General features: G+C 46.9%; 2 protein-coding genes across 2 annotated transcripts; one reads left to right on the forward strand and one right to left on the reverse strand.

The window, feature by feature from the left end:
- Positions 1–24,641: 24,641 nt before the first annotated feature.
- On the reverse strand, positions 24,642–26,217 carry LOC125538457 (uncharacterized). Its single transcript, XM_048701736.2, has one exon. The coding sequence runs from the start codon at positions 26,001–26,003 to the stop codon at positions 24,798–24,800; it is 1,206 nt and encodes a 401-aa protein (XP_048557693.1). The 5' UTR covers positions 26,004–26,217; the 3' UTR covers positions 24,642–24,797.
- Positions 26,218–38,313: 12,096 nt separating this feature from the next.
- On the forward strand, positions 38,314–41,143 carry LOC147985742 (uncharacterized). Its single transcript, XM_087541721.1, has 6 exons — positions 38,314–38,478; positions 38,559–38,705; positions 38,765–39,159; positions 39,228–39,741; positions 40,131–40,407; positions 40,488–41,143. Exons 1-6 carry the CDS (start codon positions 38,314–38,316, stop codon positions 41,141–41,143), a joined length of 2,154 nt encoding a protein of 717 aa, XP_087397847.1.
- Positions 41,144–72,089: the final 30,946 nt, after the last annotated feature.

Consider the following 72,089-nt stretch of genomic DNA (forward strand, 5'->3'; position numbering starts at 1 on the left):
CTTCATATAGCAGAAGATGGACATCGGAGACCCACCAGGGGGCCCACAAGGTAGGGGGCGCGCCCTAGGGGGGGCGCCCCCACCCTCGTGAGCAGGGTGTGGGCCCCCTGGCCTTCATCTTTGGTGAGGATTTTTCTATATTTATTTTAAGATGTTCCGTGGAGTTTCAGGTCTTTTGGAGTTGCGCAGAATAGGTCTCTAATATTTGCTCCTTTTCCAGTCCAGAATTCCAGCTGCCGGCATTCTCCCTCCTTATGTAAACCTTGTAAAATAAGAGAGAATAGCCATAAGTATTGTGACATAAAGTGAAATAACAGCCCATAATGCAATAAATATCGATATAAAAGCATGATGCAAAATGGATGTATCAACTCCCCCAAGCTTAGACCTCGCTTGTCCTCAAGCGAAAAGCCGATAACAATAAATATGTCCTCATGTTTAGAGGTAGAGGCGTCGATAAAAATAAAATACGGACATGAAGGCATCATGATTATTCTCATAACAACAACATATATAAATTTTGTCATATGATTACTTATGTTCAAGTGATGATCTATTCACAATGCAAAAGTATAAATCATAAACCTTATTGGGCTCCGACAAACTATAATCTCAGTCATTGAAGCAATTGCAATTTATCATAACATCGGAAAGAGTCTATGTCAGAGCTAAAAAGCAAGTCCACATATCAACTATCATTTAGTCCTTCATAATTGCTAACACTCACGCAATGCTTGTGGTTATGAAGTTTTAATCAGACACAGAGAAAGATAGGGGCTTATAGTTTTGCCCCACAACCTTTTACCTCAAGGGTAATGTCAACAATAATAATTCATGCTCCCCTACATCCAATTAGATATATATATATATATAACATGTTCTTTCCAACATGCTGAGCTTGCCAAAGGATAAAATGAAAAAGAAAAGGTGAAGATCACCATGACTCTTGCATAAGGTAGAAGATAATAATAAAGGATAGGCCCTTCGCAGAGGGAAGCAGAGGTTGCCATGCGCTTTTATGGTTGGATGCACAAAATCTCAATGTGAAAGAACGTCACTTTATATTGCCCCTTGTGATATGAACCTTTATTATGCAGTATGTCGCTTTTATTACTTCCACATCACAAGATCGTATAAAGCTTATTTCTCCCACACCAATCAATCATACATATTTAGAGCAATTTTTATTGCTTTGCACCGATGACAACTTACTTGAAGGATCTTACTCAATCCATAGGTATATATGGTGGACTCTCATGGCAAAACTGGTTTAAGGGTATTTGGAAGCACAAGTAGTATTTCTACTTGGTGCTAAGAATTTGGCTAGCATGAGGGGGAAAGGCAAGCTCAACAAGTTAGAGGATCCATGACAACATACTTTATCTCAGATATAAGAAAGACATAACTCATTATGTTGTCTTCGTTGTCCAACATCAACACTTTAGCATGTCATATTTTAATGAGTGCTCCCAATCATAAAAGATGTTAATGATAATATATCTATATGTGAAACCTCTCTTTCATTATTACTTCCTATTAATTGCAACGATGACCAAGGCTATGTCTGCCAACTCCCAACAACTTTTAATCATCATACTCTTTCTATGTGAAGTCATTACTCTCAATAAGATCAATATGAACTTTTTGTTTCTTTTTATTCTTTTTCTCTTTTCTTTTATTCACCCAAGATCATGGCAAAATAATCAAGCCCTTGACTCAACACTAATCTTTATTATATATAACTCACGGACTCGATTACATAGAGAGATCAAAAAGCAAAACTCAAAACTAGATCATGCCATAAACTTTATTCTACTAGATCAAGATACTACTAATAGGATCAAACTAGGAAAAAATGGTAAAGATAGGAGTTGTGATTGTGATACGATACAGGGGCACCTCCCCCAAGCTTGGCAGTTGCCAAGGGGAGTGCCATACCCATGTGATTATATCTCCTTCTTTATCGTCGGTGCAATATTCTTGGCGATGATTCCCCTCAGGATGCGGTTCTCCTCCTCGAGCTTATTGACTTGCTGTTTGAGGTCCATTATTTCCTTACGAAGATTTCCTGTGACAGCTAAAGCTTCTTGCACCCAAGGGTGTTGCATAGCTGCGGGAGAACAAGTGACACTCCTCTTCATATTTTCATAAGAAAGAAATCTAACATTAGAAGGGATAACCGAGTTTGGAATAGCTGAGCTTTGTAGTTCCCCCATCGTGAACCTAGCTCGGAGGCGAGAGGTGACTTCTTGATCCTCTATGGCATCTACTCTCATCAAGTGAGCCTCCATCTCTTCCTCCGTTGCTGGCCCAAAGTGGTCAGCGACGCTGTTTGCCCTTGGTTCCGGTGCCGGATTAGATACCCGGCTCTCCCCGATTGACTCTTGAGAAGACATCTTGCTCTAATCTGTAGCAGCAACAGCTCGAAACGAAAACAGAGGATATTTGCATGATACGGGAGTCAAAACCTTCGGGAGAATATATAATGAATTTTTACCGACCAAAATACGTATCATGCAAGAAAATGGAGTCCGGAAGGCACACGAGGTGCTCACGAGGTAGGGGGGAGTGCCTAGAGGGTAGGGCGCGCCCACCACCCTCGTGGGGCCCTCGTGTCCTTCCCGGACTGCTACTTATTTTTATATTTTTCCAAATATTCCAAAACAAAGAAATATTGCCTTAAAAATTGTTTTGGAGTCGGTTTACTTACCGTACCACATACCTATTCCTTTTCGGAGTCTGAAACGGTCTGGAAGGTGTCCCTTATGTATTCCTCCGGGGTTACGGTTTCAATAATATTGGTTTCAACATTTATGGGATTACCTGAGATATAATGTTTAATTCTTTGACCGTTTACCACCTTCGGATTTGTGCCTTCAAAGTTGTTGATTTTTATGGCACCAGAACGATAGACCTCTTCGATAACATAGGGGCCTTCCCATTTAGAGAGAAGTTTTCCTGCAAAAAATCTTAAACGAGAGTTGTATAGCAATATATAATCACCTACATTAAACTCACGCTTTTGTATCCTTTTGTCATGCCATCTTTTAACTTTTTCTTTAAACAACTTGGCATTTTCATAAGCTTGGGTTCTCCATTCATCAAGTGAGCTAATATCCAATAACCTCTTCTCACCGGCAAGTTTAAAATCATAGTTGAGCTCTTTAATAGCCCAATATGCCTTATGTTCCAGTTCGAGAGGTAAGTGGCATGATTTTCCATAAACCATTTTATACAGAGACATACCCATAGGATTTTTGTATGCAGTTCTATAAGCCCATAATGCATCATCAAGTTTCTTGGACCAATTCTTTCTAGACCTATTAACAGTCTTTTGCAAAATTAATTTGAGCTCTCTATTGCTCAACTCTACTTGACCACTAGACTGAGGGTGATAAGGAGATGCAATTCTATGATTAACATCATATTTAGCAAGCATTTTACGGAAAGCACCATGAATAAAGTGTGAACCACCATCAATCATTAAATATCTAGGGACTCCAAACCTCAGAAAAATAACTTCTTTAAGCATTTTAATAGAAGTGTTATGATCAGCACTACTAGTTGGAATAGCTTCTACCCACTTAGTAACATAATCAGCAGCAACTAAAATATGTGTATATCTATTAGAGGCAGGAAAAGGTCCCATATAATCAAAGCCCCAAACATCAAACGGTTCAATAACAAGAGAATAATTCATAGGCATTTCTTGACGTCTACTAATATTACCAATTCTTTGACATTCATCACAAGATAAGACAAACTTACGGGCATCCTTGAAGAGAGTAGGTGAGGGAGTCCTGGATTAGGGGGTGTCCGGATAGCCGGACTATACCTTTGGTCGGACTCCTGGACTATGAAGATACAAGATTGAAGACTTTGTCCCGTGTCCGAAAGGGACTTTCCTTGGTGTGGAAGGCAAGCTTGGCGATACAGATATGTAGATCTCCTACCATTGTAACCGACTCTGTGTAACCCTAGCCCTCTCCGGTGTCTATATAAACCGGAGGGTTTTAGTCCGTAGGACGAACAACAATCATACCATAGGCTAGCTTCTAGGGTTTAGCCTCCTTGATCTCGTGGTAGATCTACTCTTGTACTACCCATATCATCAATATTAATCAAGCAGGACGTAGGGTTTTACCTCCATCGAGAGGGCCCGAACCTGGGTAAAAACATCGTGTCCCCGGTCTCCTGTTACCATCCGCCTAGACACACAGTTCGGGACCCCCTACCCGAGATCCGCCGGTTTTGACACCGACATTGGTGCTTTCATTGAAAGTTCCTCTGTGTCGTCACTTTTAGGCCCGATGGCTCCTCCGATCATCAACAGCGATGCGATCCAGGGTGAGACCTTTCTCCCTGGACAGATCTTCGTATTCGGCGGCTTTGCACTGCGGGCCAATTCGCTTGGTCATCTAGAGCAGATCGAAAGCTACGCCCCTGGCCATCAAGTCAGATTTGGAAGTTTGAGCTACACGGCCGACCTCTACGGAGACTTGATCTTCGACGGATTCGAGCCGCAGCCGAGCACGCCGCACTGTCACGATGGGCATGATCTAGCTCTGCCGCCAAACAGTGCCCTGGAGGCCGCACCCGCATCAGCTCCGACCCTTAATTCGGAGCCAACTGCGCCAATCGAGGATGGGTGGTTGGACACTGCCTCGGGGGCTACAATCTCTCGGTGATCAAGCCGAACACCGGCCCTATTCTCTGCGAAGCTCGTGACTCCAAGGAGCCGGACTCCTCTCCAGACTCCGAGCCCTCCGCGCCCCTACCGATCGAAGCCGATTGGGCGCCGATCATGGAGTTCATCGCCGCGGACATCTTTCAGCACTCGCCCTTCGGCGATATTCTGAATTCACTAAAGTCTCTCTCTTTATCAGGAGAGCCCTGGCCGGACTATGGTCATCAAGGTTGGGATGCGGATGATGAATATATTCAAAGCCCACTCACCACCCACTTCGTAGCCACTGTCGATGATTTAACCGACATGCTCGACTTCGACTCCGAAGACATCGACGGTATGGACGCCGATGCAGGAGACGATCAAGAACCAGCGCCTATAGGGCACTAGAAAGCCACCTCGTCATATGATATATACATGGTGGACACCCCAAAAGAAGGAAATGGTGATGGAACAGCGGAGGATGACCCCTCCAAGAAGCAGCCTAAGCGCCGGCGTCAGCGGCGCCGCTCTAAATCCCGCCAAAGCAAAAACGGTGATTCCGGCACGGGAGATAATAACACCCCGGACAGTGCCGAAGATAACCACCTCCAGCAAGATTCATCACAGGAGGATGGAGAAGACAACCCTCATGAGAGAGCGGCAGACAGAGAGGTCGAGGACAATAATTATACGCCTCCCTCCGAAGATGAGGCAAGCCTCGACGACGACGAATTTGTCGTGCTGGAGGATCCCGTCGAACAAGAGCGTTTCAAACGCAGGCTTATGGCCACGGCGAGCAGCCTCAAGAAAAAACAGCAACAACTTAGAACTGATCAAGATTTGCTAGCCGACAGATGGACTGAAGTCCTTGCGGCCGAAGAGTATGAACTCGAACGCCCCTCCAAGAGCTACCCAAAGCGCAGGTTTCTACCCCGATTAGAGGAGGAAGCACCTAAACCTACATCACCAGCGCATGATGCGGCCGAATGGCCACCCCGTGGCCACGACAGAGAGGCCTCTCGGCCCTCCACTCAAGCCGCACCCCGACGCCACTCAAAAAATACCAAGGCATGGGAAAACGCGCCAGACCTATGAGATATATTGGAGGACAAGGCAAGGCAAACAAGATCGATCTACGGATCGCGTGGGCGCCCCACGGCACGAGACGGTAATCGTCACTCCGGATACAGTAAATCCGGCCGGGCCGAACACAGTAGACAAAGCTCGTTTGAGCTGCGTCGTGATATAGCCCAATACAGAGGCGCCGCACACCCACTATGATTCACAGATGAAGTAATGGATCATCAAATCCCCGAGGGTTTCAAACCTGTGAACATCGAATCATACGATGGCACAACAGATCCTGCGGTATGGATCGAGGACTATCTCCTTCATATCCACATGGCCCGCGGTGATGACCTACACGCCATCAAATACCTCCCACTCAAGCTTAAAGGACCAGCTCGGCATTGGCTTAAAAGCTTGCCAGTAGAATCAATTGGTTGTTGGGAGGACCTAGAAACCGCATTCCTCGACAATTTCCAGGGCACTTATGTGCGACCACCAGACGCCGATGACCTTAGCCACATAATTCAGCAGCCAGAGGAATCGGCCAGACAATTCTGGACACGGTTCCTAACCAAGAAAAATCAAATCGTCGACTGTCCGGACGCAGAGGACCTAGCAGCCTTCAAGCATAACATCCGCGACGAGTGGCTTGCACGACACCTAGGACAGGAAAAGCCGAAATCTATGGCAGCCCTCACGACACTTATGACCCGCTTTTGCGCGGGAGAAGACAGCTCGCTAGCTCGCAGCAATAACATGACCAAGAGCCCTGGTAATTCGGATACCAAGGACAGCAGTGGCAGGTCGCGTCGCAACAAGCAAAAGCGCCACATTAACGGCGACAATGCTGAGGATACGGCAGTTAATGCCGGATTCAGAGGCTCTAAACCCGGTCAGCGGAAAAAGCCATTCAAAAGAAATACTTCGGGCCCGTCCAGTTTGGACCGAATACTCGACCGCTCATGCCAGATACATGGCACCCCCGAAAAACCAGCCAATCACACCAACAGGGATTGTTGGGTGTTCAAGCAGGCAAGCAAGTTAAATGCCGAAAGCAGAGACAAGGGGCTGCATAGCGATGACGAGGAGGAGCCCCGGCCGCCGAACAACAGTGGACAGAAAGGTTTTCCCCCACAAGTGCGGACGGTGAACATGATATACGCAACCCACGTCCCCAAGAGGGAGCGGAAGCGTGCGCTAAGGGACATATACGCGATGGAGCCAGTCGCCCCAAAGTTTAACCCATGGTCTTCCTGCCCGATCACTTTTGATCGAAGGGACCACCCCACTAGCATCCGTCATGGCGGATTCACCGCATTGGTTCTAGACCCAATTATTGACGGATTTCACCTCACTAGAGTCCTTATGGACGGCGGCAACAGTCTGAACCTGCTTTACCAGGATACAGTGCGGAAAATGGGCATCGATCCCTCGAGGATTAAACCCACTAAAACGACCTTTAAAGGCGTCATACCAGGTGTAGAGGCCAACTGTACAGGCTCAGTTACACTTAAAGTGGTCTTGGATCTCCGGATAATTTCCGAAGCGAGGAGTTAATCTTCGACATAGTCCCGTTCCACAGTGGCTATCACGCACTGCTCGGGCGAACCGCATTTGCCAAGTTCAATGCGGTGCCGCACTACGCATACCTCAAGCTCAAGATGCTAGGCCCTCGAGGAGTCATCACGGTCAATGGAAACACCGAACGCTCTCTCCGAATGGAGGAGCATACGGCGGCTATCGCAGCGGAAGTACAAAGCAGCCTCTCAAGGAAATTCTCCAGTCCGGCCATTAAACGTCTGGACACCGTCAAGCGCGCCCGGAGTAACCTACAACAAGACCGCCTGGCACGTTCCGAGCAAGCGTAGCAATGTGGCCCCAACCCCAGCCCTCACGAACTTGCGAAACCAGTGTTGCGCGTACATAACTATACTCTGGAAATACCATCGGTACAGGGGGAGGGGCACCATCACGGCACGCCCGAAACGCGGCTTAAACCGCACTAGGGGCTGCTGATTTCTTAATTTTCTCTTATTTTCAGGACTCCATTCTTCGGAAGGCTTGTCCGGCAGTACAATTGCCGCACAAACGATACAACCAGGGAAGCAGAAAGCTACGCCGCACTATGGAACTCTAAGGTGGTCTCTATAACGAGCAGTATACCTGTTTCACATAACATTCCGCAGCTCGCCCCTGGAAAGGACATGTTAAATAGTCCCATCTTTTGCTTATTGCACTATTTGTATCATTCTGCTTTGATCGCATCTTTTTTAAATAAACAATGCATAGCTTCCGTCTATTATTGCATTACTCTTTTTTTACGAATATATGTTCATTAATGAGATGTTGCACCCGTGCACTTTGGTACGGCCAATAGGCCAGGGTCTTAAGTACCCCACAATACGGTGTGAGAAGTCCGAACACTTTCACAAGTGCGGCACCCCGAACTTATAGCATTATATGCATCGGCTCCGAATCATGTCTTGGGTCAATAGTTGGGTTTGCCCGGCTCCTATGTTTTGGTACCTTACGTTCCGTTATATCGGCTAAGGTAGCACTAGGAGAACTACTGCGATTGTGCCCCAGTTGAGCTGGGCTAAGCACCTCAGTAGAGAAATCTAAAATTGACCGTCATGATGAGGCGAGAGCTGGTCGCTGTACGAGAGGTTTTCGAGTCCCTAAAGACTTATGCCGCTTAGAGCGAGGAGTCGGCTTTGTCCGGCCTAGGCGTGGATAGCGCCCCGAACTCGGTCTTCCGAACACTAGAGGCTTTGCCGAAATTTAAAATTATAGAATTCTATGGCTAAGTGAGAGTGTTCAAGCATTATAGTTCGACTGCCTTGTTCGTTGTGTTGAGCGCCTCCCTCGAAGGACCCAAGAATGGGAAAAAGAGCGCTCATGTTTATCCCGAACACCCCAGCACTCGTGGCATGGGGGCAGAAGCCGACGACTCGCCATCTCTCAAATTTGATAAACGGCCGCACAAAAGGTAATATTTTAAATTCAAAAGTGTTGCTTAGCGCATATGAACAAGTTTTCAGCGTACAGGATCACAAATGCGAGTTTACTCAAAAATTACATCTTTGGAGCATTCATCCGCTATAAGGCGGGCACCCTTCAGGACGCCCTCATAACACACTTCCAGGACGCGATGCTCCTTGCCCGGCGGCGACCCGTCCTTCACCAGCTTCTCCGCATCCATCTTGCCCAGTGCACTTTAGCATGGGCAAGCGCCCTACGGGCACCTTCGATGCAGACGGAGCGCTTGATTACTTCAAGCCGTGGACAGGCATCCACCAGCCGCCTCACCAGCACGAAGTAGCTCCAAGGCAGAGCCTCTCCAGGCCAAAGCCGAACTATGAGGCCCTTTATGGCCTATTCGGCCACCTTGTGGAGCTCGACCATTTGCTTCAGCTGGTCACTCAAAGGCACCAGGTTTCCGGCCTCAGCATACTGAGACCAGAACACCTTATCCGTCGAGCTCCCCTCCTCGGCTGGGTAGTAGGCGGCGGCATCAGACGCACTGCGGGGCAAATCTGCGAATGCTCCTGGAGAGCTCCGGACTCGGGTAAGTAACAAGTAATTCACTTTCACGTGCTTGCTTTGCATAATGAATTCCTTACCCGCCGCTATCTTCTTCATCGCTTCAATTTCTTGGAGGGCTTTCTGGGCTTCGGCCTTGGCAGACTTCGCGCTTTCGAGGGCTGCCACAAGCTCGGACGCTTGCGTCTTTGAGTCAAGCTCCAAACTCTCGTGTTTTTTCACGAGAGCCTGGAGCTCTTTCTGCACCTCCTCCACCCGCGCCTCCTGCTTCCCTCTCTCTGTGCGCTCCGCAGCCGCTCTGTTTTCGGCCTCGGACAGTGCTTTCTTAAGGGTTGCCACCTCGGTCGTGGCCCCTATAATAGCACGTTGATCCTGTCATTTTTTGCAACCACATCTTCTCTATATACTTGCGCAAGGTATTACTTACCTTCCTTCTCCTCGAGTTGCCTCTTGGCATGGCCGAGCTCGTTCTCGGACCGCGCGAGGTTTTGCTTCAGCGTATCCACCTCCGCAGTCAGTACGGCGGAGGTCAGCAGCGAAGCCTGCATACGCATATTGACTTGATTATGTTAGACTCATGCGAATGTTATTAGATCCTCTATTCGGCTTTTCTTTCCGAACGCCGAATAGAGCATCAGGGGCTACTGTCTATTCGGTAATATTTTTACATATTCTTTACTTACCTCAAAGCCTGTTAGAAGGCTGGCACAGGCTTCAGTCAGTTCGCTCTTGGCGGACTGAACCTTCTGGATCACCGCACTCATAATAGTGCGGTGCTCCTCGTCGATGGAGGCGCCGTTAAGCACCTCCAGCAAATTGTCCGGTGCCTCCGGTTGGACGGAGGTCGCCGGCTCGGTAGGCTTGCTCCTCTTGGAAGGAGGCTGCCTACCGGAGTCCGGAACCGTTGAAGGTTCCGGCGCGGTGTCCGGCTCAAGGCCAGACTTGGAGCCCTTGGGGTTCTATCCCATTTACGCCTGGAGTCCGGGAGGTCGCCTTGCGGTGCCTCAGGACCACCTCCTCCTGGCTTGGAACCTGTTGGGACGCCACCTCGACGTCGTCCGTAGGGTGGGGGGAGGTAGCCGTCGGAAGCGAATTCACATTCGACGAATCCAGGGAACCGCTCGACGACGCGTCGAGCCGGTCTTTGGGTGGACTGCATAAACATGTTCGACGTAAGGAAAAGCTGTGCAATGGAGGAATACTATGAATCACTCTGGTATCCGGATACTTACGATTTCACCAGGGGCTTGGCCCTGAGCTGCCACTCCTCTTCGCCGTCGTCGGCGTTGGTTGAATTGTCTGGAGGAAGGGTTTTACCCTTCTTGGACCCTTCGGCCTCCCCAGTTGGGCCGGCCTTCCTTTTCTTCCCTCCCCCCGCTGGAGGGGGAGAGGTCTCTTCTTCCTCCTCCTCGTCTTCACGGGAGGAGTGCGTCTTGGAGTCGTCGGATGATGAATCCGACACCTCCAGGCGCCGTGCACTCTTTCGAGTCCCCGTGGCCTTCTTCTCCGGCACCACATAGGGTGCCGAAACCAGCAGCTTCGCCAGGCGAGCGTCCGCTGGGCCTTCGGGCAAAGGAGCCGGACAGTTGATCTGTCCGGACGTCTCCTACCAATCCTGTCAAAGGTAAGGGAGCTTAGATCCCACATGGAGTCAAACTATGAAAAACTAATACCCTCTAAAAGGTAAAAACAGCTTACCGCACTAGCGTGACGCTGCGTGCTAAATCCGCGATCCTCGGTAGCGGATGCGGGGGCCTCGGCACCCTTGAAAAGCACCTTCCAAGCATCTTCGTACATCGTGTCGAAGAGCCTGCTCAGAGTTCGGTGCTGCGCCGGGTCGAACTCCCACAGGTTGAAAGCCCGTCGTTGACACGGGAGGATCCGGCGGATGAGCATAACCTGGACTACGTTGACAAGTTTGAGCTTCTTGTCCACCAGGGTTTGGACGCATGTTTGGAGTCCGGTCAGCTCTCCTTTTTTACCCCACGACAGGCCCGTCTCTTTCCAGGAGGTGAGCCGCTTAGGGGGTCCGGATCAGAACTCGGGGGCTGCGACCCATTCAGGGTCACGCGGCTCGGTGATGTAAAACCACCCCGATTGCCACCCCTTTAGGGTCTCCATGAAGGAGCCCTCGAGCCATAGGACGTTGGGCATCTTGCCCACCATGGCGCCTCCGCACTCCGCCTGGGTGCCGCGCATCACCTTCGGCTTGACATTGAAAGTCTTGAGCCATAGGCCGAAATGGGGGCGGATGCAGAGGAAAGCCTCGCACACGATGATAAACGTCGAGATGTTGAGGACAAAGTTCGGGGCCAGATCGTGGAAATCCAGGCCATAGTAGAACATGAGCCCCCGGACAAATGGGTGGAGAGGGAAGCCCAGTCCGCGGAGGAAATGGGGGAGGAACACCACCCTCTCATGGGGCCTAGGGGTGGGGATGAGCCGCCCCTCTTCGGGAAGCCGGTGCGCAATGTCATTAGACAATTATCCGGCCTTCCTCAGTTTTTTGATGTGTCCCTCCGTGAAGGAGGAGACCATCCACTTGCCTCCCGCTCCAGACATGGCTGGAGAAGGTTGAGGTGGGGTGTGCGGACTTGGGCACTGGAGCTCGAGTGCGCGGAAATGGATAGGCAAAGGAGGAAGAAGGCGTGGATGAAAAGGTGGATCCTTATCCCCTTATATGGGCGGACGCGACTATGCGTCCCCACTAGCCTGGTAAAACTCGCTTATCTCCCAAGCGCCATAATCAATGGCGCGGTTGGGTTACCCACGCCCATATTGATGAGAATCCCAGAATAAGGGGACACGATCTCTACTTTGACAAGACGTGCCAAGGAAACCGCCTCGCTAAACATGCTGAGGTGGGACAGTAAAACGATTCGAATAAAGACTTGGTCGTGGTGTGATGTCATGCTACAGAATACGTCAACAGATTAGATTTGTGTAAATACTATTCTCTCTATGGCAATATGTGGAAACTTATTTTGTAGAGCCAGACACTACCTTTGTGTTCAAAATCTTCTATGAAGTACTTGGAGGAGGAACCCGCCTTGCAATGCCGAAGACAATCTGCGCGTCGGACTCGTCGTCATTGAAGCCTGGTTCAAGGGCTACTGAGGGAGTCCTGGATTAGGGGGTGTCCGGATAGCCGGACTATACCTTTGGTCGGACTCCTGGACTATGAAGATACAAGATTGAAGACTTCGTCCCGTGTTCGGAAGGGACTTTCCTTGGCGTGGAAGGCAAGCTTGGCGATACGGATATGTAGATCTCCTACCATTGTAACCGACTCTGTGTAACCCTAGCCCTCTCCGGTGTCTATATAAACCGGAGGGTTTTAGTCCGTAGGATGAACAACAATCATACCATAGGCTAACTTCTAGGGTTTAGCCTCCTTGATCTCGTGGTAGATCTACTCTTGTACTACCCATATCATCAATATTAATCAAGCAGGACGTAGGGTTTTACCTCCATCGAGAGGGCCCGAACCTGGGTAAAAACATCGTGTCCCCGGTCTCCTGTTACCATCCGCCTAGACGCACAGTTCGGGACCCCCTACCTGAGATCCGCCGGTTTTGACACCGACAGTAGGCCAATAAAAACCAGATTGCAATACCTTATGTGCAGTTCTGTCTCCAGCGTGGTGTCCTCCATAAGCTTCGGAACGACACTTGCGTAGGATATGTTCCTGTTCATGCTCAGGTACACAACGTCTAATAACACCATCTACTCCTTTATAAAGATGTGGGTCATCCCAAAAGTAATGTCTCAAGTCATAGAAAAACTTTTTCTTTTGTTGGTATGTGAAGCTAGGTGGTATAAATTTAGCAACAATATAATTAGCATAATCAGCATACCATGGAGTACTACTAGAAGTGCTTATAACATTTAATTGTTCATCAGGAAAGCTATCATTAATAGGTAGTGGGTCATCAAGAACATTCTCTAACCTAGACAAGTTGTCTGCAACGGGGTTCTCAGCTCCCTTTCTATCAACAATATGCAAATCAAATTCTTGTAGCCCAATCCTTTTTGTAGCAAAGGACAAGCCGGAACAAACTCTTATAATAGGAAAAGCGCTCCCGAGGACACACGGGAATATCGTCAAGCTAGTTTTCATCATGTTCATATGATTCGCGTTCGATACTTTGATAACTTGATATGTGGGTGGACCGGTGCTTGGGTGCTGTTCTTACTTGAACAAGCATCCCACTTATGATTAACCTCTATTGCAAGCATCCGCAACTACAACAAAAGTATTAAGGTAAACCTAACCATAGCATGAAACATGTGGATCCAAATCAGCCCCTTACAAAGCAACGCATAAACTAGGGTTTAAGCTTCTGTCACTCTAGCAACCAATCATCTACTTATTACTTCCCAATGCCTTTCTCTAGGCCCAAATAATGGTGAAGTGTTATGTAGTCGACGTTCACATAACACCACTAGAGGCTAGACAACATACATCTTATCAAAATATCAAACGAATACCAAATTCACATGACTACTAATAGCAAGACTTCTCCCTTGTCCTCAGGAACAAACGTATTTACTCACAAAGCATATTCATGTTCATAATCAGAGAGGTAATAATATGTGTAACATCCTAAATTTTTAATTTGGAATGTTATACATTAGATCATCATTGCATATCATATTTTATTTGCTTTTGGTTTTGATCCTAGAAATTCTACGCAACTCAAGGACCCATGGAGAGAGTTGGGGATTTCGTTATTTTCATATTTGAGTTTTCTCAAAAGTTGAGAATAGGATCATTTGATTTTAATTATTTATCATCAATTATTTCTATTACAAAAATATGAGAGAGGGAATAAAATGACTTTCCCAAAATAAAGAAATATTGAGGATTTAATAATAAAATCAAGTCAGATTTTATTTCGGAGTTTTTCGGTATTTTATTTGAATTTAGGAAAAATGTGCATTTTTCAAAATTGCATTTAGGCCCCAAATAAATGTTCACCTTGTGCGTCTTTATTTTAGAAGCCCGGGAAAATTTATTTCCGGATTTTTTGAGTCCGTTTAGTATTTCTTTTTATTTTTCTTATGCGCGTAATTATTTTAAAAAAACACGCACCGACCTAACCGGGCCGTGTCCGACTAGGACTCCTGGTCCGGCAGGCTTTATAAGCCGTAGCCCAGCCCCAGGCCAAACTCTAGCCGCCAGCCCCGCCCGCCCTCGAGCCCCGCGCCGCCGCCGCTCGCGCCGCCCGCCGCCGACGCAGCCGCCGCCCGCCGCCGCCGCCTAGCCGGACCCCGCCGCCCGAGGTGCCTCGATTTCCGGGCCGCCATTTTCTCGAAAAAACCGTTCGGTTTTTCCGTCAGTTTTTCGTCGGTTTTTTTAGTTTCCGTTTTTTTATTTAGATCGGGTTTTTTCGGTTTAGGTTAAATAGCGAGCGTTCGCTCGATCGTTCATTTTAACGAACGTATTCGTCGTTTAGATCCGGTTAACGAACGTTCGTTTGTTAATCCGTTCGTCGTTTTTCTTTTTTTGGATTTTTCGCGATTATTTTCTGATCGCGATTTCTGATCCAATTTCCGTTCTAGTATAACTTTTCGCTCGTTTATCGGAATCAGGCGATTCAAGCGCCTGGAGTTTCGTCTCGAAACCCTCTATCCGTCTAACCAACTTAAACAAGTTTTTGCCACTGTAAAAATTGCCTTAGATCCAGATTAGTAGAACAAAGTTGTTTTCTTTCGCCGTTTGACTTTCGTTGCTTCGTTCGATTTGATTCTTTTTGCAAACCGGAGTTCTTAAGTTGAACTTTCTGGTTAGATCTCTTACTTGAGTTTTACCTGTGCATTAGATGAGTACTTATTGTATGCTTGTTGTTTGTCTGCGATAGAATACCCGGAGTGCGCCGCCTGTTACTTCGAATCTCTAGGTTTCGCGGATCATCAGCAAGGCAAGTAACACTTGATCATACCTTTCCTACTACCCAGTTTTATTGCATTAGATCAAATCCTCAAACATTGCATGATTAGGATCTAATTAAATTGTGGGATGGGAAGTAGTTGAGGTAATACCTATTACCTGTTTATTATCAAACCTTTGGGAGTTACTTCTACGTTTGCTTATTATTGCTATGCTATGCTAGTAGACGTGGATTGGGTGAGTGATATCCATGACAGATGAGAGTTTGTTAATTAATGGTTTATCTAAGGTGGCAACTTAAACACACATCTGGGTGGATTGAGGCACCTCAGTAATCCAGGATTTGCCTGTTTTCTTTTGCACCGCCACCCAGGCTCAAAGGGATCATGAGATTTTTCATGCTAGAAACTTCCGTGTGCAGCCACAAGCTATTATGGGCTCTAGCATAGTTGACTAAGTCGTGCAAACTCTTACAGTGGTAGACTAGCAGATGTAGGGGATGTAGGTGGTACGGTCTACCCGATCGTAAGGTGCTAGCGCTTCTGAAAGACTGTCTCGGTCATCCGTCTTCTCAAACACCATGTAGTGCGAGAAACCAAACGGAGGCTATCGAGTCTTGTGGGGAAAAGTGCGCAAACCTCTGCAGAGTGTATAAACTAATCATGGTTAGTCGTGTCTCCGGTTATGGACATCTTGAGTATCTAGTATCTGGATTATCATGTGAATCTCAACATGTTACCCTAATTTAATTTGGTTGGGTTTTGTTTAATGATATTTAATTGGGATTGAGAATGCTGTCAACCATTCTCAATGTTTAACAACCACCATGATAGTTAAATAAATTTATTCCTTTGCAGTAGGGAAAAATTGGATTTTCGCAAAAACTATAACCATAGAGCTCTCCACCAGCCAAATATGCATATAGAATAGCTGTTTCATTCCATTATTCTCTATGTGTTACATTGCTTGCATATTCCATGTGCTGACCCGTTTTCGGGTTGCAACGTTAATGTTGCAGACTTTTTAGACGACGATTAAGGAGTTTTTAGGTCGTGGTTCTATACTCAGTGATGCCGTTGGAGTTGATGGACTCGCTTATCTTCCAAGCCTTCCGCTGTTATGATTATTAGATGGCCTTAAGCCATGTTTATTGTAATAAGATCTCTATTGAGACACTCGATGTAATAAGTGTGTGATTGCTACTCTGTTATAAATCCTCCGAGTACTGTGTGGTGTCAGCATTACTGATCCAGGATGACACCGGAGCATAGAGATTGGACAGTTTGAGGTCTGGTCGCTACAATATGCATATAGGATCTGAACATATGATCTTCCACAAAATAAACCAACTAGCATCAACTACAAGGAGTAATCAACATTAATAGCAACCTACTAGCACCAATCCCGGACCTTGAGACAAGAATTGGATACAAGAGATGAACTAGGGTTTGGAGATGAGATGGTGCTGGTGAAGATGTTGATGGAGATTGCCCTCTCCCGATGAGAGGAGCGTTGGTGATGACGATGGTGATGATTTCCCCCTCCCGGAGGGAAGTATCCTGATACGGGCACGACGGAGAAGGTGAATCCCAATTTCAGGACTCCACCAAGCTAGGCGTGTTGTTGTTATTTTTAATAATTAGATTTTTAATAATTGTGAGTTTTGGCTTGGTTTTGGGCCTGTCCAACCAAGTCAGGTCGAGGCCCATTAGGCCGGGCGCCTCACCCCTCCATATAAGGAGCTGGGGCGCATTAGGTTTGGGGAGTTTTTTGAGTTTTCTTTTCGAGTATGAGATATACAGAAAAACGTCCGAGTTACGGGCGGCCATATCTTGTGTATCATGTGTGATTTTCCCATCGTGGAAATTTACTAGCAACGGAGGGTTGATTATCACATCGACGCCTATGTGCTGACCCCAGGGGGTCATTATTTTCGTTTGTGTATTTTCGTACCCAGGTGAAAATTATCTTGAAGGTTGCGAGGAGGAACAAGGGGACGAACTGTTGATCAAGCATCGCCGTGAAAGATCGGGCCATCTACACGCGCGAATTAGCGTCTCGCTAGTCCGTGCCTTATCATGTGGTATCAGATTACTGGGTTTATCACCGCAAATTCGTCCTGTTGAGATTGATCTGCTGGCGTTTGCTCTAGCACTCCTAGATTGCTGAGGCTTTGAAGATCTGCTGTGGATTATTGTTGGTGCCGCCAAGGAGGAGTTTGCACGTAGATTGAAGATCGGATCTGATTGATTTCTGTTTCACTTGCGACAAGATCGATTTCCTCTGTTCTCGGAATACATACAGGCGCCGACGACTTATAATTTCTGATCGATTGGACTGGATCCGTTTCTGTGGTGCGTGAAGTTCGGGATCAAGCGACGGAAAGATTAAAAAAATAGGAAAGGAACGGAGCAGCTGGGATTGCGCACGGATCACATCGGTTTATTCGTTTCCGTGTTGGATCAAAATTTGTGGTTCGCGTACGTTTGTGTGGAGTCTGGCCCATTAAAAAAATGGAGTTGTGCTGACTTGGTTTAAAGCAGATCCAATCAGATTAGAATACAATTTTGGTTTGTTTGTTACGTGAGTTCTGCTTACGCCAGCAAAGAAAAAAAAGTAAAGAAAACATATCAGACCGGTTGAGCTGTAGCTGCACGTACTTGGAGATATTCCCGGATCGGACTCGTTTCAAACAACATCAGATCAGACTGACAGTTTCCTTCGCAGTTTCAAAAAAAACATAGAAAAAAAATATCAAATTGGACGATGCCTTCCACATGGTTTTCTCGGCTGGATGAGAACTCTAAGGATCGTGCTCGGACTCAGATAGCTGATATACAAAAGATCTTTAAAGAGATGCAGGCGGAAATTAAAAAGCCCATTATAGTTTTTCCCGCGCATACTGTGCAGCCTTCCACGAGGGTAATTTTCAAGGACACATCCGTGGTTCAGATAGATGATGTTAACGAGGTCGCGACAACACACACTGGTTCTAAAGAGGACAAGGCTGATGTTGACAAGATTTTGGTGGACGATGGTGTACCATTGATTGGGCTAAATGTGCAACTCAAACGAGTACATGGTGATGCATGCATGACAGTTGATAGATGTCAGCGTTGGAGTTTATTTCAGACTCAGTGTATGATTAAAGGCAAAGCATGTAAGTTGATGATTGATGGTGGTAGCTGTACTAATGGCATAAGCAAGGCAATGGTGGCATCATTGGGGTTGTCCACGTGGCGTATTCCTGAACCTAAGCATCTTGAGTGGTTGAATAGTTGTGGTATGCTGAAGGTTACTCATAAAGTGCGTGTGCCATTTACAGTTGGTGACTATGTTGATGTGGTAGAATGTGATGTGTTGCCATTGGAGGTGTGTGGGTTGTTACTTGGACGTCCATGGCAGTATGATCGCAATGTTACACATGCTGGGAGAGCAAATACATATTCTTTTATGCATGATGGCAAACAGCAGACTTTGAAGCCTATGAAGGATGATCAAATAAAGTCTGATGTGGAGCTGGTGTTACACAAGGAGAGGTTGCGCAAGGCTAAGCCGCCAAGGTTAGCTAAGATGCAGCATGAGGAGCATAATGCACAGGGCGACATTGTTGATATTGCTTCAGCTATACCTGTAGATGACAAGCCTGTTGTTCTTGTTAGTGACAAGCCAGTTGAAGTACAACCTCTTTCTGATGAGAGGAAGGATGTTACAGCATGTGTTACAATTCCAGTTTGTGTTGACACAGGTGTTCAGACTTATGATATTTGTGTTGATCATGTCCCAGTGCATGAGGTGCTTCGGGGTGACAAGCGCAGTTTTGTTAGCACACCTTTGAGGCGTTTTGTTGGAGCAGCAGTGCGGAAGCACAAAGGCAAGGATGGACATGTTCGTCAGTTGTGTGGCCCAGGCATTACTCATCTTTTGCAGGGTAGTGCAAAGCAGGTTCATGTTCAGAAACAAAGGACTCCAGCAAAGGTGGACGAGAAGAAGGTGGTGGCGCCTATGCCCAGGCGTGTGTGGAGAAGAAAGGCACCCACAGCTGAACCCAGTCGAGCAGACCAAGAGGGAGGATGTGGAGTGGTAGGCAGGCGAGACTTGAAGATGGCACAGAAGCGTGATTCTTTTGTTGATATCATGCCACCCTTTCCAGCAGACCCTCACGCGTTGAGGACAACGCTTTTTGAAGGGGGGGAGGATGATACGGGCACGACGGAGAAGGTGAATCCCAACTTCAGGACTCCACCAAGCTAGGTGTGTTGTTGTTATTTTTAATAATTAGATTTTAATAATTGTGAGTTTTGGCTTGGTTTTGGGCCTATCCAACCAAGTCAGGTCGAGGCCCATTAGGCTGGGCGCCTCACCCCTCCATATAAGGAGCTGGGGCGCATTAGGTTTGGGGAGTTTTTTGAGTTTTCTTTTCGAGTATGAGATATACAGAAAAACGTCCGAGTTACGGGCGGCCATATCTTGTGTATTATCTGTGATTTTCTCATCGTGGAAATTTACTAGCGACGGAGGGTTGATTATCACATCAACGCCTACGTGCTGACCCCAGGGGGTCATTATTTTCGTTTGTGTATTTTCGTACACAGGTGAAAATTATCTTGAAGGTTGCGAGGAGGAACAAGGGGACGAACTGTTGATCAAGCATCATCGTGAAAGATCGGGCCATCTACACGCGCGAATTAGCGTCTCGCTAGTCCGTGCCTCATCATATCCCCGGCAGAACAGCTCTGCCAGAGCTCTAGATTGGTTCCGCCAAGGTTCCGCCTCGTGGCGGCGGAGTCTCGTCCCGAAAAGTTCCTTCTGATTTTTTTCTCATCGAAAGACTTCATATAGCAGAAGATGGACGTCGGAGACCCACCAGGGGGCCCACGAGGTAGGGGGGGCGCGCCCTAGGGGGGGTGCCCCCACCCTCGTGAGCAGGGTGTGGGCCCCCTGGCCTTCATCTTTGGTGAGGATTTTTCTTTATTTATTTTAAGATGTTCCGTGGAGTTTCAGGACTTTTGGAGTTGCGCCGGATAGGTCTCTAATATTTGTTCCTTTTCTAGCCCAGAATTCCAGCTGCCGACATTCTCCCTCCTTATGTAAACCTTGTAAAATAAGAGAGAATAGCCATAAGTATTGTGACATAAAGTGAAATAACAGCCCATAATGCAATAAATATCGATATAAAAGCATGATGCAAAATGGACGTATCAAGATACGAAGACCGAAGACTGCACCAGTGTCCGGATGGGACTTTCCTTGGCGTGGAAGGCAAGCTTGGTGACCAAATATGTAGATTCTTTCCTTTGTAACCGACCTTGTGTAACCCTAGATCCTCCCGGTGTCTATATAAACCGAAGGACTTAGTCCGGAGGAGAGACTTTATCATAACCATACAAGCTAGGCCTCTAGGGTTTAGCCATAACGATCTCGTGGTAGATCAACTCTTGTAATACTCATATTCATCAAGATCAATCAAGCAGGACGTAGGGTATTACCTCCATAGAGAGGGCCCGAACCTGGGTAAAACATTGTGTCCCCTGTTACCATCGGCCTTAGACGCACAGTTTGAGACCCCCTACCCGAGATCCGCCGGTTTTGACACCGACATTGGTGATTTCATTGAGAGTTCCACTGTGCTGTCACCAAAAGGTTTGATGGCCCCTTCAATCATCAATAACGACGGTGTCCAAGGAGAAATTTTCCTCCCCGGACAAAACTTTGTGTTCGGCAGCTTCGCACTGCGGGCCAATTCGTTTGGCCATCTAGAGCAGATCGAAAGCTACGACCCTGGCCATCAAGTCAGATTTTGGAGCTTGAACTACCTTGTGGACATCCGTGGAGAATTGATCTTCGCCGGATTCGAGACCGCGGCTACCACTCCTGGTCACCCCGAGAGACATGGCCTAAATCTGTCATCGGACTGCATCCAGGAGACAGCTCCCGTAACTCCTCTGGCCTTAGATCCGGAGCAGACCGCGCCATCCAAGGACGGGAAGCTCAACCCCACCACGGAGGCCACAGATTCCCCGGCGCTGGAGCCGCACATAGACTTGATCTCACACGATACTTGTTGAGGGAGTCCTGGATTAGGGGGTCCTCGGACAGCCCGACTGTTGGATTATGAAGATATAAGATTGAAGACTTCGTCCCGTGTCCGGGTGGGACTCTCCTTTGCGTGGAAGGCAAGCTTGGAAATTCGGATATGTAGATCTCCTCCCTTGTAACCGACTCTGTGTAACCCTAGCCCCCTCTGGTGTCTATATAAACCGGAGGGTTTAGTCCGTAGGACAACAACAATCATAATCATAGGGTTTAGCCTCTACGATCTCGTTGTAGATCAACTCTTGTAATACTCATATCATCAAGATCAATCAAGCTATAAAGGGGGGAGGGGGCACCGCACACGGTTAAGAGAAGGCTTGGTGTGCCTTTGGGGTGCCCCCCTCCCACGTATATAAAGGGGGGAGGAGAGGTGGCCAGCCCAAGGGGGGCGCGCCATGGGAGGAGTCCTACTTGGACTCCCGGTCCAAGTAGGATTTGCCCCCCCCTCCCTATTCCCACTAGGAGGAGGGAAGGAGAAGGTGAAGAGAAGGAAAGGAGGGGGGGCCCAACCCTAGTCCAATTCGGTTTGGGCTTGGGGGGGGGGCTCCACCTGGCCGCCTCCTCCTCTCTCCACTAGGGCCCATGAAGGCCCATTAACTTCCTTGTGGGTTCCGGTAACCCCCGGTACTCCGGAAAATGTTCGAACCTTTCCGCAACCATTCCGGTGTCCAAACACAACCTTCCAATATATCAATATTTATGTATAGACCATTTCGAGACTCCTCGTCATGTCCGTGATCTCATCCAGGACTCCGTACAAACTTCGGTACATCAAATCACATATAACTCATAATACAAATCGTCATCGAACGTTAAGCATGCGGACCCTACGGGTTCGAGAACTATGTAGACATGACCGAGATACATCTCCGATCAATAACCAATAGCGGAATCTGGATGCTCATATTGGCTCCTATATATTCTACGGAGATCTTTATCGGTCAAACCGCATAACAATATACGTTGTTCCCTTTGTCATCGGTATGTTACTTGTCCGAGATTCGATCGTCGGTATCATCATACCTAGTTCAATCTCATTACCGGAAAGTCTCTTTACTCGTTCCTTAATGCATCATCTCGTGACTAACTCATTAGTCACATTGCTTGCAAGGCTCATAGTGATGAGCATTACCGAGAGGGCCTAGAGATACCTCTCCGATATACGGAGTGACAAATCCTAATCTCGATCTATGCCAACTCAACAAACACCATCGGAGACAACTATAGAGCATCTTTATAATCACCCAGTTGCGTTGTGATGTTTGATAGCACACAAGGTGTTCCTCCGGTATTCGGGAGTTGCATAATCTCAAAGTCGGAGGAACATGTATAAGTCATGATGAAAGCAATAGCAACAAACTAAACGATCATCGTGCTAAGCTAACGGATGGGTCAAGTCAATCACATTATTCTCTAATGATGTGATCCCGTTAATCAAATGACAACTCATGTCTATGGTCAGGAAACATAACCATCATTGATTCAACGAGCTAGTCAAGTAGAGGCACACTAGGGACACTTTGTTTGTCTATGTATTCACACATGTACTAAGTTTCCGGTTAATACAATTCTAGCATGAATAATAAACATTTATCATGATATAAGGAAATATAAATAACAACTTTATTATTGCCTCTAGGGCATATTTCCTTCACGGACTTCATATCCTGTAAACATAATACAACTCAAAATCCAATTGTAACCTACCTTGTATGCAATATTCGACACAACTCCAACAGGATGAGCGTGCATTCAACTTATGTTGGTCTAACTCATTCTTTCATTAGCTTGGTGAGACTAAACTTTCACATCCCTCGTCATGCATTAATGAGTTAGATGGGCCTTTATGACTTTTTTGCAGGATAGATGGGCCTTGAGGATTTAAACTAGGAATTATCCGTGGAAGATAAATGGGCTAGGCCCAATAATTTGAACATACTTATTTATTCCAACATCCCTATTTAGCACTACCTGGTCACATTTATCAAGCTTTCACCATGTTGATTGTTGAACAAAAATTGTGATATTGATGATAACAATAGTTAGTCAATGGAACAACCTAATCAAAATCGTTGTCTGAGAATGAATAATTCAGTAGAACCTTGCGATCTTACAAAAATGGAAGTAACTGCTGCGACAAGAGAACATACGACTAAATCTGAGTGAACCATATTTCGAAGAAAATATCAAGTTTGAGATTCTTTGTTTGCACTACTGCCCCGTCTTGACTGCAATTGCTTTGATAGTTGATTAGATATGCCTAATCAAGCAACTACAAGCTCTTGGGCATACGTGATATGTCTTCAGATTTTTCTTCCCTATCCCATGCAAACTCTCCCCTCCCTCCAAGCCTCATCGGTGAGCCCGTGGATTCGTCTTTCCTCTGTCTGTCGCTTCGGCGGTCGGTGGCGGGAAGGAGAATTCCGGTAGTAGTTTAAGTTTGTTCTTTTAGTCCTTGCAGGTGCAACGCTCGAATGAACGAGGACACCTTTTCTTCAAGTTTGTCTTCCGAGCACCGATCCTCCTCGAGTTCATTCATCTGGACATACTTGACGGAGCTCTGACATAGATTGTTGTCGTCTTCTTGAGGCGGTAAGGTTAGGGTTTCTTGTCATATGCTAAGATTCATGCATGAAAACTTTTCGGCTGTCATCAACAAAGTCAAACTTGCTACGACAACGGCACGCCGGTGGTAGTGGTCGTTTGAGTGTCTCGAAATCTCATTATAATTTTTATTTGTACTTCCAATGAACTTTGAAATTGCGAGCACGTAAAAGGCTTGCGCGTCGGTGTATTAAGGAAGGGGAGAAAGGACAGTACAGAGACAGCGGCATATGATGCCCACAACGCTCATGCCGGAGCCCGGTGCAAGATTGGGCTACCTGTCGCGAGATACGACTCAGCCCTGATGCCCCAGAGAGCATCCACAACTCTGCCTTGGCGGCGGCCAGCCTACAGAGCTCGCTAGCTACTACAGCAGATCGCTGTTTCTATCTGCATCTTTTATTTCGAAAAAGAGCAGCTACAATCTCGTCATGTGCTGTATCTGCACTTCTCTCGTTCAGACTAGCTACCGTCATCAGAAGATAAAAAATGAAGAATAATAAACAAAATCTTCCCGCGCCAACGACCCCCCAAGAAGCCATGAGGGCACGTTTTCCCTTCAATAAGTTCAGGCAGATGATGCGATCCACTCCCATGTTAGTTGAAGAAAAGAAAATGTAGGGTAAAGCAAAGAAAACAGCAGCCGACAGAGTGCAGTGTCTGCTTCCTAGACAAGAATACAAGAACATCTTCCAGCACCTCCATTCTCTATTCTTGTTCTGGGTTGATCTCTGTTCTTAATTGTACTTGAAGTAGAACCAGACAACATAAAAGATTTCGCTTTTCTTTGCTGCATTTCGCGTTTGAACTCGCAATCATCGGTTTTGAGATTACAAGCAACAGGTATCACACACATTTGGGGCGTTGATCGGGTAACATTATTGGCGACCAGGATCAAAAATTCAGCTCGGGGTCTCGGCGCCGTCACAGCGGCAGCACGGAGCTCCGGGCACGGCAGTGCCGCGCGAAGAAGGACCTCGGGAGACCGCCGGACGCGGGCCTCTCGCTGCTCGGATGGCCGGCCGCACCGCTTTGATGCTTCTCTCTGCCACTCTGCTCCTCCCCTTCGGGGGCCGCGTCTGGCAGCCGGTCCAGCGCGGCGACGCCTGCCGCGGTTGAGACCATCGCCGCGTTCATGGACGCCGCGCGCCGCACATTCCGCGGCAGCGGGCCCGGGAGCTGCGGCAATGGCTCTGGCTCTGGCGAACTGGGTTGCTGCTGCTCGTGCTGGTCTTCTTCCACGCGCGGCGCTTCCTGGTCCTCCTCCTCGTCTTCGTCTTCCAGCGTCGAATCGCTCGCGGCAGCCGCTTGCTCGGCTGCGGCGTTGGCGCTGACATCTGGATCAGCTGGTGGGTTGGAGTTGGACTCGATGCCGGCTCCGGCGGCCGTGGTGGTGGGGTCGAGCACGTCGGAGCGGCAGAGCGGGCAGTTGACGTGGGCGCGGAGCCAGGTGTCGATGCAGGGGACGTGGAACGCGTGGCCGCACTTGGGCAGCAGGCGCACGAGCTCGCCGTCGTTGAACTCGCCGAGGCACACGGAGCAGTCGGCGGCGCCGAGGAGCCCAGACCCCGCGCGGTAGGGCGTCACCGCGATCGAGTCGATCGCGGCCTCGTCGAGCCCGACGGTCCGGATGTACCAGACGTGGTGCACCACGCCGCCCCCGCCGCCGCCCTCCGGGTCGTCGTTCCCGACGTTGGTCGCGGCGGCCGGCGGCTGGGCGAGGAGCGCCTGCCTCCGCTGCCGCAGCTGCCGGCGACGGACGGCGATCGAGAGGCCGAGGAGGATGAGCGAGAGGAACGCGAGCGCCGCGGCGGCGCAGAGGACGTAGGTGACGAAGCGGCGGCGGTGGTCGTCGACGGCGCCGTACCCGTAAGTTCCTCCTCCCTGGTGGTCTCTCCAACCACCGCCGCCGTCATGGACGGGGGAAGGGGACGGAGCGAGGTCCGGGGTAAAAGGGAAATGGAAAGACAGAGAAGGCGGAGGAGGAGGCGATGTGATCGGAGGCGGAGAGGAAGGCGAGGGAGAGGGAGAGGGGGAAGGGGTGAAGAAGGGAGGGGCGGGAGGCGGGGGGCAGCCGTACCAAGGATCGCAGTCGCCCGAGAAGAGGATCCGGCGGTAGTGGAGCGGCATGGCGTCAGGTGGGCGGCGAGGCCGGCGGCATCGGCGGTGGACTGGCGGAGGGGGGCGGGGAAAGTGGGGGGAAGGTCGTGGAAGTGCGTGCGCGTGCGTGCGTGCGGGTGGTTTTCCTTTCCTTTGGAGGCGGAGGAGGAGGCCGTGGACCGGGGCGGCCGTGCGTCGACTCGACTGGGGGAGGCCGGGCCGGGCGGGGCGGCCACTACTTGGCAGACGGGATAAGTGGATGGTTGGTTGGTGGCCGAGTTGGACTTGGCGCGTAGAAAAACTCGGCCCGTGCGCAGCTTTTCCGGCCGAGTGCGGTGCGGGGGGCACCGGATGCCGGGCGGACGGATGCTTGCCTCTCCCGCCAATATTCTGAGGCCAACTCCACCACGCGATTCTAAACGGACGTCCGTTTTGTTCTGTTTTTGTCTTTTGGATATGAATTTAAGGTCGTGTCCGGGCCTGTTCTGGGATGCGGTGGCCGTGCGCCCACCGCGCGGACGCATCCCGACCGCATCTTGTCCGCGTATTATTTCTTTGCAAGTCCTTAACTTTATTTCATCATTCATTTTTGATACATGAAAAATGCATCATCACATTTTGACTAGTAAAATAAGACCAAAGAAAACAAGAACCACAAGAATACATTTTAGAAGATACCCAATTTTCATAACTGCTCCCTTGAGTTGGTTTAGGCCTTGTACAATGGGAGATGCTTAAAGAGGTGGTTAGAAAAATAAACCGAGATTTTCTGAAGCACCGGTGTCTATTTCTACAGGAGAGACGCTTAGTTAAGCGTCTATCCTGTACAAATAAGCACCGGTGCTTAAAAAAGTCTGGTTTATTTCTCTAAGCATCTCCCGTAAGCATCTCCCATTGTACAAGGCCTTAGGGCCTTCTCGATGCACTCGTTGTTGATCTGTGGAGGAGGGTCGATCTGGCATCCTCCTTTCTTCTTCAAGCCAGAAGGCTCGATCTGGCATCCTCCTTTCTTCTTCAAGCCAGAAGTCGATATTGCTTCCTCCTCACACCTAGTCTCGTGTCTAGCCTCTAATCTAACATCAAGTGCACTTGTCTCATTTACAGCCTCTATGCTAGCTAAAAGTGCACGAATATGTACTAAATTTCGCTCTATCCAATATATCGATGTACTCTTCTTCCCAATATCAAAACTTGCATCCGTTCTACACAACAAAATTTGAAATTAGCACAACTAGTTAAATCTAGAGCACAAACCGAAGCTAAAAAAGCGCACACCCCATCGTTTAAGCACTTGATGAACACCCATTCGGGATGTTCCGGCGTTGTAGACACGCGGCGCACGACCATCCTTGGGCAGTGGTCGCACTTAATGAGTGTCAACGGTGCGCCGGCGAGCTTTTGGGCAAGCACCGAGCCCGGCCGACCGCCATTCATGTATCTGCCGACGGACCGCCGACGGTGCAGATCCGAGCGGCTAGAGGAGGAGCCACTGTCTGCATGTGACCTTGCGGCCCTGCCAGGGCCTTCCGGCGAGTTGCCCGGCCAGTCCATGGCGCGGCCCGGCCTCCCACAGCGGCCGAGCTCAAGACCGACCGGATCCGCCCCAAAACCGGCCGACGGGTGCGCAAACCAGGTGGCCGTGTTGGGTAGCTCGGCGGCACCGAGGGGAAGGGGTTGGGCGAGCTCGCGTCCGAACTGCACGGCTGCAATGGCAGCGGCGGCGGCGGCAGCAGCGACAGAAGAGTGGGGAAGAGTGGAGGGGGTGCGGCCGGAGGGAGGAAGGGGGGCGGATAGAAAAAGGCCTGTCTTGTGTCACTGACGGGCGGACCAGGGGAGGACACGCGCAGACGACCCGCGTGTCCGCGTGGTGTCCGTTTCACCCCAAAAGCGGCGCAAACTTGGGCCACGGATGAGTCGAAAGCGGACACAAAGCGGACGAAAGTCCGTTTGCTCCCGCGCGCTGGGCCGCCTTTTTTGTTCCTTTTACCTTAAACAGATGGTACCGGATAGAATAGAGTCGCGCGCGGTGGAGTTGGCCTGACTTCTTTTCTTCCAACCTGACGAGGCGATGACTTGAGGAGTGACGTGGCCAGCAGCCCGGGTATGAGCTGATGTGATGTGATGGTGCATCGAATTTCTGGTGGTACTACTTGTCAGTCGACATGTTGAATTGTTGGGTTACTGAACGAGCGATCTGAACTTCTTTTCTTTCCCTGACAAAGGAAAGGAGAGCTCCATTTTGCTACCCGAGCCGCTTCGTCAGCCAACCGACGCGCGCACGCAGTGGAGATACGTTACGCGGGGGGTGTGATTGTGTGGAGATGCCCGCTGGCTGGCACTAAAAACTCGTGCAGACTTCATAAAAAAAGAACTCGTGCACTTGCGTACCGACGGCCGCTCAGGTTCGTGCACGAGGCGGCTTGGTGACCCGTTAGGAGCGCCAATTAGTAGACCGCAGTTCAGTCCTGGCCTCTACCGTGTCTTTTTTTAGGGTAAACCAAGTTTTATTGATCAAAAACCATAGACGATGAAATACATCTCGGATCGTGGGGTTGGTCCAGCCACACATAACGATCCTGACCTAAAAAATGTGAAAACTTGACTAGACTATGAGCTTCTCTATTAGACTCTCGACCTTCAAACGAAAAAACACAATTAAACATAGTAGCTCTATGATGAATCTCACATATGATAGTACCATATTTCGCTTGATAACCATTGTGGATGTATCCAACGACTTGTTTGGAGTCCGAAGCCACCACAAAATTATGTAACAGAAGGTCTTCCGCCAACGACAATGCTTCTCTGCCCGCAATTGCCTCAAGTGTCGCTGGGTCGTGTATATCGTGGATAACCAGGGCCGAGCTCCCCCAAATATTATCTTGATCATCTCAACAGACTGCGGGTGCAATCTCGCCTCTAGATGGCATCGATACACCAGCATCCACATATGAATTTTAGCAAAGCCCGCCGGTGGTGCCTTCCGCCACCGGTCACCCCTTGGTGCAGCTCTTGGGCCTGTGTTGTAACGCCCAGAGACCGATGCGTCAGGTGTCTTTCAGTTATTCGCCGTCATTGTCATGTCATTTGCTTGCGTGTTGCATTTTGCCAAGTCATCATGTGCATTGCATACTCATGTTTTCAAAACATGCATCGGTCCGGGTCTCCCCGTTCCTTCTGTTGTCCGTTCTGAATCCAGACACACTTGCACGCGCCCGCGGCACCTCTGAAATATTATTTTATAAATGGGATAAAAATGTTCTCGGAATGGGTTGAAAGTAGGCATGCGGTCTTATTTTAGTGTAGGTAGACCGCCTGCCAAATTTCGTCGCATTCGGAGTCCGTTTGATAGCCCAACCGTTAACCATATAGCGGCATTACAACCGGTCAAACGTCAGACATTTTCGGTATCCGAAAACCGTTGCCGGGCCTCTCTCTTCTCTCCTGCAACCCCTGGCCTCTCTAGCACAGCCCAAGACCAGCCCAATAACCTACCCCTCCAGCCGGTGCAGTTGGATCGCGATCGGAGGGCTCTGGAATCCCCCAAAACTATCAAACCCTAGCTCCTACCCTATTTAAACACCTCCCCTTGCCAGACTTGGAAGCCTAGCCCTCCACCTACCTCTAGCCGCTGCCACCTTCCTCGTTTTCCGCGCCCAACCTCTTCCCCGCCGCCACTTGTCGTCGCCAGATCCACCAGCGCCGCCGCAGCTGCCAACCACATCCATTCTGACTGTGTCACGTGGCCTCTCCACGTCACCCCGCGCCTCCCCGCCGCCAGGCAGCCCCACCCCCACCGCGCGGGCCCGACCGAACCGCCTCGCTCCTCCCGCACCCTCCCGCTCGATCCCGATGGATCGGGAGTGCCTGCCAGCAACCGCCGTCACCTCGCGGACCTCGCCGGCCTTCACCTCACCGCCGGCGACCTCGTCCACCATCCTCCACCCCGTGCCGCCCTACCGGAGCCCCCTCCGGCTCGGATCTGACTCGAGCCGCGCCACCGGGCCCTGGTCGTAGTCGCCAGAGCATCTCCCGACCCCACCGGCCTTCTAGCTTGCCGGAGCGCCGCCCGTGCCCCGGTCCGGCCGCCCACAGCCGGATCTGGCCGTTTGCAACCCATCCCCGACCTCGCCGGCTCACCCCGCTGCCGCACCATGGCCTTTGCCCGTGCTGGCCTCGTTCTCGTCGCCGACATGTGGGCCCGAGCCTCTTGCGCCGCCCCGTCCCTAAAAGGCGACGACCCCCGATCCAAACAGCCACCTGCACCGGGCCATCCCACGTCAGCGCCATACAGGTACCCTGTCGTCCCTGCACGACGGCATCCCTCCAACCAAACATGCCTCCCCATTCGCTGCACGACGCCGTCCCGCTTCCCGCCGTCTGATACGTCTCCAGCATATCTACTTTTCCAAGCACTTTTGCCCTTGTTTTGGACTCTAACTTGCATGATTTGAATGGAACTAACCCGGACAGGCGCTGTTTTCAACAGAATTGCCATGTTGTTATTTTTGTGCAGAAATAAAAGTTCTCGAAATGACCTGAAAATCAATGGAGAATATTTTTGGAATATATAAAAAATACTGGCGAAAGAATCAAGGCCAGGGGGCCCACATCCCTGTCCACGAGGGTGGGGGCGCGCCCCCTGCCTCGTGGGCCCCTTGGTGCTCCACCGACCTCAACTCCAACTCTATATATTCATGTTCGGGGAGAAAAAAAATCAGAGAGAAGGATTCATCGCGTTTTACGATACGGAGCCACCGCCAAGCCCTAATCTCTCTCGGGAGGGCTGATCTGGAGTCCATTCGGGGCTCCGGAGAGGGGAATCCGTCGCCATCGTCATCATCAACCTTCCTCCATCACCAATTTCATGATACTCACTGCTATGCGTGAGTAATTCCATCATAAGCTTGCTGGACGGTGATGGGTTGGATGAGATTTATCATGTAATCGAGTTAGTTTTGTTAGAGTTTGATCCCTAGTATCCATTATGTTCTGAGATTGATGTTGCTATGACTTTGCTATGCTTAATGCTTGTCACTAGGGCCCGAGAGCCATGATTTCAGATTTGGACCTATTATGTTTTCATGAATATATGTGAGTTCTTGATCCTATCTTGCAAGTCTATAGTCATCTATTATGTGTTATGATCCGTTAACCCTGAAGTGACAATAATCAGGATACTTACCGGTGATGACCGTAGTTTGAGGAGTTCATGTATTCACTACGTGTTAATGCTTTGGTCCGGTACTCTATTAAAAGGAGGCCTTAATATCCCTTAGTTTCCAATAGGACCCCGCTGCCACGGGAGGGTAGGACAAAAGATGGCATGCAAGTTCTTTTCCATAAGCATGTATGACTATATTCGGAATACATTACATTGATGAACTGGAGCTAGTTCTGTGTCACCCTATGTTATAACTGTTGCACGAGGAATCGCATCCGACATAATTATCCATCACTGATCCATTGCCTACGAGCTTTTCACATATTGATCTTTGCTTAGTTACTTTTCCGTTGCCACTGTTATGCTTGCTATAAAACTGCTACGGTTACTTTTGCTACCATTACCACTACTATCATATTACTTTGCTACTAAATACTTGGCTTCTGATATTAAGTCCTTCAGGTGCGGTTGAATTGACAACTCAACTATTAATACTTGAGAATATTCTTTGGGTCCCCTTGTGTCGAATCAATAAATTTGGGTTGAATACTCTACCCGCGAAAACTATTACGATCCCCTATACTTGTGGGTTATCACCGTCCAGTTGGCCCACGAGCACTAGGTGAGCACCCAACATCTATTCCCCGCCCTGCGCGCATGTTTACTATATAACGCTCACTGTTTTTCTGTTAAAATTCGGTTGAGTCCTAGATTTCATGTATCATATAGGCATCTTGTGAGACTCATAACTTTGTGCATGCTTATCCTATGGTGATGGTCTTGATATGCAAATGTTATGCTCTTCGTGCTCTTCTTGTCGGTGGCTGTTGCGTTCATGTTATTGTTCATATTGATGCCTTAATCATCGTTGCAAAAGTGCTAAATGTTATAATCTACTGGAAGTTGTCATAACTTGCTGATTTGTCTTTTTCATAGCATTTTATGTGTTTATCTTTTGAGCATCATGTCAACATCTTTTAGGATCATATTCATGCCATCTTTACAGTGGTGCAATCCATGCATTTTTATGTGCCTTGTGGTGACTATCACAAGCATGCAAAGTAGGGTTCTTGCTGTTGCTGATTTTTGTGACTTGATGATTTCTGCTAAGTCCGAATCTGCTACATTATGTTGCCATGTTAACTTGATTCTACAAGTGAATCCATGCATAATCTGGAGATGCTCAGTAAGGATGTTTTGTAGATCTTGTTATGCTCTATCCATACATTCCCTTGTTTTCATTTATGTGCTACTGTAGATTGATGTTATCATGCTCTCAAACTGCTAAATAATATTGTTGTCAGTCTGTTAACAGTAAGTTCATTCTTGCCATGTGAATAGCTAGTGATCCATGCATCCTATGACCATGTTCTTGCCATGGGTAGTTGCACAAATATGCCTTCTTGCTGTTGGTTACATTCACATGCCATGAAATGCCTTCATATGAGTTGCATAATCTTGCAAACATGTCTACTTATCGCTGTTCCTACCATGTTCAGTTTATTTCACTAAGTCTGTGAACTATTATCATTTGCAATCTTGCCATGATGTTTTGAACATGTTCTATTGTTTTCTAGCAGTAGCCCAGTGTTCATGTTTTGTAGTGCTTGACATGTACATCTTTGCCATGACCTTTGATGCTATGATATGTTCTTGTAGCATATACTTTTGTTGTCTCAAAGTATGCATCATGAATCTGTTTTCTGCCATACTCTGTTTTTCACTAAGTCTGAGAATCTGTTATGACTTGCTTACTTGTCTTGATGATTTCCATTGATCTGGAGGTTATATGGAGATGCTTAGTAATAATGTTTTGTCATGTTTAACCTTTAATTTAATGCCATGCTTTTTTTGCCATGATCTTGCAATGTAGCATGTTTGTTTCATGCCTTCAACATGTCAACATGTTATTTCTGCTCACATGTATGCCCTGTTTTTCACTAAGTCATAATCTGTGTTATAAAGTTGCCTTTTGCTTTGATCTTGTTGGATTAATCTTGATGCCTATGAACCTGAACCTTGATGTTATTTGAATCATGTAATCTGTACTTTAAGTGCATGTCATGTTTGTGCATATCTTGTTCTTGTAGCATGTTGTTATGGTGCTTTTGAGATGCCTAGTTGCTGTTTTGGACAACTTGTCCTTTTAACTTGTTTCGTGTGTATGTGTTGAACCGTTGCTCCGTTTTGAGCGTGATCTATATGAAACTTCCTTGGTTTTGCATGTAGATTCATCTTTTCATGTTGCATCCTTGATTTGGGTATGTGTGCTTGATGTTTGAATGCATTTTGCATCAATTTTGCTCATATCTTCTAGGACGTAGCTCCGAATTAAACGAACTTTATATGTAACTTGACTAGAAAGACGCGTAGATCATCTTGGTGCACTTTAACTTGATGTTTAACAACTTTAACATGGTGTTTTGTTCAGATCTGGACCAATTTCGAAATTTGCATATGGGGAGTTTCCGAAATTGTTATATGTTGTTTCTGGCCTCATTTAAACTTGCTTTGATGTGTTGTTCTTGTATGCATCATCTCTTGCCATGAGTAGCATCATGTAGACTTGTCATGCATCATACTTGGTTGAGCATCACACTACTGCAGGATGCTGCTAAGGTGACACTATGATCAGAGAGCCTTCGACGAAACTGTGTGCGATGCAATAATCGCAAACAGTGGTGTAAAAAACCGTCAAAAAGGTGCAAAACGCTTGCAATGATGGATGCATTAAACACGGTTCAGATTTTAGTTACGTGTGCGATTCAGGGCATACGGTTCAGTTCAATTAACCATTTTCGATGAGGAGGAACAAAAGAAACGGGCAGCCAGATGAAGGTGTGTGCGATGTACAACATACAGTTCACTAGGATGAATTGTTTGTGATTAGGCAACGCAAAAGAAATGGCCGGCCGGATCAAGGTGTGTGCGATGTACAGCACACAGTTCACTCGGATGAACTATTTGTGATTAGGCAACACAAAAGAAACGGTCAACCATATCAAGGTGTGTGCGATGTACGACATGCGGTTCACCCGGATGAACTGTTTGTGTTGAGACAAGAGAGCAGAAATGGTTCAATATAAAAAATACCATAAATATTGCAAGGTTCAAATTCAAAGATTACAACACCCAAATTCAAACATTGCAAGTTGCGTCATTTCTGAAAAGGGATCAGCCGCTGACAAGTCATGTATGGGTTTGACACAATAACTTCCAATTGCTTTGCCATATGCTCTACCAAAACGAAGCTTGGCATTTTTGGAGGCACTTCCATTCCACAGTACCAGTCGGCTCTGATAATCATACCATTTATCTTTCGTAATTAAATGCGTGCTCAACCTCAGTACCCTCAGCACCTTTGCTCTGGCAAGAAAGAACCTGGCGAGTGTAATCTCCGGTCGGGTCCAACAGTAGGAGTTCAAAGTAATATTTGAGAGATGCAGATCTAGGCATTCGAGATTGTCGTAAACATCATCCACCTCTGGGCCTAATATGCACTGCAAAAGAAGAGAACTTGTTAGTGCCTACATGCAGTTTTGAACACTTGACAGATGAACATACTATTGGAAATATGCCCTAGAGGCAATAATAAAATGGTTATTATTATATTTACTTGTTCATGATAGTTGTCTATTGTCCATGTTATAATTGTATTAAACAGAAACCGTAATACATGTGTGAATACAAAGACCACAACATGTCCCTAGTAAGCCTCTAGTTGACTAGCTCGTTGATCAATAGATGGTTATGGTTTCCTAACCATGGACATTGGATGTCATTGATAACTGGATCACATCATTAGGAGAATGATGTGATGGACAAGACCCAATCTTAAGCGTAGCACAAGATCGTGAAGTTCGTTTGCTAAAGCTTTTCTAATGTCAAGTATCATTTACTTAGACCATGAGATTGTGTAACTCCCGGATACCGTAGGAATGCTTTGGGTGTACCAAACGTCACAACGTAACTGGGTGGCTATAAAGGTGCATTACAGGTATCTCCGAAAGTGTCTATTGGGTTGGCATGAATCGAGACTGGGATTTGTCACTCCGTATGACGGAGAGGTATCTCTGGGCCCACTCGGTAATGCATCATCATAATTAGCTCAATGTGACTAAGGAGTTGGTCAAGGGATCGTGTGTTACGGAACGAGTAAAGAGACTTGTCGGTAACGAGATTGAATGAGGTATGGGGATACCGGCGATCGAATCTCGGGCAAGTAACATACTGATAGACAAAGGGAATTGTATACGGGATTGATTGAATCCCGGACATTGTGGTTCATCCGATGAGATCATCGTGGAACATGTGGGAGCCAATATGGGTATCCAGATCCCGCTATTGGTTATTGGCCGGAGAGATGTCCCGGTCATGTCTGCATGGTTCCCGAACCCGTAGGGTCTACACACTTAAGGTTCGGTGACGCTAGAGTTGTTATGGGAAATATTATGTGGTTACCGAAGGTTGTTTGGAGTCCCGGATGAGATCCCGGACGTGATGAGGAGTTCCAGAATGGTCCGGAGGTGAAGATTGATATATTGGACGAAGGGTATTGGAGTCCGGAATTGTTCCGGGGGTACCGGGTGACGATCAGCATGTCCGAAAGGGGTTTCTAAGGCCCCGACAAGCGTTTGAGGGCCTTATGGGCCAAGGGGAGGGGGCACATCAGCCCACTAAGGGGCTGAGCGCCCCTCCCACCCCATCTCACGTAACTTGCAGAGGTGGGGGCGCCTCCCCTAGGGCAGCCACCCCTCTCGGCTTGGGGGGCAAGTTTCCTAGGGGTGGGGGCGCCCAAACCCATCTAGGGTTTCCCCTGTGGCCGCCTCCCCTCCCCTAGGGAACCCTAGGACGCCTCCTCCACCCCCCTTTCCCCTATATATAGTGAGGGAGAGAGAGGGCAGCCGCACTGTCGTGGGTTTGTCACGGCAGATGTCCTTGTGGAAGGACTTAGTCGTGGAGCCATCGCTACGGGTTAGCTTAAAGGGGTTAAACCGGACAAAGGGACACGGGAGTTTATACTAGTTCGCCCCCTTCGATGAAGGTAGAAGCCTACGTCTAGTTGTGATTGGTATTGCTAGGGGTTCGAAGGCCAGGGAGCGAATCCGCTTTGTCCGGCTCTCGAGTTGTTGTTCTCTGTCCCTGAACCGCCGTTGGGTCACCCCTTTATATACTCAGGAGGACCCCGGCTGGTCTATAGAGTCCCGAGGCTGGCTCATACAAGTGTCCGCCTCGGTCTCCTCTTTTCTATCTTACAATGCAAGTTTATACAATCATGGCGGTTTACTACCATGGGCCCTAAATCGCCTGCGGGCTCTGGGCCTCTAAGCCTCATCCGTAAAGCGCCATCTTCTGGGTTTCCTTGGGCTTCAGTATAGGTGGAGGTGAACCGGCCCCTCCTGCGGTTTACCCTTAGTGGTTATATCCTCAACATTAGGCCCTAGATTGATTTGAACCTGTTCATGTCAATCTTCAATCCTTAGAAAAACTACCTGAATTTCTGACAATTCTCGTAAACCGCCATATTGTCTTCTCCCTGTGAACTTTGGTGAATCGCCATGACGTCATCTTCTGTTACTGTAGTAAATCATTGTGACGTCATCCCTGTATAAAAGGATTTATAAAGATTCCCTTCTCTTTAATTAATTCCCGAAGATCGAGGCGACAACTGCATCCTCTTTTGCTGCTTCCGACTCCTCGATTTTTGCGCCTGCTGTTTTATCCCACTTCCCTTATAAATAAGACCGGGGTGTCTTCCATTTCCCCCCTTTCCAATTCGCATCGTCTTCCTCCTCGTGACCCAAGGACCTCCAGCATCGCCGCCGCCGTCGTCGTCGATCTTCCAGTCTGCACCAACTAGGCCGCTGCATCACCCTGTTCGTACCAGATATCTTGAGATACTCCGCCGCTGCGTGTCCCTGGTAAATACTCCTTTCCTTTACTTGTTAAATCTACATTAGGGTTTCAAAATTTCTTTGGTGTTCGTCAGTGTTCATCAGTACTTTTTCCGCTTTTCCTTTAGCATCTTACTAAATCTAGCTAGGCCTGATAGTTTCCCCTTGCGGCTGGATCTGTAGCTTTAATCTGCCGTACTACAGCATCTTATTGTTCCTGTATAAATCCTTATCTGAACCTTCTTTGTTCTATTTAACACCATTGTAGGGCTCAGAAAAATTTGTTTTTTGAACAACGGTAGATCCAAAATTATATCACCATCTTGTGAAACTTGTTTCCGCAACACTTAGCAAATTTTCAGATTGGGTTCTGCCTCCCAAGGGTGGTTTAACCTTTAATAATTGATAATCCATCATATGTCATTAGACCTCTCTTAAACCGCCATCTAGACTTGAATAGCAATGCCTGGTTCACTTCATACGTATACCTTGAATTGCCGGTTTAACATTGACAAACACATATGAACCGCCAATCGTAAACCGTCCATTTTCCTTTTACAGACTTTGTAAGATGATGAAGCAATTTGCTGCTTGCAACTGGGTTCCATCTCGGATCACAGAAACGCAAATCAATGGATATGTCACCACAGGCGCTTTAGCTTCAAAAAATGTCCTCCATTGGCGAGTTCCTGGCCCTGAGTGCCCTCCTGAGCCTCAAGATGGAGAAGTGATTGTGTTCATGCAACATTTAGCTCGAGGTTTCAGTCCTCCCGGATCAAAAAAATTCTGGGATGTTCTTGCCAGCTTCCAACTTCATCCTCAAGATATTGGACCAAATTCTGTGTCCAACATATGCGATTTCCAAGTATTCTGCGAGGTTTACCTGCAAGAAGAACCAACTGTCGATCTCTTTCACTTAAACCGCCGGACTGAATTTTCTGATGGACCCAATACTGAACTTGGTGGTGTGTCGATCCAAAAGAGGAAAGAGGTTGACTTTCCTCACGCCAAACTTCACAGCCATCCAAAAGACTGGAACCAAACTTGGTTCTACTGTCAGAATACTGCCCCTGCTGAAGAGAATCCTTTACCGGGCTACCGTCCGCACCGGCTCAACAATAATCACCCTTTACCTTAGAGATTGTCTGCCAAAGACCGACAAGCCTATGCACCTCAACTCGCCAAACTCCGGGCTTTCCTTGCCAACGGTTTAACTGGTGTTGATCTCGTCCGCTTTCGGATTTCATGGTGCATTCTGCCTTTAAGCCGCCGCCCCGGATTGATGTTTGAATATACCGGCAACACCAATGATCCACAATGGTTTAATGAAATAGAACTGACTGATGATGAAGTCACTGAAGGTGTAAAGAAAATACTTGGCAAACCGCTCACCGTATGTACTCAAATTGGTCTGCGCCCTGTTTATGCCTCCAACAAACCGCCAGCGGTAAAGATTTTAACCTTGTACTTTTCCTGATCCTTCTCCGCTTTAACACTGCTATAATAACCCTTTGTGCAATCTCGCAGGCCAGTAGCTCCTTCTGGAAAAGGAAATCTCAAGACAAAGCGGCTAAGGCTCCTCGTGTTAAGACCAAGGTCATCAAGAGAGCTGCCAAAAAGAAAACTGTTGAGTCTTCGGAACCACCAGAGGATGTCGGTGACTCGGCTGAAGAGGTAAAGTTTGACTCCCTTGACTTCTATTCATATATTTTACTAATAATGATTACTCCTAGGATGATGCGGAGGCCAGCCATGCAGATCATGTTGAGGTAATTTGTCTTTCTGACTCAGAACTTGTGCCAGTTCAACGATTTCGCCGTGTAGTTCAGAAAGTGAAATGCTCTCACCATGTTGATCATTTGGATCAAAAAATTTCTTTGAAGACACAGCAAACCAAAGGGCGTCGCACAACCCGACACAGTGGTCAACAAGTCACTTCTTCCGGTTTACCTCATACACCAAACCGGATACGTCGTCCAGAGGTTGCTTGTTCTCCTGAAAAACGTTATATTTTGAAAGGTTTCTTCCGATGCCCTCTCAATCCATCTGATTCAAATTACCAGGTATCTTCTAATTCGTCTGGCGGTTCATCAACCACTCAGCTGCCTCCACTGAAAACCGTCCCTGGGTAAGCATGCAGCCCTCCCTTCTCCTTCATAATTTGGTTAATCATACTAATCCTTGTTTTAATATTAGTGCCAAAGCTCGTCTGAGTAAGAAGGCTAAGACCAGTGCCCCTACCGGCGAAGTTGAACCGGAGGAAACTCCTGAAAATCCTAATAAAAATCTTGAGAATATCATGGATGATTCTGTCCCGCCAGAGCCAGCTAACAACGCCGATCCGCCGGAAGCTGATCCGGCCACACATGAGGGCACCTCAAGTCCACATGCTATACCTGCAAGTCCGGTTGTTGATCCAATGAGCTCAACTGCTAATCCGCCAAGCCCTCCTACCACTCCTAACCCAGCCAAAGATGATGACGTTATTGTTACTGGCACTGCTTATACCGCTCCGGGCAATCCAGTTATCTTGGCAAAACATACCGCCAAGGATGAGTTTACTTCTATGGGCAAGGGGAAGATGGAAGCTGACTTGTCAAAATATGCTAATCTTTCTGCCCAGGATCTTCATTCCGGATTCTTGAACCGGCTTTATACAAGCCGAGATAATGAAGCTGATTTGGTAAATCTGATGAAGGAACGCTATGAGGTAAACATTTTCATCCTTATCTTTGTATTTTCACTGCCTTGTATCTTGTAGCCCCCAAGGGCTGGTTTAGCTTGTAAAGACAAACTGGGACTTTTGACCTTCCATACTGCACATTGTTGACTTTTAAGTTTTTCGAACAAATATACATTAGCCCCCAAGTGCCAGGATTGAAACTTGTATTAATCCTCGGGACTTTGAATAAGCAGTAGAAAAGAAGCAATCCTCATTAGCCCCCAAGTGCCAGGATTGAAACTTGTATTAATCCTCGAGACTTTGAATAAGAAGCAGGAAAGAAGCAATCCGCGTTAGCCCCCAAGTGCCAAGTGTAGAACTAGTTGTATGCTTGGGACTTTTGATAAAATATTGATATGCTCCTCTGATTATGGCAGGCTGATATAAACCATCAACAGACGCAAATTGCTGATCTTCAAGAGAGTATCAAATCCTATCAAGAAGAATCTTCTAAAGCCAAAGATGAGCTTCGAGCCGCTTTAACTTCCATGGAACGACTTAAGGAAGAATTCAAGACTGAACGTGCCAATTGGGACACTGAGAAGGATACATTGCTGAAATGGGCTGAAGACGTCGAGTCCGCTCTTAAACCGGTGGCAGAAGAGCTTTCTGGGTTGAAGCGTCAAGTGAACGCCATGACCTCCGCAGTATTTGGTAAGTACTCCTAGCAAGGCATCTGAAATATCCATCTTGTAAGGTGCCGGTTGAAATATGAAATTCTTAAACCGTTGCAGGTAGCCGCATTACTCATCTGGGCTCAGATGTACGGATGAAGCTGAAAGCAGCATATACTCTGCTTGAACAACTATACGCCGGTGCTCAATGGGTTATCTGCGCAGCATCCTACGACAATCTGGCTCCAACACTGATCAAGGACGCTCTGGCAAGGCTATCCATGGCACCAGCACATATAGAAGAGGTAAAGCGATCTGCTGCCAGGGCTGGCGCTTTGTTGGCACTCACCCGAGCCAAAGCATGGATAGCCGACTTGGATCCGGCTGACCTTGCCAAAGGCTTTCCAAGCACACAAGAAAACGGGGCAGATTTTGATGATGAAGCCCTTAAAAAGGTGACAAGGGAAATGCATCCTCTAGCGAGTCAGCTGGCAGAAGATGCTAACTTGACTGTTCACCGGTCTTATTATGATGCCAACAACAAACGGGTTAATGCTGTCATGCCGGAAGCGCAAAATCTTATTTCGCCAATCCGTAAGCACACTTATGCCCCTGACATTGATCTGTCGGAACTTATCAGTGAAGAAGCTATCTTTCAGGCCTTAACCCGGATTGACTGGACTACCACAAACTTCCAGCCGCTAGGTGGGGAGGAGGAGGCTGATCCGACGCCAAATGACCCATCAACTTCACGTCAACATGGTAATGAGGCTTGATTCGGCAATCAGAGTGATGCTCCATAAACTTTGTTCTGTTGGAAACACCATACTTTGGGCCTTCAAGCGCCTTGTAATAGGCTAGTGAAAATACTTTAATCCGTTGCCATCATGCACTGGGATACACTTTGCGTTGATCCCTCATGATAATTTCAGTACTGGCTTATGTATTTTCACAATATTATGCAATCCCTGTGTCTGCATAAGAAAAATCTGTCTGGGCGGTTTACCATCGGACGGGTCAAAATACCCAACACAACTTGGTAAGAAACTATGGTTGCAGCAATAATAAATCATACCTGTAATATGAAACATTGTTGTTGGTTTACCAATGGTGATTTTAAGAAGGGTGAAAACCCAACTTCCACCATACCATGCTGGTATATATGATATAGAACCGGGTTGTGATGAACACCAGACGATTGCTGGAGACAAGGTGTCAAAGCCAGACCGGTTTGAAGGATGCCGGCTTACCTTTAATTGTATGCTTTAACAGAAGATCCGTAAGCCATACCGGGTTAAGAAACACCGGTTTAACATAAACCTTACGAAAAAACAAAAACTTGGCAAGAAGCAAACAAAAAACCATGGTCAAGGCTTTTCAAGGGCCGCCAGGCCCAAATCGAGGCTTTTTATGGGCTGCCAGGCCACTGAGTTAAACCATTTTGACAAAGCCTTTTAAGATGGCCCTCCAACTAACCAATCATCGTTTTAACTTTGACAAGTTCAGGGTCTCAATGAGAGTAACTATCAAACGTTCGACGGGTCGTGCCAGGATTACCTGGATAGGAGTGGCTTACTTGATGAAGGCAGGTTAACCTGGGGTTTTAGGTGAATACACCAGGCTTCCAAGCCGTGGGTCGATACCCGACTACAAGGGTCCTTTCAAACTCTTTGGTATTTGACACAAAGAGCCCCCAAGTAACTTTGTGAGCTGTGCTCAATGGGTGCCTATGTTTGAGTCGTGCTTTGAGCAATCAAACTCTCTTTGGCCCCTTGGGTATGAAGCTCCCAAGCTAGGTGGTGGCATGGTAGCTGGGCTAACGGGTAATACTTCGCTTTATTAGCTGAAGCCCCCAAGTTAACAGATATTTGAAGAAAAAACGGTGGAGAGCCTGCTTAATAGCAAGGATGCCGGTTTATTATATTGATCATAATATATACATTGTTGAAATATGTACATAAGAAAAGCCTGTGGCTTCAAGTGTAATAAGGCCGTAGGAGAGCTATGTTCCATGGCCGCCGGCTCTCCTCCTCAGAGCTACATGAGTCTTCTCGAACGTCAATGAGGTAGTATGATCCGTTCTGCAGATTTTTGCTGACCACAAAGGGCCCTTTCCAAGGTGGGGATAACTTGTGCATACCAGTCTGGTCTTGAATGAGCCGAAGTACCAAATCGCCTTCTTGAAAGGTTCTTGTCTTAACCCGGCAGCTGTGATAACGCCGCAGGTCTTGTTGATAAACCGCCGACCGAGCCAAAGCCACGTCCCATTTCTCATCTAACAGGTCCAGCGCCTCTTGGCGTGCTTGCTCGTTGTCCGCTTCAACATAATTCGCAACCCGGGGCGAGTCGTGACGAATATCACTTGGGAGGACAGCCTCAGCCCCGTAAACCATGAAAAAAGGTGTATATCCCATAGATCGGTTTGGGGTGGTATTTATACTCCATAACACAGATGGTAATTCTTCCACCCAACAACCCGGCGTCCGCTTCAAAGGGACCATAAGCCGAGGCTTGATACCCTTCAGGATCTCTTGATTCGCCCTCTCAGCTTGACCATTAGACTAGGGGTGAGCCACGGACGCTACATCAAGCCGGATGTGCTCTCGTTGGCAAAACTCCTCCATCTCACCTTTAGAAAGGTTCGTACCATTATCTGTGATGATACTGTGTGGAAAGCCAAAACGGAAAATAATCTTTTTGAGAAATTGAACCGCCGTGGCTGCATCACATTTACTGATGGGCTCCGCTTCAACCCATTTGGTGAACTTGTCAACCGCCACCAATAGGTGGGTCTTCTTGTCCTTGGAGCACTTAAAGGGTCCAACCATATCAAGCCCCCAAGTAGCAAACGACCAAGTGATGGGAATCATGCGTAACTCTTGAGCCGGAACATGAGCTCGACGTGAAAATTTATGACAAGCGTCACACCGCTTTACCAAGTCTTTCGCATCAGAATGAGCTGTCAACCAGTAGAACCCATGTCGGAAAGCTTTAGCCACCAAGGATTTTGAACCAACATGGTGACCGCAATCCCCTTCATGGATTTCACGTAGAATCTCTTGTCCTTCTTCAGGAGAAACATAACGTTGGAATACGCCTGAAACACTAGAACGGTGTAACTCGCCATTGTGAACAACCATAGACTTGGACCGCCGGACTATCTGTCTGGCAAAAAGTTCGTCATCTGGTAATTCGCCCCGGTTCATATACGCCAAATATGGAACCGTCCAATCCAGAGTGGCATGTAAAGCGGCTACTAACTGGGCCTCCGGATCAGGAACAGCTAAATCCTCCTCTGTAGGCAACTTTACAGATGGGTTATGCAAGATATCTAGAAAGGTATTGGGTGGTACCGGTTTACGCTGAGATCCCAGCCGGCTTAGAGCATCTGCTGCTTCATTCTTGCGCCGGTCGATGTGTTCCACCTGATAACCCTTAAAGTGACCTGCTACAACATCCACCTCGCGCCTATAAGCCGCCATGAGTGGGTCCTTAGAATCCCAAGTACCAGAAACTTGCTGAGCCACCAGATTAGAATCTCCAAAGCATCGAACCCGGCTTAAGTTCATTTCCTTAGCCACATGAAGGCCGTGGAGTAAGGCCTCGTACTCTGCTGCATTGTTAGTACAAGGAAACATTAAGCGGAGAACATAGCAAATCTTATCTCCTCGAGGGGAAGTGAGGACAACCCCAGCCCCCGAGCCTTCCAACTGCCTGGATCCATCAAAGTGAATGGTCCAGTATGTATTATCCGGTTTTTCCTCTGGTGCCTGTAACTCGGTCCAATCATTGATGAAGTCAACAAGCGCCTGAGATTTGATGGCTGTTCGGGGCGTATACTTCAAACCATGGGGACCAAGCTCAATTGCCCACTTCGCAACCCGGCCAGTTGCTTCTCTATTCTGGATTATATCGCCCAAAGGAGCAGAACTAACCACTGTGATAGGATGGCCTTGAAAGTATTGCTTGAGCTTCCTACTTGCCATAAAAACTCCATACACTAGCTTCTGCCAATGCAGATATCTTTGCTTTGATTCGATCAGTACCTCACTGATATAATAAACTAGTCGTTGAACCGGATATTCTTTTTTCCAGCCTCCTTATGCTCAACCACAATCGCCACACTGACCGCTCGGGCATTGGCAGCCACGTACAACAATAGAGGCTCATTATCAACCGGAGCAGCGAGGACTGGCGGTTCAGCCAGTTGCCGCTTCAAATCCTCAAATGCCGTATTGGCGACGTCACTCCAGATGAATTTATCTGTCTTCTTCAACATCTGATACAGGGGAATCGCCTTCTCTCCCAAACGGCTGATAAACCGGCTGAGGGCTGCAATTCGGCCCGCCAGACGCTGAACATCATTGATACACGCCGGTTTAGCCAAGGATGTGATCGCTTTGATTTTTTCCGGATTGGCCTCAATACCTCTGTTGGACACAAGAAAGCCCAAGATCTTGTCTGCCGGAACACCAAAAACGCATTTGTCTGGGTTGAGCATCATTTTGTAAACCCGAAGATAGTCGAACGTCTCCTTGAGATCATCTATCAAGGTTTCCTACTTCCTGGACTTCACCACAATATCATCCACATAGGCATGAACATTACGCCCGATCTGCTTGTGAAGACAATTTTGCACACAACACTGGTAGGTTGCTTGGGCACTCTTGAGCCCAAAGGGCATAGAAACATAGCAGAAGGCTCCAAAGGGAGTAATGAAGGCTGTCTTCTCCTGGTCCTTAACTACCATTTTAATCTGATGATAACCTGAATAAGCATCCAGGAAACTCAGGCGCTCACAACCCGCCGTCGCATCAATGATCTGATCAATACGCGGGAGAGCGAAAGGATCTGCCGGGCAGGCCTTAGTCAAATCAGTGTAATCTACACACATACGCCAAGTGCCGTTTTTCTTAAAGACAAGCACCGGATTAGCCAACCACTCGGAATGAAACACTTCGACAATAAACCCAGCTGCCAGTAGCCGGGCTACCTCTTCACCAATGGCCTTGCGTCTTTCTTCGTTAAAACGGCGAAGGAACTGCTTGACCGGTTTAAACTTAGGATCAATATTGAGAGTGTGCTCAGCGAGTTCCCTCGGTACACCTGGCATGTCAGAAGATTTCCATGCAAAGATGTCTCGGTTCTCACGGATGAACTCGATGAGCGCGCTTTCCTATTTCGGATCCAGATTGGCACTGATACTAAACTGCTTGGATGAATCACCAGGGACGAAGTCAACGAGTTTAGTCTCATTAGCCGGTTTGAACGTCAGGGCCGGGTCATGCTCAGTTGTGGGCTTCTTCAGAGGGGTCATGTCTGCCGGATCAACAGTGTTCTTATAAAATTTCAGCTCCTCTGTAGCACAAACCGATTCAGCATAGGCCGCTTCACCTTCCTCGCAATCCAAAGCAATCTTTCGACTTCCATGTACTGTGATCGTCCCCTTATAACCTGGCATTTTGAGCTGTAAATAGACATAACAGGGTCTCGCCATGAATTTCGCGTAAGCCGGCCGTCCAAATAGCGCGTGATATGGGCTCTGGATTTTCACCACCTCAAAGGTCAATGTTTCAGACCTGGAATCATGCTAATCTCCAAACACGACTTCCAAAGCAATCTTTCCAACAGGGTATGCCGATTTACCTGGTACTACACCATGAAAAATAGTGTTTGACGGTTTAAGATTCTTATCTGTCAACCCCATGCGACGGAAAGTCTCATAGTACAGGATGTTGATACTGCTCCCTCCATCCATCAAAACTTTGGTAAACTTATAGCCCCCCACCTGAGGTGCCACCACCAAGGCTAGTTGACCCGGATTGTCAACCCGGGGCGGGTGATCCTCTCTGCTCCACACAATGGGCTGCTTCGACCATCGTAGATAACATGGCACGACCGGTTCAACAGTATTAACTGCCCTATTGTGAAGCTTTTGATCCCGCTTGCACAGGCTAGTAGTGAACACATGATACTGTCCGCTGTTCAACTGCTTGGGGTGACTTTGGTAACCTGACTGTAGCTGATTCCCTTGGTTATTCTGCTGGTTATTACCATGGTTGTTCTGATGGCCCTGGTTATTCTGAAATCCAGAGCTTGAACCGCCGCCCCCATGGAAACCTGGACCTGAACCGCCGGCGGATCCTGATCATACCGGTATAGATCAGAGTTTTTGAACTCCCTCATTATGTGACAATCCTTCCAAAGATGTGTGGAAGGGGCCTCCTTGGTTCCATGCTTCGGGCAGGGCTGGTTTAACAAACGCTCCAGATTCATCCCTCCCCCGCGCTGGGGCGGTTTACCTTTGCGACGCTGCATATTTGTGTTAGCCACAAAGTTTGAACTATCCACTTTACGCTTACCATTATTCCCATGGCCTCCCTGGTTGTGGTGCTGCCCTTTTGCACCGTCGTTCTTCTTTCCCTTCTCTGGTTTTTCCTCCTCTGAATCCGGATCCTTGGTATTATCTGAATCGGCATATTTAACCAAAGCGGCCATGAGTGTTGACATGTCGTTGCAGTGACGTTTGAGCCTTCCCAACTTCTGTTTCAACGGTTTGAAACGGCAATTGCCCTCTAACGTTAACACTGCGGTGTCTGCATTGATACAATCTGATGAATGCAAAATCGCCGAGACCCGTTTGACCCAATGGGTCGTAGACTCTCCTTCCTCTTGGACACAAGTGGCCAGATCTACAATCGACATTGGCTGGTTACACGTATCCTTGAAGTTCTGGATAAACCGGTGCTTCAGTTCGGCCCATGATCCAATAGAGTTGGTCGACAAGCTCTTCAACCAAGTGCGAGCTGTTCCTTCCAACATCATGGTGAAATATTTAGCACACACCGCCTCATCCACATCTAACATCTCCATTGCCATCTCATAGCTCTCCACCCACGCCTCTGGCTGCAAATCGGCGGTGTAATTTGGTACCTTACGAGGTCCCTTGAAATCCTTGGGTAGTCGCACATTACGCAATGCGGGAGTTAAACACGGTAACCCTAGGGAACTGAACATCACCCCTGGCTCCACGGAGGCAGTGGGGTGAATCGGAGTATGTTGTCATGCTTCTTGTCGAGTTGTCAACTCGGCCTCTCGACATGCGCGGCCATGGTCCACAACATCTTGCGCATTAGCACCTCCCAGGCCGGGTTGTTCCCCCGTGGCGAATTTCAGCGGTGTGCACTACTGGACACGGCCGGTTCGTCTTCCACGTGTCTGCTATAACTCCGGCTTGGACGGGGAGTGGAATAAATCCTCTCACGTATGTGTGAATATGCTTGCTGTTGATTTAGTGCTGTCTGAAGGAGTTCCCTAGCCCGACGCGCTTCCACTGCAACTGGCGACTCGCCGTTGGTTGGGAGGGCCGCCAGACGCGAAGCGGTGGCCACAATGTTGTCCAACGGGTTGGAATAATGCCCGAGCGGTGTTGATGGTACAACATTGTTCTGGCGAGGTAGGTCCGTTGTGTGCGGCTGAACCGGCGCTCCTGCTCCCGGCGCCCCCGCCCAGTTTAGCGTGGGTTGGTTACCAGCTCCTGCACCTGGCGTGTTGAAAAGATTTTGCGGCTCATAAACCGACGGGAGACGTGATCGGTACCTTCTTCTCATGACCTCCTCCGAAGCATTCTGATCCAGTCTAATCCAATAAACCTGTGCTTCCAACTCGGCCCGCTCCGTAGCCATCTTGGCGTTCTCTACTGCCAGGTCCGCTTTAGCCTGGGCTATCTGATCTTTCACTTTTAGAATCTCCGCATCATGTTGATCCCTGGCTGCTGCGTCTACCTCTGCGGACATCAGTGCCGCCAGAGCATCGAACAAATCAGATAAGACTTGGGCCGGAGGCGGCGCCGAGCTTCCTGCCCCTGCTGGTGTGGCCGTCGTTGAACCGAAGAGCACTGCTGCGGCGGTAGATGAATGAGGCGCCGATCGTGTGCCGGCCATGAAGATGGCGGCCCGGTTTGGTAGACCGGGGGAATCCGGAATACTGTTGCCCTTGGATCCTCCCTCAATCCGGCCGTCTTGCAACTGGTAAAGCGATTCGGTTTCTCCAGAAGACTCGTCATCAGAGCAGACTACGGTTTCTCCATCGGAGACCGGTCCGTCCTCGTACCCCGATCCATGGACGACACCTACGAAAACATGCCTTGCCTCGGGCTGAACCAGCGAAGAACTTGCATGCCGAGCCGTTTCGATGATGTCGGTGCAGATGTCCGGCTCGGGGGCCGGTTCGCCGATCTTGCCGATGAAGACGTGAATCCCACCAAAGGGGACCCGGTACCCGTATTCGATTGAATCGGCCTCGGGACCCCATCCCGCGTTGTCGATGTAGAGCTTTCCACGGTGACTCTTCGTCATCCAGCCCACGGCGTATCCCTTGAGTCCATCGAAGCTGCCCTTCAAGAACTCAAAACCATCGTGCGATAGCCCCATGGTGGGCGCCAACTGTCGTGGGTTTGTCACGGCAGATGTCCTCGTGGAAGGACTTAGTCGTGGAGCCATCGCTACGGGTTAGCTTAAAGGGGTTAAACCGGACAAAGGGACACGGGAGTTTATACTAGTTCGACCCCTTCGATGAAGGTAAAAGCCTACGTCTAGTTGTGATTGGTATTGCTAGGGGTTCGAAGGCCAGGGAGCGAATCTGCTTTGTTTGGCTCTCGAGTTGTTGTTCTCTGTCCCTGAACCGCCGCTGGGTCACCCCTTTATATACTCAGGAGGACCCCGACCGGTCTACAGAGTCCCGAGGCTGGCTCATACAAGTGTCCACCTCAGTCTCCTCTTTTCTATCTTACAATGCACGTTTATACAATCATGGCAGTTTACTACCATGGGCCCTAAATCGCCTGCGGGCTCTGGGCCTCTAAGCCTCATCCGTAAAGCGCCATCTTTTGGGTTTCCTTGGGCTTTAGTATAGGTGAAGGTGAACCGGCCCCTCCTGGGCGGTTTACCCTTAGTGGTTATATCCTCAACACGCACCCTTCCCCTGGCGCAGCCCCTCCCCCTCTCCTACACCTCCTCCTCCTCCGTAGCGCTTGGCGAAGCCCTGCCGGAGAACCACGAGCTCCATCACCACCACGCCATCGTGCTGTCGGAGTTCTCCCTCAACTTATCCTCTCCCCTTGCTGAATCAAGAAGGAGGAGACGTCCCCGGGTATCAGGACCGCGATCCTAAGTCACACCGATCTAGCATGTAACACTTCATATCACTTTGCGGCCTCACGCACGGTATTCCCATGGGTGCCACCTTACCTGGCCCAGGACCGTTTGCGCCTTTTGGCTCACGTATATGATAGTGTCGCTAGCATCCATATGACAGAGAACCCGGGCCGACACGACTAGTCGTGAACCCAAAGTGGCACTAACTTACGGGGATAGGCATACATGAAACAACATCGAACATGTCAGTCATCAGCGTGTGAATCCGGGCTGTAGCAACTGGGCTAACAGGACTCCGGGAACCCGGGCTGTAGCAGGCTAGCAGGACTCCGGAAGTCACCGCGTGACATTTCCCCGAAGGGACAGACACAAGAACGAAATGAATCACATGCCGGCCAGTCTAAGTGTTCCGGAGCAGTAGTACTAGGCTAGCAGGACTACGGTAAACCGGGCTGTAGCAGACTACCAAGGCTCAGTGGAAGCACCACACTACATTTCCCCATAAGAGAGGCTACCAAGGATAAACAACTAGGTTGTCGAATCCCACACATACCAAGCATTTCAATCATGCACACAATATGCTCGATATGTGCAAATACAACATGGCATCACAACAAGACTCTACGACTCAGAGTATTTATTCATTAGGCTACGAGGAGCGAGATATTACAAACATGGGTCTCATGACCCAACATTCAGAGCATACAAGTCAAAGCACATGCGGAAGCTTAACATGTCTGAGTACAGACATCTACAAATGAAAACGGCTAAGAAGCCTAACTATCTACTAGATCCTGCCGAGGGCACAAGATCGTAGCTGAGGTAACAAGCTAAACGTCGAAGTCCACACGAAACTACTAGCGAGACTGACGTCTCTCTGCAAAACATAAATTAAGCAAACTTGAGTACAAATGTACCCAGCAAGACTTACATCAGAACTAACTACATATGCATCGGTATCAACAAGGGGGGGGTTGATATGTCTCCAACATATCTATAATTTTTGATTGCTCCATGCTATATTATCTACTGTTTTGGACTATATTGGGCTTTATTTTCCACTTTTATATTATTTTTGGGACTAACCTATTAACCGGAGGCCCAGCCCAGAATTGCTGTTTTTTGCCTATTTCAGTGTTTTAGATAAACGGAGTCCAAACGGAATAAAATCTTTGGGAACGTGATTTTCTCACCGAACGTGATCCAGGAGACATGAACCCTGCTCCAAGAAACAAAAGAGGCGGTCACGAGGGTGGGGGGCGCGCCCCCTGCCTCATGGGCCCCTCGTTGCTCCTCCGGCGTACTTCTTCCTCCTATATATACACACGTACCCCCAAACTATCAGAAGAGGAGCCAAAAACCTAATTCCACCGCCGCAACTTTCTGTATCCACGAGATCCCATCTCGGGGCCTGTTCCGGAGCTCCGCCGGAAGAGGGCCGTCATCACAGAGGGCTTCTACATCATCATAGCCTCTTCGATGAAGTGTGAGTAGTTTACCTCATACCTTCGGGTCCATAGTTAGTAGCTAGATGGCTTCTTCTCTCTCTTTGAATCTCAATACAAAGTTCTCCCCCTCTCTTGTGGAGATCTATTCGATGTAATCTTCTTTTTGTGGTGTGTTTGTTGAGACCGATGAATTGTGGGTTTATGATCAAGTCTATCTATGAATAATATTTGAATCTTCTCTGAATTCTTTTATGTATGATTGGTTATCTTTGCAAGTCTCTTCGAATTATCCGTTTGGTTTGGCTAACTAGATTGGTAGTTCTTGCCATGGGAGAAGTGCTTAGCTTTGGGTTCGATCTTGCGGTGTCCTTACCCAGTGACAGAAGGGGCAGCAAGGCACGTATTGTATCGTTGCCATCGAGGATAACAAGATGGGGTTTATTTCATATTGCATGAATTTATCTCTCTACATCATGTCATCTTGCTTAAGGCGTTATTCTGTTTTTAACTTAATACTCTAGATGCATGCTGGATAGCGGTCAATGAGTGGAGTAATAGTAGTAGATGCAGAATCGTTTTGATCTACTTGTCACGGACGTGATCCCTATATACATGATCATGCCTAGATATTCTCATAACTATGCTCAATTCTGTCAATTGCTCAAAAATAATTTGTTCACCCACCATAGAATACTTATGCTCTTGAGAGAAGCCACTAGTGAAACCTATGGCCCCCAGGTCTATTCTCATCATATCAATCTCCATTACTTTAATCTTGCTTTGCTTTATTACTTTGCTTTTACTTTTTACTTTGCATCTTTATACCAAAAATACCAAAAATATTATACCTATTAGATCTCACTCTCGTAAGTGACCGTGAAGGGCTTGACAACCCCTAATCGCGTTGGTTGCGAGTAGCTATCGCTTTGTGCAGGTACGAGGGACTTGAGCGTGGGCTCCTACTGGATTGATACCTTGGTTCTAAAAAACTGAGGGAAATACTTATGCTACTCTGCTGCATCATCCCTTCCTCTTCGGGAAAACCAACACAAGCTCAAGACGTAGCAAGAAGGATTTCTCGCGCCGTTGCCGGGGAGTCTACGCAAAAAGTCAACATACCAAGTACCCATCACAATCCCTATCTCTCGCATTACATTATTTGCCATTTGCCTCTCGTTTTCCTCTCCCCCCAATTCACCCTTGCCGTTTTATTCGCCCTCTCTCTCTATCCCCCTCTCTATTTGCCTCTTTTTGCCCGTTTGCTTTTTGTTTGCCCGTGTGTTAGATTGCTTGTTTGTCGCAATGGCTCAAGATACTACTAAATTGTGTGACTTCACCAATACCAATAATAATGATTTCCTTAGCACTCTGATTGCTCCTCTTACCGATGCTGAATCTTGTGAAATTAATACTGCTTTGTTGAATCTTGTTATGAAAGATCAATTCGCCGGCCTTCCTAGTGAAGACGCCGCTACTCATTTGAATAGCTTCGTTGATTTATGTGATATGCAAAAGAAAAAAGATGTCAATAATGATGTCGTTAAATTGAAGCTATTTCCTTTTTCGCTTAGAGATCGTGCTAAAGCTTGGTTTTCGTCTTTGCCTAAGAATAGTATTGATTCGTGGAACAAGTGCAAAGATGCTTTTATCTCTAAGTATTTTCCTCCCACTAAGATCATCTCTCTTAGAAACGATATGATGAACTTTAAACAACTTGATCATGAACATGTTGCACAAGCTTGGGAGATAATGAAATTAATGATACATAATTGCCCTACTCATGGTTTGAATTTGTGGATGATCATACAAATTTTTTATGCCGGATTGAATTTTGCTTCTAGAAATCTTTTAGATTCGGCCGCGGGAGGCACTTTTATGGAAATCACTTTAGGAGATGCTACTAAACTCCTAGATAATATTATGGTTAATTATTCTCAATGGCATAGTGAAGGATCTTCTAATTAAAAAGTGCATGCGATAGAAGAAATCAATGTGTTAAGTGGAAACATGGATGAACTTATGAAATTATTTGCTACTAAGAGTGTTTCTTCTGATCCTAATGATATGCCTTTGTCTACTTTGATTGAGAATAACAATGAATCTATGGATGTGAATTTTGTTGGTAGGAATAATTTTGGTAACAACGCTTATAGAAGGAATTTTAATCCTAGGCCATATCCTAGTAATCCTTCTAATAATTATGGGAATTCCTACAACAACTCTTATGGAAATTATAATAAGATGCCCTCTGAATTTGAGACTAGTGTTAAAGAGTTTATAATTCACAAAAGAATTTTAATGCTTTGCTTGAGGAGAAATTGCTTAAAGTCGATGATTTGGCTAGAAACATTGATATAATTTCTCTTGAGATTGATTCTTTAAAGCTTAGATCTATTCCTCCTAAGCATGATATCAATGAGTCTCTCAAAGCCATGAGAATTTCCATTGATGAGTGCAAGGAAAGAACTGCTAGGATGCGTGCTTCCAAAGATGCCTTTATTAAAGCGTGTTCTTCCAATACCTATGAAAATCAAGATGAATATCTAAAAGTTATTGATGTGTCTCCTATTAAATCTTTGTTTTGCAATATGAATCTTGATGAAACTGAATATGATCTTCCTTTACCTAGAAGGCGTTCTAAAAATTCGGAGTATTTAGATCTTAATGATGAAATTGATGAAAGTGGGATTGAAAGAAATAAAAATCTTGATGTTGCTAAACCCACTATATTGGATTTCAAGGAATTTAATTATGAAAGTTGCTCTTTAATTGATTGTATTTCCTTGTTGCAATCCGTGCTAAATTCTCCACATGCTTATAGTCAAAATAAAGCCTTCACTGAACATATTGTTGATGCCTTGATGCAATCTTATGAAGAAAAACTTGAGTTGAAAGTTTCTATCCCTAGAAAACTCTATGATGAGTGGGAACCAACTATTAAAATTAAAATTAAAGATCATGAGTTTTATGCTTTGTGTGATTTGGGTGCTAGTGTCTCTACTATTCCCAAGACTTTGTGTGATTTACTAGATTTCCGTAATTTTGATGATTGCTCTCTAAACTTGCATCTTGCGGATTCCACTATTAAGAAACCTATGGGAAGGATTAATGATGTTATTATTGTTGCAAATAGGAATTATGTGCCCGTAGATTTCATTGTTCTTGATATAGATTGCAATCCTTCTTGCCCTATTATTCTTGGTAGACCTTTCCTTAGAACGGTTGGTGCGATTATTGATATGAAGGAAGGGAATATTAGATTTCAATTTCCATTAAAAAAGGGCATGGAACACTTTCCTAGAAAGAAAATAAAATTACCATATGAAACTATCATGAGACCCACTTATGGATTGTTGGGGAACGTAGCAGAATTTTAAAATTTTCTATGCATCACCAAGATCAATCTATGGAGTCATCTAGAAACGAGGGAGAGAGGAGTGCATCTACATACCCTTGTAGATCACGAGCGTAAGCGTTCAAGAGAACGGGGTTGATGGAGTCGTACTCGACGTGATTCAAATCACCGATGACCTAGTGCGGAACGGACGGCACCTCCGCGTTCACCACACGTACGGTTGGGAGACGTCTCCTCCTTCTTGATCCAGCAAGGGGGAAGGAGAGGTTGATGAAGATCCAGCAGCACGACGGCGTGGTGGTGGAAGCAACGGTGATCTCGGCAGGGCTTCGCCAAGCGCTGGGAGATGGAGGAGTGTCACGGGAGGGAGAGGGAGAGGCCAGGGGCTTGGGTGCGCAGCCCTCCCTACCCCTACTATAAATAGGGTGCCTAGGGGGGGCGCCGGCCCTAGGAGATCTAATCTCCTAGGGGGGCGGCGGCCAAGGGGGTGCCTTGCCCCCCAAGGCAAGGGTGGCGCCCCCACCCCTAGGGTTTCTAACCCTAGGCGCAGGGGGAGGCCCAAGGGGGGGCGCACCAGCCCACTAGGGGCCGGTTCCCCTCCCACTTCAGCCCATGGGGCCCTCCGGGATAGGTGGCCCCACCCGGTGGACCCCCGGGACCCTTCCGGTGGTCCCGGTACAATACCGGTGACCCCGAAACCTTCCCGAAGGCCGAAACTGGACTTCCTATATATAAATCTTTACCTCCGGACCATTCCGGAACTCCTCGTGACGTCCGGGATCTCATCCGGGACTCTGAACAACTTTCGGGTTACCGTGTGCTAATATCTCTACAACCCTAGCGTCATCGAACCTTAAGTGTGTAGACCCTACGGGTTCGGGAGACACGCAGACATGACCGAGAAGCCTCTCCGGTCAATAACCAACAACGGGATCTGGATACCCATGTTGGCTCCCACAAGCTCCACGATGATCTCATCGGATGAACCACGATGTCGAGGATTCAATCAATCCGTATACAATTCCCTTTGTCAATCGGTACGTTACTTGCCCGAGACTCGATCGTCGGTATCCCAATACCTTGTTCAGTCTCATTACCGGCAAGTCACTTTACTCGTACCGTAATGCATGATCCCGTGATCAATCACTCGATCACTTTGAGCTCATTATGATGATGCATTACCGAGTGGGCCTAGAGATACCTCTCCGTCATACGGAGTGACAAATCCCAGTCTCGATTCGTGCCAACCCAACAGACACTTTCGGAGATACCTGTAATGTACCTTTATAGTCACCCAGTTACGTTGTGACGTTTGGCACACCCAAGGCACTCCTACGGTATCTGGGAGTTGCACAATCTCATGGTCTAAGGAAATGATACTTGACATTCAGAAAAGCTACAGCAAACGAACTACACGATCTTTGAGCTAAGCTTAGGATTGGGTCTTGTCCATCACATCATTCTCCTAATGATGTGATCCCGTTATCAATGACATCTAATGTCCATAGTCAGGAAACCATGACTATCCTTTGATCAACGAGCTAGTCAACTAGAGGCTCACTAGGGACGTGTTGTGGTCTATGTATTCACACATGTATTAAGATTTCCGGATAACACAATTATAGCATGAACAATAGACAATTATCATGAACAAAGAAATATAATAATAACCATTTTATTATTGCCTCTAGGGCATATTTCCAACAGTCTCCCACTTGCACTAGAGTCAATATTCTAGTTACATTGTGATGAATCGAACACCCATGCAGTTCTGGTGTTGATCATGTTTTGCTCTAGGGAGAGGTTTAGTCAACGGATCTGCTACATTCAGGTCCGTATGTACTTTACAAATCTCTATGTCTCCATTTTGAAGACTTTCACGAATGGAGTTGAAGTGACGCTTGATATGCCTGGTCTTCCTGTGAAACCTAGGCTCCTTGGCAAGGGCAATAGCTCCAGTGTTGTCACAGAAGAGAGTCATCGGGCCCGACGCATTGGGTATGACTCCTAGGTCGGTAATGAACTCCTTCACCCAGACTGCTTCTTGTGCTGCCTCCGAGGCTGCCATGTACTCCGCTTCACATGTAGATCCCGCCACAATGCTTTGCTTGCAACTCCACCAGCTTACTGCCCCACCATTCAAAATATACACATATCCGGTTTGTGACTTAGAGTCATCCAGATCTGTGTCGAAGCTAGCATCGACGTAACCCTTTACGACGAGCTCTTTGTCACCTCCATAAACGAGAAACATTTCCTTAGTCCTTTTCAGGTACTTCAGGATATTCTTGACCGCTGTCTAGTGTTCCATGCCGGGATTACTTTGGTACCTTCCTACCAAACTTACGGCAATGTTTACATCAGGTCTGGTACACAGCATAGCATACATGATAGACCCTATGGCCGAGGCATAGGGGACGACACTCATCTTTTCTCTATCTTCTGCCATGGTTGGGCATTGAGCCATGCTCAATCTCGTACCTTGCAATACAGGCAAGAACCCCTTCTTTGACTGATCCATTTTGAACTTCTTCAATATCTTGTCAAGGTACGTACTCTGTGAAAGACCAATGAGGCGTCTCGATCTATCTCTATAGATCTTGATGCCTAATATATAAGCAGCTTCTCCAAGGTCCTTCATTGAAAAACACTTGTTCAAGTAGGCCTTTATGCTTTCCAAGAATTCTATATCATTTCCCATCAACAGTATGTCATCCACATACAATATGAGAAATGCTACAAAGCTCCCACTCACTTTCTTGTAAATGCAGGCTTCTCCATAAGTCTGCATAAACCCAAACGCTTTGATCATCTCATCAAAGCGAATGTTCCACCTCCGAGATGCTTGCACCAGCCCATAAATCGAGCGTTGGAGCTTGCACACCTTGTCAGCATTCTTAGGATCGACAAAACCTTCCGGCTGCATCATATACAATTCTTCCTTAAGGAAACCATTAAGGAATGCCGTTTTGACGTCCATTTGCCATATCTCATAATCATAGAATGCGGCAATTGCTAACATGATTCGGACGGACTTCAGCTTCGCTACGGGTGAGAAAGTCACATCGTAGTCAACCCCTTGAACTTGTCGATAACCCTTAGCGACAAGCCGAGCTTTATAGATGGTCACATTACCATCCGCGTCTGTCTTCTTCTTAAAGATCCATTTATTTTCTATGGCTCGCCGATCAACGGGCAAGTCAGTCAAAGTCCATACTTCATTTTCATACATGGATCCTATCTCGGATTTCATGGCTTCCAGCCATTCATCGGAATCTGGGCCTGCCATCGCTTCTTCATAGTTCGAAGGTTCACCGTTGTCTAACAACATGATTTCCAAGACAGGGTTGCCGTACCACTCTGGTGCGGAACGTGTCCTTGTGGACCTACGAAGTTCAGTACAACTTGATCTGAAGTTTCATGATCATCATCATCAACTTCCTCTCTAGTCGGTGCAGGCACCTCAGGAACATTTTCTTGAGCTGCGCCACTTACCGGTTCAAGAGGTAATACTTCATCAAGTTCTACCTTCCTCCCACTTATTTCTTTCGAGAGAAACTCTTTCTCTAGAAAGGACCCATTCTTGGCAACAAAGATCTTGCCTTCGGATCTGAGGTAGAAGGTATACCCAACAGTTTCTTTAGGGTATCCTATGAAGACGCATTTTTCCGACTTGGGTTCGAGATTTTCAGGTTGAAGTTTCTTGACATAAGCATCGCATCCCCAAACTTTTAGAAACGACAGCTTAGGTTTCTTCCCAAACCATAATTCATACGGTGTCGTCTCAACGGATTTCGACGGAGCCCTATTTAAAGTGAATGCGACGGTCTCTAAAGCATAGCCCCAAAATTATAGCGGTAAACCGGTAAGAGACATCATAGATCGCACCATATCTAATAGAGTGCGATTACGACGTTCGGACACACCATTACGCTGAGGTGTTCCAGGCGGCGTTACTTGTGAAACTATTCCATATTTTCTTAAGTGTGTGCCAAATTCGTGACTCAAGTATTCTCCCCCACGATCTGATCTCAAGAACTTGATTTTCCTGTCACGTTGATTCTCAACCTCACTCTGAAATTCCTTGAACTTTTCAAAGGTCTCAGACTTGTGTTTCATTAAGTAGACATACCCATATCTACTCAAGTCATCAGTGAGGGTGAGAACATAATGATAGCCACCGCGAGCCTCAACACTCATTGGACCGCACACATCAGTATGTATGATTTCCAATAAGTTGGTTGCTCGCTCCATTGTTCCTGAGAACGGAGTCTTGGTCATTTTACCCATGAGGCATGGTTCGCACGTGTCAAATGATTCGTAATCAAGAGACTCTAAAATTCCATCTGCATGGAGCTTCTTCATGCGTTTGACACCTATGTGACCAAGGCGGCAGTGCCACAAGTATGTGGGACTATCATTATCGACCTTACATCTTTTGGTATTCACACTATGAATATGTGTAGCATTATGCTCAAGATTCATTAAGAATAAACCATTCACCATCGGAGCATGACCATAAAACATATCTCTCATATAAATAGAACAACCATTATTCTCGGATTTAAATGAGTAGCCATCTCGAATTAAACGAGATCCTGATACAATGTTCATGCTCAAAGCTGGCACTAAATAACAATTATTGAGGTTTAAAACTAATCCCGTAGGTAAATGTAGAGGTAGCGTGCCGACGGCGATCACATCGACCTTGGAACCATTCCCGACGCGCATCATCACCTCGTCCTTCGCCAGTCTCCGCTTATTCCGCAGCTCCTGCTTTGAGTTACAAATGTGAGCAACCGCACCGGTATCAAATACCCAGGAGCTACTACGAGTACTGGTAAGGTACACATCAATTACATGTATATCACATATACCTTTCGTGATGCCGGCCTTCTTGTCCGCTAAGTATTTGGGGCAGTTCTGCTTCCAGTGACCACTTCCCTTGTAATAAAAACACTCAGTCTCGGGCTTGGGTCCATTCTTTGGCTTCTTCCCGGTAGCTTGCTTACCGGGCGCGGCAACTCCCTTGCCGTCCTTCTTGAAGTTCTTCTTACCCTTGCCTTTCTTGAACTTAGTGGTTTTATTCACCATCAACACTTGATGTTCCTTTTTGACTTCTACCTCTGCTGATTTCAGCATTGCAAATACTTCAGGAATGGTCTTTTCCATCCCCTGCATATTGAAGTTCATCACAAAGCTCTTGTAGCTCGGTGGAAGTGACTGAAGGATTCTGTCAATGACCGCGTCATCCGGGAGATTAACTCCCAGCCGAGTCAAGCGATTATGGAACCCAGACATTTTGAGTATGTGCTCGCTGACAGAACTATTTTCCTCCATCTTACAGTTGAAGAACTTGTCGGAGACTTCATATCTCTCGACCCGGGCATGAGGTTGAAAAACCATTTTCAGCTCTTCGAACATCTCATATGCTCCGTGTCTCTCAAAACGCTTTTGGATCCCCGGTTCTAAGCTGTAAAGCATGCCACACTGAACGAGGGAGTAATCATCAGCACGTGTCTGCCAAGCGTTCATAACGTCTTGGTTCTGTGGGACGGGTGCGTCACCTAGCGGTGCTTCTAGGACATAATCTTTCTTGGCAGCTATGAGGATGATCCTCAGGTTCCGGACCCAGTCCGTATAGTTGCTGCCATCGTCTTTCAGCTTGGTTTTCTCTAGGAACGCGTTGAAGTTGAGGACAACGTGGGCCATTTGATCTACAAGACATATTGTAAAGATTTTAGACTAAGTTCATGATAATTAAGTTCATCTAATCAAATTATTAAATGAACTCCCACTCAGATAGACATCCCTCCAGTCATCTAAGTATAACATGATCCGAGTTAACTAGGCCGTGTCCGATCATCACGTGAGACGGACTAGTCAACATCGGTGAACATCTTCATGTTGATCGTATCTTCTATACGACTCATGCTCGACCTTTCGGTCTTCTGTGTTCCGAGGCCATGTCTGTACATGCTAGGCTCGTCAAGTCAACCTAAGTGTATTGCGTGTGTAAATCTGTCTTACACCCGTTGCATTCGAACGTTAGAATCTATCACACCCGATCATCACGTGGTGCTTCGAAACAACGAACCTTCGCAACGGTGCACAGTTAGGGGGAACACTTTCTTGAAATTATTACGAGGGATCATCTTATTTAAGCTACCGTCGTTCTAAGCAAATAAGATGTAAAACATGATAAACATCACATGCAATCAAATAGTGACATGATATGGCCAATATCATTTGCTCCTTTGATCTCCATCTTCGGGGCTCCATGATCATCGTAGTCACCGGCATGACACCATGATCTCCATCATCATGATCTCCATCATCGTGTCTTCTTGAAGTTGTCTCGTCATCTATTACTTCTACTACTATGGCTAACGCTTTAGCAATAAAGTAAAGTAATTACATGATGTTTATGTTGACATGCAGGTCATAAATAAATAAAGACAACTCCTATGGCTCCTGCCGGTTGTCATACTCATCGACATGCAATTCGTGATTCCTATTACAAGAACATGATCAATCTCATACATCACATATATCATTCATCATTCATCACAACCTTTGGCCATAACACATCACAAAACACTTGCTGCAAAAACAAGTTAGACGTCCTCTAATTGTTGTTGCAAGTTTTTACGTGGCTGCTATAGGTTTCTAGCAAGAACGTTTCTTACCTACGCCAAAACCACAATGTGAATTGCCAATTTCTATTTACCCTTCATAAGGACCCTGTTCATCGAATCCGATCCGACTAAAGTGGGAGAGACAGACACCCGCCAGCCACCTTATGCAACTAGTGCATGTCAGTCGGTGGAACCGGTCTCACGTAAGCGTATGTGTAAGGTTGGTCCGGGCCGCTTCATCCCACGATGCCGCCGAATCAAGATAAGACTAGTAACGGCAAGCAAATTGACAATATCGACGCCCACAACTACTTTGTGTTCTACTCGTGCATAGTAACTACGCATAGACCTAGCTCATGATGCCACTATTGGGGAACGTAGCAGAATTTTAAAATTTTCTACGCATCACCAAGATCAATCTATGGAGTCATCTAGCAACGAGGGAGAGAGGAGTGCATCTACATACCCTTGCAGATCACGAGCGGAAGCATTCAAGAGAACGGGGTTGATGGAGTTGTACTCGACGTGATTCAAATCATCGATGACCTAGTGCCGAATGGACGGCACCTCCGTGTTCAACACACGTACGGTTGGGAGATGTCTCCTCCTTGTTGATCCAGCAAGGGGGAAGGAGAGGTTGATGAAGATCCAGCAGCACGACGGCGTGGTTGTGGACGCAACGATGATCTCGGCAGGGCTTCGCCAAGCGCTGGGAGATGGAGGAGTGTCACGGGAGGGAGAGGGAGAGGCCAGGGGCTTGGGTGCGCAGCCCTCCCTCCCCCCACTATATATAGGGTGCCTAGGGGGGGCGCCGGCCCTAGGAGATCCAATCTCCTAGGGGGGCGGCGGTCAAGGGGGTGCCTTGCCCCCCAAGGCAAGGGTGGCGCCCCCACCCCTAGGGTTTCTAACCCTAGGCGCAGGGGGAGGCCCAAGGGGGGCGCACCAGCCTACTAGGGGCTGGTTCCCCTCCCACTTCAGCCCATGGGGCCCTCCGGGATAGGTGGCCCCACCCGGTGGACCCCTGGGACCCTTCCGGTGGTCCTGGTACAATACCGGTGACCCCGAAACCTTCCCGAAGGCCGAAACTGGACTTCCTATATATAAATCTTTACCTCCGGACCATTCCGGAACTCCTCGTGACGTCCGGGATCTCATCCGGGACACCGAACAACTTTCGGGTTACCGTGTGCTAATATCTCTACAACCCTAGCATCATCGAACCTTAAGTGTGTAGACCCTACGGGTTCGGGAGACATGCAGACATGACCGAGAAGCCTCTCCAGTTAATAAAAAACAGCGGGATCTGGATACCCATGTTGGCTCCCACAAGCTCCATGATGATCTCATCGGATGAACCACGATGTCGAGGATTCAATCAATCCGTATACAATTCCCTTTGTCAATCGGTACGTTACTTGCCCGAGACTCGATCGTCGGTATCCCAATACCTTGTTCAGTCTCGTTACCGGCAAGTCACTTTACTCGTATCATAATGCATGATCCCGTGATCAATCACTTGATCACTTTGAGCTCATTACGATGATGCATTACCGAGTGGGCCCAGAGATACCTCTCCGTCATACGGAGTGACAAATCCCAGTCTCGATTCGTGCCAACCCAACAGACACTTTCGGAGATACCTGTAATGTACCTTTATAGTCACCCAGTTACGTTTTGCTTGGAGCGTCTTGTATTATTTGTGTCTTTGTGTCTTAGTATGCCACAATCATCCTTGTTGTACACACCTTTTGAGAGAGCCATACATGAATTAAAATTTGATAGAATACTCTATGTGCTTCACTTATATCTTTTGAGCTAGTAGTTTTGCTCTATGTGCTTCACTTATATATTTTGAGCTAAGTAGTTTTGCTCTATGTGCTTCACTTATATCTTTTGAGCTAAGTAGTTTTTCTCCATGTGCTTCACTTATATCTTTTGAGCTAGATAATTTTGCTCTATGTGCTTCACTTATATCTTTTGAGCGTTATAATTTTGCTCTATGTGCTTCACTTAGATCTTTTAGAGCACGGTGGTGGATTTGTTTTAAAGAAACTATTGACCTCTCATGCTTCACTTAAATTATTTTGAGAGTCTCTTAATAGCATGCTAATTTGCTTAATAATAATATGCTTGGTATTCAAGATTTGTGAAACTTTCTTTTGAGTGTGTTGAATACTAAGAAAAGATTGAAGCATGATAATTGTTTTGAGATATGGAGGTGATAATATTAAAGTCATGCTAGTTGAGTAGTTGTGAATTTAAAGAATACTTGTGTTAAGGTTTGTGATTCCCGTAGCATGCACGTATGGTGAACCGTTATGTGATGAAGTCGGAGCATGATTTATTTATTGATTGTCTTCCTTATGAGTGGCGGTCGGGGACGAGCGATGGTCTTTTCCTACCAATCTATCCCCCTAGGAGCATGCACGTAATACTTTGCTTTGATAACTTCTAGATTTTTGCAATAAGTATATGAGTTCTTTATGACTAATGTTGAGCCCATGGATTATACGCACTCTCACCCTTCCACCTTTGCTAGCCTCTCTAATACCGTGCACCTTTCGCCGGTATCATACACCTACCATATACCTTCCTCAAAACAGCCACCATACCTACCTATTATGGCATTTGCATAGCCATTCCGAGATATATTGCCATGCAACTTTCCACCGTTCCGTTCATGACACATTCATCATTGTCATATTGCATATCCCGGTACACCGCCGGATGCATTCACATAGAGTCATATTTTGTTCTAAGTATAGAGTTGTAATTGTTGAGTTATAAGAGAAATAAAAGTGTGATGATCATCATTATTAGAGCATTGTCCCAGTGAGGAAAGAATGATGGAGACTATGATTCCCCCATAAGTCGGGATGAGACTCCGGACGAAAAAAAAGAGGCCAAAGAAGCCCAAATAAAAAGAGGCCATAAAAAAGAAAAGGCCCAAATAAAAAAATGAGAGAAAAAGAGAGAAGGGACAATGTTACTATCCTTTTACCACACTTGTGCTTCAAAGTAGCACCATGATCTTCATAGTAGAGAGTCTCTCATGTTATCGCTTTCATATACTAGTGGGAATTTTACAGTATAAAACTTGGCTTGTATATTCCAATGACGGGCTTCCTCAAAATTGCCCTAGGTCTTCATGAGCAAGCAAGTTGGATGCACACCCACTTAGTTTCCTTTTGAGCTTTCATATACTTATAGCTCTAGTGCATCCGTTGCATGGCAATCCCTACTCACTCACATTGATATCTATTGATGGGCATCTCCATAGCCCGTTGATATGCCTAGTTGATGTGAGACCATCTTCTCCTTTTTGTCTTCTCCACAACCACCATTCTATTCCACCCATTGTTGAGGAAATCGTTAACTGGTAGCTGCTCGGTTGGCTGGCGAGTAGGGGATTAATAGGCTAATCGACATGTTAATCGGCCATTTAATCAATTACTCGGGTGATTAATCAGTTAATCGGCTACTCGGTGACCCTACGAGTAGGGATTAATCGGCAAGTTAACTGGTTAATCGGATGAATTCTTGAACATGGATTCCACCTATAGTGCTATATCCATGGCTCACGCTCATGTATTGCGTGAAGATTGAAAAGGTTTTGAAAAAGTTAGAGTATGAAACAATTGCTTGGCTTGTCATCGGGGTTGTGCATGATTTAAATACTTTGTGTGGTGAAGATGGAGCATAGCCAGACTATATGATTTTGTAGGGATAACTTTCTTTGGCCTTGTTATTTTGAGAAGACATAATTGCTTTGTTAGTATGCTTGAAGTATTATTTTTTTTATGTCAATATAAACTTTTGTCTTGAATCTTTCTAATCTGAATATTCATACCACAATTAAGAAGATTTGCATTGAAATTATGCCAAGTAGCACTCCGCATCAAAAATTCTCTTTTTATCATTTACCTACTCGAGGACGAGCAGGAATTAAGCTTGGGGATGCCTGATATGTCTCCAATGTATCTATAATTTTTGATTGCTCCATGCTATATTATCTACTATTTTGGACTATATTGGGCTTTATTTTCCACTTTTATATTATTTTTGGGACTAACCTATTAACCGGAGGCCCAGCCCAGAATTGCTGTTTTTTTGCCTATTTTAGTGTTTCAGATAAACGGAATATCAAACGGAGTCCAAACGGAATAAAATCTTCGGGAACGTGATTTTCTCAACGAACGTGATCCAGCAGACTTGGACCCTGCTCCAAGGAACAAAAGAGGCGGTCATGAGGGTGGGGGGCACCCTCCCTAGGGCGTGACCCCTGCCTCATGGGCCCCTCGTTGCTCCTCCGGTGTACTTCTTCCTCCTATATATACACACGTACCCCCAAACTATCAGAAGAGGAGCGAAAAACCTAATTCCACCGCCGCAACTTTCTGTATCCATGAGATCCCATCTCGGGGCCTGTTCCGGAGCTCCGCCGGAAGAGGGCCGTCATCACGGAGGGCTTCTACATCATCATAGCCTCTCCGATGAAGTGTGAGTAGTTTACCTCAGACCTTCGGGTCCATAGTTAGTAGCTAGATGGCTTCTTCTCTCTCTTTGAATCTCAATACAAAGTTCTCCCCCTCTCTTGTGGAGATCTATTCACTGTAATCTTCTTTTTGCGGTGTGTTTGTTGAGATCGATGAATTGTGGGTTTATGATCAAGTCTATCTATGAATAATATTTGAATCTTCTCTGAATTCTTTTATGTATGATTGGTTATCTTTGCAAGTCTCTTTGAATTATCTGTTTGGTTTGGCCAACTAGATTGGTAGTTCTTGCCATGGGAGAAGTGCTTAGCTTTGGGTTCGATCTTGCGGTGTCCTTACTAGTGACAGAAGGGGCAGCAAGGCACGTATTGTATCGTTGCCATCAAGGATAACAAAGTTGGGGTTTATTTCATATTGCATGAATTTATCTCTCTACATCATGTCATCTTGCTTAAGGCGTTACTTTGTTTTTAACTTAATACTCTAGATGCATGCTGGATAGCGGTCGATGAGTGGAGTAATAGTAGTAGATGCAGAATCGTTTCGATCTACTTGTCACGGACGTGATGCCTATATACATGATCATGCCTAGATATTCTCATAACTATGCTCAATTCTGTCAATTGCTCAACAGTAATTTGTTCACCCACCGTAGAATACTTATGCTCTTGAGAGAAGCCACTAGGGAAACCTATGCCCCGCGGGTCTATTCTCATAATATCAATCTCCATTACTTTAATCTTGCTTTGCTTTTACTTTTTACTTTGCATCTTTATACCAAAAATACCAAAAATATTATATCAATCATATCTCACTCTCGTAAGTGACCGTGAAGGGCTTGACAACCCCTAATCGCGTTGGTTGCGAGTAGCTATCGCTTTGTGTAGGTACGAGGGACTTGAGCGTGGGCTCCTACTGGATTGATACCTTGGTTCTCAAAAACTGAGGGAAATACTTACGCTACTCTGCTGCATCTTCCCTTCCTCTTTGGGGAAAACCAACGCAAGCTCAAGACGTAGCAGGGGGGTGGAGTTTAACTGCAGCAAGCCAGCTTTGACTCAGTGGCTAACCTGAACTACGACTGCAAGCAACTCTTTTGAGGTGGCGCACACGAGTCCACATATTCACCATTCAATACACCACTATGGATCCGCTCCCGTCTCCCTACGAGAAGGCCATCCATAGCACTCACACTTATCTTGCGAGTTTTAGAGTATCCACTTCAAGTTATCTATGAACTGTACATGCAACCCAGAAGTCCTTTACCGCAGACACGACTATTCGAATAGATCATTTATAACCCTGCAGGGTGTACTTCTTCACACACGCTCTCGCCACTTACCACCATGTACACGTCGTGTATCTCGGCAACCTTCAAGCGGAAGCCTGGTGAGGGAGTCGGCCACGACCTAACTAACCACACAAGTCTCTAGTCCAGGTTTATCGCCTATTCGGGTTCCATCCGGGAGGAGATCCAGCCGGAGTTTCGTTCACAGCCCCAAACGATGTGTGCAGGGTTCCCGAGACACCAAACGGGCGCCTGGTACACTGTGCCACGGTGTATCTACCGCATCATAGCCCACCCCTAGGGTCAGCGCTACGCACGGCCGCCAACACATATCCTATAAACACCAGAAACTAGTTGCAACTCATGGACAGAGGACTAGGGAAGTTAATAAGTCGAGAGGGTCAATTAAGGATCCGAATGAGTGGTAGTAGCTGTTCATGGATCACAAACACAGAACTCAGTTCCTGAGGACGGTTTCAATGAGACAACCCACCATGTACTCCTACATGGCCTCCCACCGCTACCTTTACCAAATCGTGTTCACACACTTAGCTCACACACAGTAGGACATGTTCAACGCCATTCCAATTCATCCCTGATGAATCAGACCTGACTCAACTCTAAGCAGTAGCAGGCATGACAAACAAGCATGAATGAGTAGGCACATCAGGGCTCAAGCAACTCCTACTCATGCTAGTGTGTTTCATCTATTTACTATGGCAATGACAGGTCATGCAGAGGAAAGGGGTTCAACTACCGCAGCATGTAACAGTTGAATCGTTGTTGTCCTAATGCAGTAAAAGAGAGCAGGAGCGAGGGAGTGGGATTGTATCGGAATGACCCAGCGGGTTTTTCTTGCCTAGCACTTCTGAAGATGATATAGCTCTTCATCGGTGTCATCGATCACATCGTCGAAACCACGTCTACCGAGAGGGGACAACTCCGGCGAACAAGAGGGAACACAATCAATGCAATGCAAAAACATGATGTATGATCATGGCATGTTAAGGTACTGAATTCACCTAATGCAACAGTTAGTCATATTAATTGAAGTGGAATTCAAACATATAGCAAATTCCAACTCCAAAACTACATACCATATATTCCATAAACATGAATTGTCCAAGTTGGTGATGTTAACTTGCTCAAACATACATGAACATGGCATAAACAGATTCTTCATATTTTTTGATAATTTTTCATATATAAATTATTTCATTTGGAGTTACGGTTTAATTTCTATGATTTTTAGAAGTTTTGGCTATTTTCTAGAATTTCCTGTAAAAGAATAAATCAAGTAAATGCTCTATTGCGTCAGCAGTGCGTCAGCGTGATGTCAGTAGTCAACTGGGATGGTCCAGGTCAAACCTGACCAGTGGGTCCCGCGTGTTAGTGTCATAGTCTAACTAATTTTTAGTTAGTCCTAATCCTAACTTAATTAGCAGGCGGGTCCCATTTGTCATAGACCCAGAGGGGTCAAACTGGGCCCACCCGGGGTCAACTTGGTCAGCGGGGTCAAACCTGCCGGTGACTTGACGCCGGCGAGGCCAGTCGCGGCGGCGAGCCTCGGGTTTGCGTCTCCGGCGACAAAATGGGTGGCCGAGGCCATCTACGGGGAGCTGGAGCTCACCCGCATCCAGCGCGGCATGTGGCGGCAGCGGGGACGGCTGGAGCTCGTCGGAAACGAGCTCGGGGCGGCGCCGGCGCTCGGGTGAGCACGGTGATGCAGATGCAGTGGCCGTGGAGGCGCATGCGTGACCCCTACGGCGGCTACGCGGGGTAGCGAGTGTGTTGGACACGACGCCCGGACCAAATGGTCGCCAGAGTCGTGTCGGCGGCGGCACAGTCGGGCGAGGGGGCGTGGCGGCTACGGAGTGTAGGAGAGAGAACGGAGAGGGGGAGGATGATCAGAAGCTCACGTAGAACACGACGAGCGAGTCGGTGAGCTCGGGGAGGGGCCGGAGCGAGCGGGGCGGCGGAGGCGATCTCGGCGACCCGAGGAAGAAGAAGGCGTCGGGGGCGGCGCTTCAAGGCGTCCGGCGTCGCGTGAGTCGACGGAGAGGACGAGGTAGACGAGGCAGAGCTTCTGGACTCGGGTGGAGGGCGAGGAGGTAGCTCTGGCCGCGGCAACAGTGAGCGGCGGCGACGGTGGCGTTGCGGGAAGAGAGCAAAGGAGGGGCAGGGGGTTCCGGGGGAGAGGGGAGAGGTGCAGGGGTTGAGGGGGAGTGCGTGGCACTCGGGGAGGCGTCCGGACCCTCGGTGGCAAGCAGGAGCTGGCGAGGCGCGTGGCTAGCGCGCAGCGAGCACGCGCTCGTCCTTCTGTCTAGGGAGGGAGACGACAGGGAGGCTGCGGTGGTGGGTTGGGCCAGGAAAAGAACTGGGCCGGATCTGCTGCAGGTAAGCGCCAGGTAAGTCTTTCTCTCCTCTGTCTTTTATAATTTGTTTTGCTTTTCTAATTTTGTTATTTTGTTTTGATTTAGTTTATAACCCAAATCATTTTAATAAATCCTCAAAATAATTATGGGCATTAAATTAATTACTATAGAGGCCCTTAACTATTTTCAGAATTGTTGGAGCATTTAAAAATATTAATAGTATTTAAATGCCCCAATTCAAATACAATATGGGTTATTCAAAAATCCAGAATGGCCTAAAAAATATTGGCATCATTTTTGGCAGAGGTTTTCACCTTTATCAAAAATCATGAACTTTTCTAAAGGTCATTCTGGGTTCATTGAAAAGATTTAAACTTGAACCTAGTTGAATTGACTTAGTGCCAGGGCTTGGTCATCCCCAATTCAAATTTCCTTCGAATTTAAACATGATGCATGCTCATTGATGCAACTATTTATAGTCATGAATCTAGGGCTGTGACTACTCACCCCCACCAAACAAGAATCTCGTCCCGAGATTCAAGATGTGAGGTAAGAAGACAGAGGGGGCATACGTTGATCTTGACATCCTCGCTTTTGAGATCTTCATCCACGCGATGACGACGAAAAGAAGCTATACTAGGATTGATCTTCTCGAAGATCGAGCTATACAAGATCAACTCACGGAATGAGATGTTGAAACATCTCGAGTTGAGACACAAAACACATCGAGAGGGATGGAATAACAAATGACGGGGTTTGATTTGGTGGGCAACAATTCCACGCTTAGAAAGATGGTGGATGATGTCAAGGTGGTGAGGAAGTAATTGCCATGATCTCGTAATGGGGCAACTTGGGAAAGGTGACTCGTTGGATTGTTCCCTTAAGTGGCAAAAAGAATTACTTTTGATCCATAGATCATTGAAACTCTTCATACCAGCTTAAGGCAATTTACATTTGATCGTTTGAAAGAGCTCGAAGAAATGGCATACTCGAACTAGGATGGATGATGTGGACTACCTTGTTGAAGACAACGCAATGAATGACTTTTGCTTATCACCGGAAATGTATGGGACCCATGGTAAGTCCACTTTTGAAGGTGATCCTTGACAGCAACTGCTGAGAAGGATAACCCATAGGAAATTGGCACAATGGGGTGCAAACTGGGAACAAAATGCAAATGCTGGGAATGATTCTAGTAACTAGGGAGAAACTCAACAGTAGAGAGTGATTCCACTATTAGAAAGGTTATGGCATAATCGAAGAAACTGAGAGGAGATCCCAATTAATGCCGACGATAATCCTAGTGCTTGCGCGTGCTCTCAAGAACTTGAGCATTTCCATATTCATCAAGTTTTACCAATATCCGTGTCAAGGATCCTGGCAACACAACATACTACCATGATGAATAGTGATGGATGATGTAGATGTAAAGGGAGATAACACCTTCTCAGATTTCACCTTAGCGAGGCCAAGGTATCAAATCTGGATGATCGACCGAGAGACATTTAGCACTCTGCTTCTAATGTTCTCCTTGATGTGCTAGCATAACCCATTTATTGATATGGTTTGGTATCTAGGACATCAAGTAAATTGCCGGACTTCGGGAACTCAAAAATCCATAAGGAACTACTATTGGAATAAATTCTATGAGATCCTTATGGGGAGGTGGCCAACTTCTTCAAACAAGATACTACAATAATAGGTCTTCCGGTTGGGTGTGTTGGCCACGTCATCCACTTTACCTATTACCGAGAGACCAATATTATAGCTCTTGGGAAAACGTCCCAACCATCACATCTGCCTGAGATTCAGATCTGGTTGGTGCCAGGATATTCCAGACTCATCGAGTCTAGAAAGAAAAATGAAAGTTTGCAACACAAATCGATGAGATGACATTGCGAGATTCTCGGGAGATGAACTATGATAGCAAGCTCCAGAACATGAGCTGGTTTTGCTACAACATGTGAACATGTTGTCCCAGACAAGCATGACCACGTAGTAGTCTTATAATAAAACACTACCGAGTCCAGGTGGGGAGCCATCATCAAGGATATCGAAGTCCTTGCATAAGTCTTGCTCTTAAGAAGAGACTTCTTCTCCTTGAACAAATAAACCAGTGGCTTGGTGTGCTAGGGATACGTATAGAATGAAGATGATCAGTCTATCAGACCATAGAATACTTCGCACATGCATGACTGACTTGGGATGATTCTAGAGGAAGCAAAACAAACTTTCTCGAATTCACGGCAGCAACTTACATCAAATGCACGTGAATCAAAGGAAGACACTTCTTTCATCCAAACATATACTTCATGAACAGGGCATGAAGAAAATGCTTACACAAGTTTCCAACACTAGCTGGATGTTCAACACAAATCATGGAGGAGACAAAATGCTGCTGATGGGCTCAATAGCAACTCATCAGAATTTCCATATCACTGGACTTCCACCATTATGTGAACAATGTGATAGTATTGGTCAGACCAAAAGATGTAATGGTGTATGCTCGAGGAGTCAACCAAGAGTAAGATAACATTACGTATATCATTGGTACTAATTTGATTTGAGGATAGCCCACACTCAAATCAAAGTTTTGACAAGACAACAAATCCAACAACCGATCACGAGGAACAATCGATGAAGATATCATCTTTCTTCAACTAACACACAAACACAAGGATATCCCTTTGGAATGAACTAAGTTGGGCTAGCTTTTATCTTCCAACTCTCCAAGTTGTTGTTTAGCTTAACCAACTAGCTCAGGGGTATCCAACATGGATTCTTGGGGAAAGAGTGGTTTATTGGTAAACCAACTTGATCATGAACTCACCATATCAGTCAGGTGATGACCTGGTGATACTTCCGAGAAGATAGTCAGAAAACCACGAACCATCGATATGTTAATAAGCTCGAGAACAATCTTGCTTTTCATGGCAAGACGATATGATCAAATAAGTAAGGATTGAC

Source organism: Triticum urartu, chromosome 2A (assembly GCF_056163025.1).
Source record: "Triticum urartu cultivar PI428250 chromosome 2A, HENAU_Tu73, whole genome shotgun sequence".
Lineage (NCBI taxonomy): Eukaryota > Viridiplantae > Streptophyta > Magnoliopsida > Poales > Poaceae > Triticum > Triticum urartu.

Excerpts from the sequence above, each read along its gene's own strand:
- LOC125538457 (XM_048701736.2), bottom strand. The coding sequence starts at position 26,003 with ATGCCGCTCCACTACCGCCGGATCCTCTTCTCGGGCGACTGCGATCCT.
- LOC147985742 (XM_087541721.1), top strand. The coding sequence starts at position 38,314 with ATGTTTGAATATACCGGCAACACCAATGATCCACAATGGTTTAATGAA. Across the intron at positions 39,160-39,227 it reads CCACTGAAAACCGTCCCTGG|TGCCAAAGCTCGTCTGAGTA; the intron begins GTAAGCATGCAG and ends TTTTAATATTAG. Across the intron at positions 39,742-40,130 it reads TGATGAAGGAACGCTATGAG|GCTGATATAAACCATCAACA; the intron begins GTAAACATTTTC and ends TGATTATGGCAG.